This window comes from Aegilops tauschii, chromosome 7 (genome assembly GCF_002575655.3).
Source record: "Aegilops tauschii subsp. strangulata cultivar AL8/78 chromosome 7, Aet v6.0, whole genome shotgun sequence".
In the NCBI taxonomy this organism is placed as follows: domain Eukaryota; kingdom Viridiplantae; phylum Streptophyta; class Magnoliopsida; order Poales; family Poaceae; genus Aegilops; species Aegilops tauschii.
Window position 1 is genome coordinate 2,116,691 of NC_053041.3, and position 60,364 is coordinate 2,177,054.

The 60,364-nt window shown below is 45.1% G+C and overlaps 5 protein-coding genes across 13 annotated transcripts in view; 3 read left to right on the forward strand and 2 right to left on the reverse strand.

Moving 5' to 3' along the window:
• Positions 1 to 4,241, forward strand: part of LOC109750164 (BAHD acyltransferase DCR-like) — a 6,020-nt gene extending 1,779 nt beyond the window's left edge. Inside the window, exon 2 of the mRNA XM_040394078.1 lies at positions 4,163 to 4,241. Within this exon, the coding sequence (XP_040250012.1) occupies positions 4,163 to 4,241 (79 nt within the window). The remainder of the gene's footprint in view (positions 1 to 4,162) is intronic.
• An 18,167-nt stretch (positions 4,242 to 22,408) lies between these two features.
• LOC109765148 (protein SUPPRESSOR OF GENE SILENCING 3 homolog) lies at positions 22,409 to 28,298 on the forward strand. Of its 2 annotated transcripts, XM_020323925.4 has the most exons (7): positions 22,434 to 22,546; positions 23,625 to 23,722; positions 24,938 to 25,773; positions 26,146 to 26,443; positions 26,909 to 27,153; positions 27,336 to 27,493; positions 27,665 to 28,298. In XM_020323925.4, exons 2-7 carry the CDS (start codon positions 23,671 to 23,673, stop codon positions 27,885 to 27,887), a joined length of 1,812 nt encoding a protein of 603 aa, XP_020179514.1. In that variant the 5' UTR covers positions 22,434 to 22,546; positions 23,625 to 23,670; the 3' UTR covers positions 27,888 to 28,298. The 2 variants fall into 2 exon arrangements, with proteins under 2 accessions (XP_020179527.1, XP_020179514.1); XM_020323938.3 differs by lacking the exon at positions 23,625 to 23,722 and having other exon boundaries at positions 22,409 to 22,546.
• Positions 28,299 to 33,920: 5,622 nt separating this feature from the next.
• LOC109765169 (probable inactive DNA (cytosine-5)-methyltransferase DRM3) lies at positions 33,921 to 42,239 on the reverse strand. 7 transcript variants are annotated; one of them, XR_002233347.4, is made up of 12 exons: positions 42,102 to 42,239; positions 41,216 to 41,247; positions 40,973 to 41,089; positions 40,789 to 40,879; positions 40,648 to 40,712; positions 39,966 to 40,065; positions 38,527 to 38,603; positions 38,320 to 38,419; positions 38,081 to 38,157; positions 35,388 to 36,676; positions 34,376 to 34,691; positions 33,921 to 34,261 (listed from the first exon to the last, which is right to left on the reverse strand). XR_002233347.4 is itself a non-coding variant. In XM_020323962.3 (10 exons), exons 2-10 carry the CDS (start codon positions 41,216 to 41,218, stop codon positions 35,438 to 35,440), a joined length of 1,869 nt encoding a protein of 622 aa, XP_020179551.1. In that variant the 5' UTR covers positions 41,219 to 41,247; positions 42,102 to 42,232; the 3' UTR covers positions 35,137 to 35,437. The 7 variants fall into 7 exon arrangements, 1 of the variants encoding a protein (XP_020179551.1); XR_002233349.4 differs by having other exon boundaries at positions 34,376 to 34,513; positions 42,102 to 42,232; XR_002233348.4 differs by having other exon boundaries at positions 34,376 to 34,516; positions 42,102 to 42,232.
• Positions 42,240 to 45,015: 2,776 nt separating this feature from the next.
• Positions 45,016 to 50,268, forward strand: LOC109765192 (signal peptide peptidase-like 2). 2 transcript variants are annotated; one of them, XM_020323977.3, is made up of 14 exons: positions 45,016 to 45,321; positions 45,801 to 45,959; positions 46,057 to 46,168; positions 46,291 to 46,410; positions 46,951 to 47,108; positions 47,470 to 47,646; positions 47,788 to 47,822; positions 47,920 to 48,076; positions 48,211 to 48,264; positions 48,349 to 48,441; positions 49,009 to 49,148; positions 49,549 to 49,619; positions 49,728 to 49,811; positions 49,912 to 50,268. In XM_020323977.3, exons 1-14 carry the CDS (start codon positions 45,166 to 45,168, stop codon positions 50,001 to 50,003), a joined length of 1,608 nt encoding a protein of 535 aa, XP_020179566.1. In that variant the 5' UTR covers positions 45,016 to 45,165; the 3' UTR covers positions 50,004 to 50,268. The 2 variants fall into 2 exon arrangements, with proteins under 2 accessions (XP_020179566.1, XP_073360935.1); XM_073504834.1 differs by having other exon boundaries at positions 48,211 to 48,441.
• A 299-nt stretch (positions 50,269 to 50,567) lies between these two features.
• On the reverse strand, positions 50,568 to 56,272 carry LOC109765200 (protein MEI2-like 2). Its single transcript, XM_020323993.4, has 13 exons — positions 55,991 to 56,272; positions 55,410 to 55,465; positions 55,116 to 55,307; positions 54,414 to 54,883; positions 54,002 to 54,160; positions 53,799 to 53,915; positions 53,531 to 53,682; positions 53,269 to 53,363; positions 52,253 to 53,168; positions 52,083 to 52,167; positions 51,920 to 51,988; positions 51,592 to 51,771; positions 50,568 to 51,172 (listed from the first exon to the last, which is right to left on the reverse strand). The coding sequence occupies exons 2-13, from the start codon at positions 55,441 to 55,443 to the stop codon at positions 51,029 to 51,031; spliced, it is 2,613 nt and encodes an 870-aa protein (XP_020179582.1). The 5' UTR covers positions 55,444 to 55,465; positions 55,991 to 56,272; the 3' UTR covers positions 50,568 to 51,028.
• Positions 56,273 to 60,364: the final 4,092 nt, after the last annotated feature.

The window sequence follows — 60,364 nt, forward strand, 5'->3', positions numbered from 1 at the left end:
TGATGGCCGAAAAAAGATTGTTAATGTATCGGAAATTGTAAACGACATGAAGGCACAGTTTAAGAAACCGGACCGGTCATCGAACTGGTGAGCCTGTCGGTTTAGGTTTTCACCGGTCGGACCGCCGGTTCACCGTTCTATTCGCTAGTTTTTTACCATAAAATAATGTATATTAAGTAACTATATATGGTAATATATTACTTAAAATGGTCAGATAGAAGCATTTCCTTAAACTTGACAACAAATGTGCCCAGCCGAGGTGGTTGTTGGGCCAAGTGTTGCTTCGGCTTACCACGTAACCATCCCTAAGGTCAACTCCTTGCTCTCCCTAGTTATTTTAGATTGTTCTTTTCCTGTTCAATAGGCGGTTTATTTCAAAAAATCTGGCCGATTTTTATCAATCTGATTGCAGGACAATCTCCACCAGAGCTTAAAGAACAATGGCGGCCGGGGGGGGGGGGGGGGGGGGGTGTCGCGGGTTCTAGTTTTTTCCGGTCTAACCACTGGTCCGTTCCGGTTTTTCACACTATGCCTGAAGGTTGCTAGCTAAGGGCGTTAGCGCGACTACGTAGGAGCGCCTCCTCCAAGTCGAGAGGGGTGGAGCGGGCGCATTGGCGGGAAGAGCCGGGCTCCGCCGCTGCCACGGCCCGCTGTAGGTCGCGACGTGCTGCCCGCTGCCGCTCGCGACAGGCGTCCTTGGCATCCGAATTCGGCGTGCGCATCCACACGGGAGCCGTGTTCATGAGCACCCAGCACTGCCCGGGAGGTGCTGGCTCCGGATGGGGCCGCCCTGCTTCGAATTTGAAGCGGTACCAACCGAGACGGTCAACGGGACCCAGAGGAGCTAGCGGTGGACACGACAGAGCTTGAGCTCCCGCCGGTGTCCAGCGGCGACTGCAGGATGGCAATGCAGAGCGCCAACTCCTCCTCATCCGGTGAGTCGTTGCCGGAGCCAGAGTCCTTCTTCACGTGGTTCTCCCCGTCCATGGGATCGGGGTCGCTGCCGGAGCTGTGGTCGGATCTGACCATTGCGGAGGGGCAGAAGAGATTGGAGAGGAACGGGAGGAGACAGGAGGGGAGCGGAGAGGGCGAGAGGACTAAGGGTTTTGTTAGATAATAACGAGAAAATAAACGAGACAAAGAGACACAGATTTTTACGTGGAAACCCTTGCGGGAGAAAACCACGGACGCACGAAGGCGCAATCACTATGAGGAGGAGTATTACAAGCACGAGACGACAGACCGTCTGAAGTGCGACTACGTGGGGTATATAAGAGGGCAATACATGAGAGTCCTTGAAGGACAAGTAAACGAGTTGTACTCGTACGCGTCGGTACCAACGCAAAGGCCCACACCGTTTGTACTACGTCTAGTCCAATACGGTATAATTTGGATCACAATTTAACAATCTCCACCTTGATCCAAATTCCCTCCAGTAGTCGAAGAAAGTAAATAACTCCATCCAAATCAGCATAAACACCTTGTGCGTCAAAGTCCATAGGAATAGTGAGAAATACCAACTAAGCCTGAGCAAAGCTCAAACTTATTGGTCGGAACTGGCTTTGTCATCATGTCAGCAGGATTATCATGAGTACTTATCTTGCATACCTTCAAATTGCCTTCAGCAACAACATCTCGAATATAATGGAATCTGACATCAATGTGTTTTGTCCTCTCATGATACATTGGATTCTTTGTAAGATATATGGCACTTTGACTGTCAGAAAATTTGGTAGGGCAAGATGAATCTCCACAAAGCTCAGTGTACAAACCTCTCAACCAGATAGCTTCTTTGCATGCCTCAGAAATAGCCATATACTCGGCATCGGTAGTGGAACAAGCCACAATAGACTGCAAAGTTGCTCTCCAACTCACAGCACAACCACCAATGGTGAAAACATAATCTGTGAGCGATCTTCTCTTATCCAAATCACCAGCAAAATCAGAATCAACAAAACCAACAAGTCCATCTCTAGTTTTCCCAAACTGTAAATAAGCATTAGAAGTACCTCGCAGGTATCTCAAAATACACTGAACTGCTCTCCAATGCTCTTTTCCAGGATTAGCCATGTATCTACTGACAACACTCAATGCATAAGATAAATCCGGACGAGAACAAACCATGGCATACATAAGTGAACCAACTGCACTTGAATAGGGAACTCTAGACATGTACTCAATATCTGCATCTGACTTAGGACATAAGGCTGATGATAACTTGAAGTGTGCAGCTAACGGAGTACTCACCGGCTTGGCATTATGCATATTAAAACGACGAAGAACTTTATCAATATATCCCTTCTGACTTAGATATACTTTTCCAGACGGTCTATCTCTGGATATTTCCATGCCAATTATTTTCTTTGCTGCACCCAAATCCTTCATCTCAAATTCATTACTCAATTGCTTCTTTAGTTCGTTAATCTCTGACATACTCTTTGCAGCAATAAGCATATCATCAACATAAAGGAGCAAATAAATAGTTGAACCTTTGACAGTTTTCAAATAAACACAACTATCATAATTAGACCTTTTGAAACCTTGAGAGAGCATAAAGGTGTCAAATCTCTTGTACCACTGTCTAGGGGATTGCTTCAATCCATAAAGAGATTTCTGTAACTTACAGACAAGCTTTTCTTTTCCAGGAATAACAAAACCTTCAGGTTGTTCCATATAAATATCCTCTTCTAATTCTCCATGTAAAAATGCAGTTTTAACATCCAATTGTTCAAGCTCAAAATCATGCATGGCAACAATACTGAGTAAAGTGCGAATAGAGCTATGCTTCACAACAGGAGAAAAGACTTCGTTATAGTCAATACCTGGAATCTGACTGTAACCTTTAGCAACTACCCTTGCTTTATATCTTGTCTCATCATTAGGAGAAACACCTTCTTTCCTCTTGAAAACCCACTTGCAACGAATAGGTTTCTTCTCTCTAGGTAATCTTACTAAATCCCAAGTGCCATTCTTTTCAAGTGATTCCATCTCATCATGCATAGCGGTCATCCACTTATTACTATCACCAGAAATAATAGCCTCGGAATATGAAGAAGGCTCAGCATTACCTTCAATTTCTTCCGCAACAGATAAAGAAAAAGAAACAATATTGCACTCTTCAATTAACCTGTCAGGTTTATTAATACCCCGCCTAACTCTGTCACGTGCAAGATTCCAACTGGGTGGAACAATAGGCTAATTTCGAGTGGGAGTGACATATTCATCATCAACGATGGGATCATCATGTGCATCAACAATTTCCTTACCAGATGTATCACCTGAATCAATAACATGCTCCACCTGAACAGTAGGCTCCTGAACAATAGGTTGTTGTTCACTTTCAACGGGAACATTAGTAGATGAAACATCATGTAACATAGCAGATTCATTAAAGATAACATTTCTGCTAATAACAACCTTCTGGGTTTCAGGATTCCACAATTTAAAACCTTTAACACCAGACTTATAACCAAGAAAGATGCACTTAACAGCCCTAGGCTCCAATTTTCCATTATCAACATGAGCATAAGCAGTGCAACCAAAAACTCTCAATTGTGAATAATCAGCAGGTGAACCAGACCATACCTCAATTGGAGTTTTCTTATTAAGAGCAATAGATGGTGAACGGTTAATGAGATAACAAGCAGTGGAAGCGGCCTCAGCCCAAAAACGCCTATGCAAACCTGCATTGGACAACATGCAACGGGCTCTGGAAAGAATGGTCCTGTTCATACGCTCAGCAACACCGTTTTGTTGAGGAGTATAAGGAACGGTGTAGTGTCTGACAATGCCTTCAGACTTGCAATAATTCTTAAATTGCTTCGAATAGAATTCCATACCATTATCAGTGCGAAGTATCTTTTACCTTCTTTTCAGTTTGTCTCTCAATCATAATCTTCCACTCCTTAAAAGCTGAGAATGCTTCATATTTATGCTTCAAGAAATAAGGCCAAACTTTTCTCAAATAATCATCAATTATAGTCAGCATGTAACTAGCACCACCTAGTGACTTTCTGCGAGATGGTCCCCATAAATCAGAATGAACATAATCAAGAATACCTTCAGTTGTATGAGTCGAAGTGTTGAACTTCACCCTCTTGTGTTTGCCGAAGATACAATGCTCACAAAATTTCAATTTTCCAGGTTCATATCCATCAAGAAGACCTCTCTTATTTAACTCTGCCAAACCAAGTTCACTCATATGTCCAAGACGCATATGCCAAAGGTTAGCAGCATCATAATCAGAATTCTTTGAAATAACTGGAGTACCATTACCTGAAACGGTAGAACCTTGAAGGTAATAAAGACCATTGGTCGAACTCAAATCACCTTTTATCACAATAAGGGAACCTTTGGTGACTTTCAAAACACTATCTCCACCTGAATACTTGTATCCCTTTGCATCAAGGGCACTCATAGAAATAAGATTTCTCTTCATCTTCGGAATATACCGAACATCTGTCAAAGTTCTGATTATGCCATCAAACATCTTGATTCGAATAGAACCTATGCCTTCAATCTTGCAAGGTGAATTATCAAAACCCAAAACGGAACCAGCAGCAGTAGTGGAATCAAAAGTAGAAAACCAATCTCTATGTGGACACATATGAAAAGTGCATGCGGTGTCAAGTACCCACTCATCATTGGTCTCAGCACATCCAGCAATAACGACAAGAGCATCATCGGAACTATCATCACGAGCAATGTTAGCAGAATTTTCACCTTGTTTGTTACCTTTCCTCTTTTCTTTATTCTGCAACTTGAAACACTCAGAGATGTCATGCCTGTCTCTCTTGCAATACCTGCAATACTTCTTGTCTCTAGATTGCGACCAGCCCCTGTAGCCGTTCTTACTTTTGCCTCTGTTTCCATTATGTGAGTTCTTCTCCTTTGTCCTGCCACGAATAGATAATCCCTCTGCTTGGGATGAACTTGAACCATCATGAGGCACCATTAGTTTCATCTTCTCCTTGGAGTTCAAAGCTTCATAAACTTCATTAAGCGTGAGAGTGTCACGACTGTATAATATGGTGTCTCTAAAATTGGTACAAGAACTTGGCAGTGAACAAAGTAACATTAAAGCAGTATCTTCCTCTTCATACTTAACCTCCATTGCAGCTAGATCAGATATGATCTCTTTAAATTCTGAAATATGATTCAAAACATTACCTCCCTCGGGTAACCTGTGCAGGAATAATTTTTGCTTCAGATGCATCTTGCTGGTGAGATCTTTAGTCATGCAAATCCCTTCCAACTTTAACCATAGAGCGGCGGCAGTTTTCTCGCTCAAAACTTCCTGCAAAATGTTATTATGCAAATGGAGTTGAATTTGTGACAAAGCCTTACAATCACTTTTCTCCTCATCAGTCCAGTCTTGAATTCTATTCTTTCCAAAACTATCCAGTGCTTCATCATAGTCGGACTGTGCCAACAACGCCCGCATCTTGACTTGCCATAGGGTAAACCTTGTGTCACGGTCCAGCAGCGGAAGATCGTACTTCATGGAAGCCATGAGTAGATAAATCTGTGTACACAAAGTAGTACAAGCCCGTAGAAAAATTCTTGATAGAATTAATATTGCGGGACAAAGAACTAGAGAGATAGCACTTGGTAGTCGCTGGTGGCAGTAGAAATTGAAAACGGACCAAAAAGAAATCTGATCACTAGATCAACCTTAACCACCACGTGAAGTAGTGGGATGATGCAAGTAGCAGCAGCAACTTTGGTACGTTTGATCACGTGAAGCAGCAGAAAAAACTGATCAGCCTTGTACCTCGGGACTTGATCCTGTACGCGGGAGCAGCACACGGGGCGCTGCGTACGGAGCAGCACCGGCAACTCGGTGACTTGTTGATTTGACGCGACGGAGCGGCGGAAGCTTATGTTGGCCACGGACGACCGCTCGATTAGGAATCGGATCAGCGGTAGAATACCTGTCGGTCTCGGCTTCGGCAGAAATCGATCCGCCTCGGATCGACGGATCGACGTGCGGCGGCACGCACACAGCAACCCTAATCTCTTTTCGATCTCAAATCTCGTATACTGCAACTTGGCTCTGATACCACTTGTTAGATAATAACGAGAAAATAAACGAGACAAAGAGACACAGATTTTTACGTGGAAACCCTTGCGGGAGAAAACACGGACGCACGAAGGCGCAATCACTATGAGGAGGAGTATTACAAGCACGAGACGACAGACCGTCTGAAGTGCGACTACGTGGGGTATATAAGAGGGCAAATACATGAGAGTCCTTTAAGGACAAGTAAACGAGTTGTACTCGTACGCGTCGGTACCAACGCAAAGGCCCACACCGTTTGTACTACGTCTAGTCCAATACAGTATAATTTGGATCACAATTTAACAGGTTTGACCAGGATTCGTCAAACACAGGTGTAGCTTTTTAGGGGTAGTGGCGGGGGTAGCGTGATCCATAGCGGACTGATCCGACGTGACGATAGTGTCCAGGCCTCCCCACACACTAGTAGAAAAAGGGTCAAATATGAAGCACATTAGTGCCGATTAGATTTTGAGCCGGCACTAATGTGTCCATTAGTGCCGGTTCCAACGGCTAGGCGGGCGGAGATCATTAGTACCGGTTCGTGAGCAACCTTTTGTACCGGTTCGTGTCACGAACCAGTACTAATGATGCTGCGTCAGGCTGTGGTCAAGCTGGGGCCCCACGGACACCTTTAGTACCGGTTCGTGCCATGAACCGGTACTATAGTTTCTTAGTAAGCTGTTTTTTAGTCCCACCTCGCGAAGAGAGAGGCACTAGGAGCTGTTTATAAGCCCTGAGTGCAGAGACGATGAAGGAGAGGCGCAATGCTCATCTGCACGTTGCTTAGCTTTAAGCCTTGAGGAATAGTGTAGACTGCACGGAGCTATGTGCAGTGCAGTTTGCACTATTCCGAAAGGCTTGAAGCTAATTAACGAGCATTGTGCCTCTTTTTTATCTTTAATAACTTATTACAACTCCGGACTTCTTGTGTTACGGCAAAAACTGGACGCACTTTGTGTACAAACTAGACAATCTCTTTCGAAGTATCAAGGTTTCTGACGAGAACTCATCTGTTACATGGGCACTTCATTTTTTTAAACTTATTACAACTCCAGACTTTTTTGGGTTCCGTACACACCATTCAAAGCGACGTCATCAATTTCCAACACGTTCTGACATCATTTGCTGTTTTTCAGTCATTTGAACTCCAGCCTATTTTTGCATTCAGTATGCATCATTCAAAGCAACGTCATCAATTTCCAACACGTTCTGACATCATTTGCTGTTTTCAGTCATTTACCGATTTGTTTAGAGAGCTAAATGACGGTGAAATTGAAAATCACTACAAAATGAACTCTGAAAATGTTGGAACTTGGCATGGTATCATCATTTCGCCCGCATAGCATGTGCAAAAGAGTGGAGAGGGTCACGGCGAAAACTGGACGCACCTCGTGTACAAACTGGACAATCTCTTTCGGAGTATCAGGGTTTCGGACGAGAACTCATCTTTTACACGGACACTTCAATGTTTTTTAAACTTATTTGAACTCCAGCCTATTTTTGCGTTCAGTATGCATCATTCAAAGCGACGTCATCAATTTCCAACACGTTCTGACATCATTTGCTGTTTTTCAGTCATTTAGCGATTTGTTTAGGGAGCTAAATGACGGTGAAATTGAAAATCACTACAAAATGAACTCTGAAAATGTTGGAACATGGCATGGTATCATCATTTCGCCCGCATAGCATGCGCAAAAGAGTAGAGAGGGTCACGGTGAAAACTGGACGCACCTCGTGTACAAACTGGACAATCTCTTTCGGAGTATCAGGGTTTCGGACGAGAACTCATCTGTTACACGGGCACTTCAATGTTATTTAAAATTATTTGAACTCCAGCCTATTTTGCGTTCACTATGCATCATTCAAAGCGACGTCATCAATTTCCAACACGTTCTGACATCATTTGTTGTTTTTCAGTCATTTGCCGATTTGTTTAGGGAGCTAAATGACGGTGAAATTGAAAATCACTACAAAATGAACTCTGAAAATGTTGGAACTTCGCATGGTATCATCATTTCGCCCGCATAGCATGTGCAAAAGAGTAGAGAGGGTCACGGCGAAAACTGGACGCACCTCGTGTACAAACTAGACAATCTCTTTCGGAGTATCAGGGTTTCGGACGAGAACTCATCCGTTACACGGGCACTTCAATGTTTTTTAAACTTATTTGAACTCTAGCATATTTTTGCGTTCAGTATGCATCATTCAAAGCAACGTCATCAATTTCCAACACGTTCTGACATCATTTGTTGTTTTTCAGTCATTTACCGATTTGTTTAGAGAGCTAAATGACGGTGAAATTGAAAATCACTACAAAATGAACTCTGAAAATGTTGGAACTTGGCATGGTATCATCATTTCGCCCGCATAGCATGTGCAAAAGAGTAGAGAGGGTCACGGCGAAAACTGGACGCACCTCGTGTACAAACTAGACAATCTCTTTCGGAGTATCAGGGTTTCGGACGAGAACTCATCTGTTACACCGGCACTTCGATGTTTTTTAAACTTATTTGAACTCCAGCCTATTTTTGCGTTCAGCATGCATCTTTCAAAGCGACGTCATCCATTTCCAACACGTTCTGACATCATTTGCTTTTTTTCAGTCATTTACCGATTTGTTTAGAGAGCTAAATGACGGTGAAATTGAAAATCACTACAAAATGAACTCTGAAAATGTTGGAACTTGGCATGGTATCATCATTTCGCCCGCATAGCATGTGCAAAAGAGTAGAGAGGGTCACGGCGAAAACTGGACGCACCTCGTGTACAAATTGGACAATCTCTTTCGGAGTATCAGGGTTTCGGACGAGAACTCATCTGTTACACGGGCACTTCAATGTTTTTTAAACTCCAGCCTATTTTTGCGTTCATTATGCATCATTCAAAGCGACGTCATCAATTTCCAACAAATTCTGACATCATTTGTTGTTTTTCAGTCATTTACCGATTTGTTTAGAGAGCTAAATGACGGTGAAATTGAAAATCACTACAAAATGAACTCTGAAAATGTTGGAACATGGCATGGTATCATCATTTCGCCCGCATAGCATGTGCGAAAGAGTAGAGAGGGTCACGGCCAAAACTGGACGCACCTCGTGTAAACAACTGGACAATCTCTTTCGGAGTATCAGGGTTTCGGACGAGAACTCATCTGTTACACGGGCACTTCAATGTTTTTTAAACTTATTTGAACTCCAGCCTATTTTTGCATTCAGTATGCATCATTCAAAGCGACGTCATCAATTTCCAACACGTTCTGACATCATTTGCTGTTTTTCAGTCATTTACCGATTTGTTTAGAGAGCTAAATGACGGTGAAATTGAAAATCACTACAAAATGAATAGCAAAAAATAAATAATGCAGAAAATAAAAAAACTATATAATTTTTTTTATATTCACAAAGAAAGTAAATACAACAAAAAAATTACTCAGAAATAAATAGAAGAATTATATAAAAAATTGTTGGGGCGCTGCCCGCTGGGCCTGCCAACCCTAGGGTTTGCAAATACAGGCCCAGAAGGGCCAGTTGGCTCAACGGGCAGCGCGCCAAAGTTAGGCCCAAAAGCCTGCTATAGAGAGGAGTTCGAGACAGCAGCCGCGCCGGGGCTTTTAAACTGGTGCGGGCGCCCCTCGGCTAGCGAGGTGGGACTAAACTTGCCCGCACCGCTCCTGCGCCAGCGCACACCTACCGGGTCGTGGCTCCAACAGGTACTAAAGGAGGGCCTTTAGTACCGGTTGGAGCCACGAACCGGTACTAAAGAGGCAGTTTCCCGCCCCTTGGCCTGGCGAAAATTGGCCTTTAGTACCGGTTGGTGGCTCCAACCGGTATTAAAGGCCCCTCCTATATATATGGCACTTACGAAAAATTCAGTTTCATCGACCACCACTTCTTCTCCAACTACTTCGCGCGACATCGCCGCCGCCCTCGCCGCCCCCGCCGTCACCGCCGTCGCCCTCACCGCCCGTCGTCGCCGTCACCGCCGTCGCCTTCACCGCCCATCGTCGCCGTCACCGCCGTCGCCCCCGCCGCCCGTCGCCGCCGCCCCGTACCACGTCGCCGTCTCGATCGCGCCGTCACCCCCGGCCTGCCGCTCGTCGTCGCGCCGTCCCCGTCGCATCGTCGTCTCGCGCCGCCGCCCGTATGCCGCCGCCCCCCGCTCGTACACACACACACACATACACACGCACACAGACACACACACACACATATTGTTTTTACTTATTTTCTGTTTTCTGTTGTTTAGATTAATGTTAGATAAATTACGTAGATAAGAATGTTAGAATGTTAATGTTAGATGAATTATATGGAAAAGATGTTAAATATTAATGTCAATTTTAGATGAGATTTGAACTAGTTGAATTAATATAACTAGTTTATTTTTAGTATGAAAATTAATAGAACAAGTTTATTTTTAGTAAGAAAATTTAGGTATATGAGATTATTTAAACTAGTTGAATTAATATAACTAGTTTATTTTTAGTAAATGCTTAGTTGAACTAGTTGAATTAGTAGAACTAGTTTATTTTTAGTAAGAAAATTTTGGTATATGAGATTTGATGATCTAATTAAAATATTACTATATATATATAGCTACTTTATATATTTTAGTAAGAAAATTAATAGAACTAGTTTATTTTTAGTAAATTCTTAGTTGAATTAGTTGAATTAATAGAACTAGTTTATTTTTAGTAAGAAAATTTAGATATCTGAGATTTGATGATCTAATTAAAATATTACTATATGGAACTAGCTACTTTATTTTAGTAAGAAAATTAATAGAACACGTTTATTTTTATTAAATGCTTAGTTGAATTAGTTGAATTAATAGAACTAGTTGAACTAATAGAAGTAGTTGAATTAGTTGAATTAGTTGAATTAATAGAACTAGTAAGTGTTTAATGTTTCACCTATATGAACATAGGAAATGTCGTCTGACGACGAAAAAGATTTCATTAATTGCGAATTCTGTGAAGACCAGCGCGGCCTGTGCGACAGAAATTTCTTTGTTGATGATAGGCGCTTCAGCATTAAGCTGGATGAGACCTTCGAAGTGGATACAGTAAGTCACAATGACAAGTCTTTTTTGTAATTAAGCATGACTTATATATGCTTCATTTGCTTCAACTTATAATTTTAAATTTTCACTATTCTACTAGCGCATCCCCTGCCATGCAAAATTTTTTGTCTTGGATAAGATAGGTTTCAGTGCTATGGAAACTATGGAGGTAAAGAGAGTTTACCTGAAGACCGAGCATGCTGGTTATACTTTCAACGTGAAATTATACAATGCAGACACGTACACCTATTTTGAATGCAAAAATTGGCAAGCACTATGCAAGGCTTATGCATTTGAGCCTGATATGGTTATCACCTTTGATATTCGTCCGGAAGATGATATTGAAGGTAATAGAGACATCTGGGTCGATGTGCAGACTGTTGGGAATCGTAGCATAATTTAAAAAAAATTCCTACGCTCACCAAGATGCATCTATGGAGTGTACTAGCAACGAGGGGAAAGGAGTGCATCTACATACCCTTGTAGATCGCGAGCGGAAGCGTTCCAATGAACGTGGATGACGGAGTCGTACTCGCCGTGATCCAAATCACCGATGACCGAGTGCCGAACGGACGGCACCTCCGCGTTCAACACACGTACGGTGCAGCGACGTCTCCTCCTTCTTGATCCAGCAAGGGGAAAGGAGAGGTTGATGGAGATCCAGCAGCACGACGGCGTGGTGGTGGATGTAGCGGGTCTCCGGCAGGGCTTCGCCGAGCTTCTGCGAGAGAGAGAGAGAGGTGTTGCAGGGGAGGAGGGAGGCGCCCAAGGCTGTTGTTTACTGCCCTCCCTCGCCCCCCCCCCTTTATATAGGCCCCCCTGGGGGGGCGCCGGCCCCTGGAGATGGGATCTCAAAGGGGGGGGGGCGGCGGCCAAAGGGGGGAAAGGGGTTGCCTTGCCCCCCAAGGCAAGGGGGAACTCCCCCACCCTAGGGTTCCCAACCCTAGGCGCATGGGGGGAGGCCCAAGGGGGGCGCCCCAGCCCACTAAGGGCTGGTTCCCTTCCACTTTCAGCCCACGGGGCCCTCCGGGATAGGTGGCCCCACCCGGTGGACCCCCGGGACCCTTCCGGTGGTCCCGGTACAATACCGGTAACCCCCGAAACTTTCCCGGTGGCCGAAACTTGACTTCCTATATATAATTCTTCACCTCCGGACCATTCCGGAACCTCTCGTGACGTCCGGGATCTCATCCGGGACTCCGAACAACTTTCGGGTTTCCGCATACACATATCTCTACAACCCTAGCGTCACCGAACCTTAAGTGTGTAGACCCTACGGGTTCGGGAGACATGCAGACATGACCGAGACGCCTCTCCGGTCAATAACCAACAGCGGGATCTGGATACCCATGTTGGCTCCCACATGTTCCACGATGATCTCATCGGATGAACCACGGTGTCGAGGATTCAATCAATCCCGTATGCAATTCCCTTTGTCAATCGGTATGTTACTTGCCCGAGATTCGATCGTCGGTATCCCAATACCTAGTTCAATCTCGTTACCGGCAAGTCTCTTTACTCGTACCGCAATGCATGATCCCGTGACTAACGCCTTAGTCACATAGAGCTCATTATGATGATGCATTACCGAGTGGGCCCAGAGATACCTCTCCGTCACACGGAGTGACAAATCCCAGTCTCGATCCGTGCCAACCCAACAGACACTTTCGGAGATACCCGTAGTGCACCTTTATAGTCACCCAGTTACGTTGTGACGTTTGGCACACCCAAAGCACTCCTACGGTATCCGGGAGTTGCACGATCTCATGGTCTAAGGAAAAGATACTTGACATTGGAAAAGCTCTAGCAAACGAAACTACACGATCTTTTATGCTATGCTTAGGGTTGGGTCTTGTCCATCACATCATTCTCCTAATGATGTGATCCCGTTATCAATGACATCCAATGTCCATAGTCAGGAAACCATGACTATCTGTTGATCAACGAGCTAGTCAACTAGAGGCTTACTAGGGACACGTTGTGGTCTATGTATTCACACATGTATTACGATTTCCGGACAATACAATTATAGCATGAATAATAGACAATTACCATGAACAAAGAAATATAATAATAACCATTTATTATTGCCTCTGGGGCATATTTCCAACAGTCTCCCACTTGCACTAGAGTCAATAATCTAGTTACATTGTGATGAATCGAACACCCATTGCGTCCTGGTGTTGATCATGTTTTGCCCTAGGGAGAGGTTTAGTCAATGGATCTGCTACATTCAGGTCCGTATGTACTTTACAAATATCTATGTCTCCATTTTGAACACTTTCACGAATGAAGTTGAAGCGACGCTTGATATGCCTGGTCTTCCTGTGAAACCTGGGCTCCTTCGCAAGGGCAATAGCTCCAGTGTTGTCACAGAAGAGAGTCATTGGGCCCGACGCATTGGGATTCACCCCTAGGTCGGTAATGAACTCCTTCATCCAGACTGCTTCCTGTGCTGCCTCCGAGGCTGCCATGTACTCCGCTTCACATGTAGATCCCGCCACGACGCTTTGCTTGCAACTGCACCAGCTTACTGCTCCTCCATTCAAAATATACACGTATCCGGTTTGTGACTTCGAGTCATCCAGATCTGTGTCGAAGCTAGCGTCGACGTAACCCTTTACGACGAGCTCTTCGTCACCTCCATAAACGAGAAACATATCCTTAGTCCTCTTCAAGTACTTCAGGATATTCTTGACCGCTGTCCAGTGTTCCATGCCGGGATTACTTTGGTACCTTCCTACCAAACTCACGGCAAGGTTTACATCAGGTCTGGTACACAGCATGGCATACATAATAGACCCTATGGCCGAGGCATAGGGGATGACACTCATCTTTTCTCTATCTTCTGCCGTGGTCGGGCATTGAGCCGCGCTCAATTGCACACCTTGCAATACAGGCAAGAACCCCTTCTTGGACTGATCCATATTGAACTTCTTCAATATCTTGTCAAGGTATGTACTCTGTGAAAGACCAATGAGGCGTCTTGATCTATCTCTATAGATCTTGATGCCTAATATATAAGCAGCTTCTCCAAGGTCCTTCATTGAAAAACACTTATTCAAATAGGCCTTTATACTTTCCAAGAATTCTATATCATTTCCCATCAATAGTATTGTCATCCACATATAATATGAGAAATGCTACAGAGCTCCCACTCACTTTCTTGTAAACACAGGCTTCTCCATAAGTCTGTGTAAACCCAAACGCTTTGATCATCTCATCAAAGCGAATGTTCCAACTCCGAGATGCTTTCACCAGCCCATAGATTGAGCGCTGGAGCTTGCATACTTTGTTAGCATTCTTAGGATCGACAAAACCTTCCGGCTGCATCATATACAACTCTTCCTTAAGGAAGCCGTTAAGGAATGCCGTTTTGACGTCCATCTGCCATATCTCATAATCATAGTATGCGGCAATTGCTAACATGATTCGGACGGACTTCAGCTTCGCTACGGGTGAGAAAGTCTCATCGTAGTCAACCCCTTGAACTTGTCGATAACCCTTAGCGACAAGTCGAGCTTTGTAGATGGTCACATTACCATCCGCGTCTGTCTTCTTCTTAAAGATCCATTTGTTTTCTATGGCTCGCCGCTCATCGGGCAAGTCAGTCAAAGTCCATACTTTGTTTTCATACATGGATTCTATCTCGGATTTCATGGCTTCTAGCCATTTGTCGGAATCCGGGCCCGCCATCGCTTCTTCATAGTTCGAAGGTTCACCGTTGTCTAACAACATGATTTCCAGGACAGGGTTGCCGTACCACTCTGGTGCGGAACGTGTCCTTGTGGACCTACGAAGTTCAGTAACTTGATCCGAAGCTTCATGATCATCATCATTAACTTCCTCCCCAGTCGGTGTAGGCACCACAGGAACATTTTCCCGCGCTGCGCTACTTTCCGGTTCAGAAGGGGTGACTATCACCTCATCAAGTTCCACTTTCCTCCCACTCAATTCTTTCGAGAGAAACTCCTTCTCTAGAAAGGACCCGTTCTTGGCAACGAAGATCTTGCCTTCGGATCTGAGGTAGAAGGTATACCCAATAGTTTCCTTAGGGTATCCTATGAAGACGCATTTTTCCGACTTGGGTTCGAGCTTTTCAGGTTGAAGTTTCTTGACATAAGCATCGCATCCCCAAACTTTCAGAAACGACAGCTTAGGTTTCTTCCCAAACCATAATTCATACGGTGTCATCTCAACGGATTTAGACGGAGCCCTATTTAAAGTGAATGCGGCAGTCTCTAAAGCATAGCCCCAAAATGAGAGCGGTAAATCGGTAAGAGACATCATAGATCGCACCATATCCAATAGAGTGCGATTACGACGTTCGGACACACCATTTCTCTAAGGTGTTCCAGGCGGCGTGAGTTGTGAAACTATTCCACATTTCCTTAAGTGTGTACCAAATTCGTGACTTAAATATTCTCCACCACGATCTGATCGTAAGAATTTTATTTTTCTGTCACGTTGATTCTCAACTTCACTCTGAAATTCCTTGAACTTTTCAAAGGTTTCAGACTTGTGTTTCATTAGGTAGACATACCCATATCTACTTAAATCATCAGTGAGAGTGAGAACATAACAATATCCTCCGCGAGCCTCAACACTCATTGGACCGCACACATCGGTATGTATGATTTCCAATAAGTTGGTTGCTCGCTCCATTGTTCCGGAGAACGGAGTCTTGGTCATCTTACCCATGAGGCATGGTTCGCACGTGTCAAATGATTCGTAATCAAGAGACTCCAAAAGTCCATCTGCATGGAGCTTCTTCATGCGTTTGACACCAATGTGACCAAGGCGGCAGTGCCACAAGTATGTGGGACTATCGTTATCAACTTTACATCTTTTGGTATTCACACTATGAACATGTGTAACATCACGTTCGAGATTCATCAAAAATAAACCATTGACCAGCGGGGCATGACCATAAAACATATCTCTCAAATAAATAGAACAACCATTATTCTCGGATTTAAATGAGTAGCCATCTCGAATTAAACGAGATCCAGATACAATGTTCATGCTCCAAGCTGGCACTAAATAACAATTATTGAGGTTTAAAACTAATCCCGTGGGTAGATGCAGAGGTAGCGTGCCGACGGCGATCACATCGACCTTGGAACCATTCCCGACGCGCATCGTCACCTCGTCCTTCGTCAGTCTCCGTTTATTCCGTAGTTCCTGTTTTGAGTTACAAATATGAGCAACCGCACCGGTATCAAATACCCAGGAGCTACTACGAGTACTGGTAAGGTACACATCAATTACATGAATATCACATATACCTTTTGTGTTGCCGGCCTTCTTCTTGTCCGCTAAGTATTTGGGGCAGTTCCGCTTCCAGTGACCACTTCCCTTGCAATAAAAGCACTCAGTCTCGGGCTTGGGTCCATTCTTTGACTTCTTCCCAGTAACTGGTTTACCGAGCGCGGCAACTCCCTTGCTGTCCTTCTTGAAGTTCTTCTTACCCTTGCCCTTCTTGAACTTAGTGGTTTTATTCACCATCAACACTTGATGTTCTTTTCTGATCTCCCCTTCCGCTGATTTCAGCATTGAATATACCTCAGGAATGGTCTTTTCCATCCCCTGCATATTGTAGTTCATCACAAAGCTCTTGTAGCTTGGTGGAAGCGACTGGAGGATTCTGTCAATGACCGCATCATCCGGAAGATTAACTCTCAGCTGAGTCAAGCGGTTGTGCAACCCAGACATTCTGAGTATGTGCTCACTTACAGAACTATTCTCCTCCATTTTACAGCTGAAGAACTTGTCGGAGACATCATATCTTTCGACCCGGGCATGAGCTTGGAAAACTAGTTTCAGCTCCTCGAACATCTCATATGCTCCATGTTTCTCAAAACGCTTTTGAAGACCCGGTTCTAGGCTGTAAAGCATGCCACACTGAACGAGGGAGTAATCATCAGCACGCTGCTGCCAAGCGTTCATAACGTCTTGGTTCTCAGGGATTGGTGCATCACCTAGCGGTGCTTCTAAGACATAATCTTTCTTGGCTACTATGAGGATGAGCCTCAGGTTCCGGACCCAGTCCGTATAGTTGCTGCCATCATCTTTCAGCTTGGTTTTCTCTAGGAACGCGTTGAAATTGAGGACAACGTTGGCCATTTGATCTACAATACATAGTGTAAAGATTTTAGACTAAGTTCATGATAATTAAGTTCATCTAGTCAAATTACTCAATGAACTCCCACTCAGATAGACATCCCTCTAGTCATCTAAGTGAAACATGATCCGAGTTTAACTAGGCCGTGTCCGATCAGCACGTGAGACGAACTAGTCAAGATCGGTGAACATCTCCATGTTGATCGTATCTTCTATACGACTCATGCTCGACCTTTCGGTCCTCCGTGTTCCGAGGCCATGTCTGTACATGCTAGGCTCGTCAAGTCAACCTAAGTGTATTGCGTGTGTTCCGAGGCCATGTCTGTACATGCTAGGCTCGTCAACACCCGTTGTATTCGAACGTTAGAATCTATCACACCCGATCATCACGTGGTGCTTCGAAACAACGAACCTTCGCAACGGTGCACAGTTAGGGTGAACACTTTCTTGAAATTATCATAAGGGATCATCTTACTTACTACCGTCGTTCTAAGCAAATAAGATGCAAAAACATGATAAACATCACATGCAATCAAATAGTGACATGATATGGCCAATATCATCATGCTCCTTTGATCTCCATCTTCGGGGCACCATGATCATCTTCGTCACCGGCATGACACCATGATCTCCATCATCATGATCTCCATCATTGTGTCTTCATGAAGTCGTCACGCCAACGATTACTTCTACTTCTATGGCTAACCCGTTTAGCAACAAAGTAAAGTAATTTACATGGCGTTATTCAATGACACGCATGTCATACAAAATAATAAAGACAACTCCTAAGGCTCCTGCCGGTTGTCATACTCATCGACATGCAAGTCGTGATTCCTATTACAAGAATATGATCAATCTCATACATCACATATATCATTCATCACGTCTTCTGGCCATATCACATCACATTGCACTTGCTGCAAAAACAAGTTAGACGTTCTCTAATTGTTGTTGCAAGTTTTTATGTGGTCTGTAGGTTTCTAGCAAGAACGTTTTCTTACCTACGTATGACCACAACGTGATTTGCCAATTTCTATTTACCCTTCATAAGGACCCTTTTCATCAAATCCGTTCCGACTAAAGTAGGAGAGACAGACACCCGCTAGCCACCTTATGCAACTAGTGCATGTCAATCGGTGGAACCTGTCTCACGTAAGCGTACGTGTAAGGTCGGTCCGGGCCGCTTCATCCTACAATGCCGCCGAAACAAGAAAATACTAGTAGCGGCAAGAAGAATTGGCAAACTCAACGCCCACAACTGCTTTGTGTTCTACTCGTGCATAGTAACTACGCATAGACCTGGCTCATGATGCCACTGTTGGGAATCGTAGCATAATTTAAAAAAAATTCCTACGCTCACCAAGATGCATCTATGGAGTGTACTAGCAACGAGGGGAAAGGAGTGCATCTACATACCCTTGTAGATCGCGAGCGGAAGCGTTCCAATGAACGTGGATGACGGAGTCGTACTCGCCGTGATCCAAATCACCGATGACCGAGTGCCGAACGGACGGCACCTCCGCGTTCAACACACGTACGGTGCAGCGACGTCTCCTCCTTCTTGATCCAGCAAGGGGAAAGGAAAGGTTGATGGAGATCCAGCAGCACGACGGCGTGGTGGTGGATGTAGCGGGTCTCCGGCAGGGCTTCGCCGAGCTTCTGCGAGAGAGAGAGAGAGGTGTTGCAGGGGAGGAGGGAGGCGCCCAAGGCTGTTGTTTACTGCCCTCCCTCGCCCCCCCCCTTTATATAGGCCCCCCTGGGGGGGCGCCGGCCCCTGGAGATGGGATCTCAAAGGGGGGGGGGCGGCGGCCAAAGGGGGGAAAGGGGTTGCCTTGCCCCCCAAGGCAAGGGGGAACTCCCCCACCCTAGGGTTCCCAACCCTAGGCGCATGGGGGGAGGCCCAAGGGGGGCGCCCCAGCCCACTAAGGGCTGGTTCCCTTCCACTTTCAGCCCACGGGGCCCTCCGGGATAGGTGGCCCCACCCGGTGGACCCCCGGGAACCTTCCGGTGGTCCCGGTACAATACCGGTAACCCCCGAAACTTTCCCGGTGGCCGAAACTTGACTTCCTATATATAATTCTTCACCTCCGGACCATTCCGGAACCTCTCGTGACATCCGGGATCTCATCCGGGACTCCGAACAACTTTCGGGTTTCCGCATACACATATCTCTACAACCCTAGCATCACCGAACCTTAAGTGTGTAGACCCTACGGGTTCGAGAGACATGCAGACATGACCGAGACGCCTCTCCGGTCAATAACCAACAGCGGGATCTGGATACCCATGTTGGCTCCCACATGTTCCACGATGATCTCATCGGATGAACCACGGTGTCGAGGATTCAATCAATCCCGTATGCAATTCCCTTTGTCAATCGGTATGTTACTTGCCCGAGATTCGATTGTCGGTATCCCAATACCTAGTTCAATCTCGTTACCGGCAAGTCTCTTTACTCGTACTGCAATGCATGATCCCGTGACTAACGCCTTAGTCACATAGAGCTCATTATGATGATGCATTACCGAGTGGGCCCAGAGATACCTCTCCGTCACACGGAGTGACAAATCCCAGTCTCGATCCGTGCCAACCCAACAGACACTTTCGGAGATACCCGTAGTGCACCTTTATAGTCACCCAGTTACGTTGTGACGTTTGGCACACCCAAAGCACTCCTACGGTATCCGGGAGTTGCACGATCTCATGGTCTAAGGAAAAGATACTTGACATTGGAAAAGCTCTAGCAAACGAAACTACACGATCTTTTATGCTATGCTTAGGATTGGGTCTTGTCCATCACATCATTCTCCTAATGATGTGATCCCGTTATCAATGACATCCAATGTCCATAGTCAGGAAACCATGACTATCTGTTGATCAACGAGCTAGTCAACTAGAGGCTTACTAGGGACACGTTGTGGTCTATGTATTCACACATGTATTACGATTTCCGGACAATACAATTATAGCATGAATAATAGACAATTAACATGAACAAAAGAAATATAATAATAACCATTTATTATTGCCTCTAGGGCATATTTCCAACACAGACGCCTCCAGTTCTACCATTATGTGAGTTTCTCAACCATATTTATGTCTTTGATATTGTTTATTCAAAAATAGTTGCCAACTAATTTCTATTGACAGCTTATTTCCATTCAAGCAAACATGCCCGGCGCTTGGTAGAGAGGACCTACTACTGTCCCGGAGCTGAACTAAACTGCAAGGAGATAAGTCATTATGTTTCATGGCTTGAGGATCTTGATGCTGTTAAGAGAAATCATTTTCCTGAATTTGAAAATCTTAGTACTCAAAACGTGCGACCAATAGTGATCGTATTGAACTACGGTCACATGTATTTAGGAAAGATGGTAAGATTTTTACTATTAGTCCTCAGTGCATCTTTTGCATACATTATTTTTCAAGCTAAACTTTCATTGCTAAGTATATTAATTACTATACGATGTTCTTCAACAGGGACTCCCAATGACAGTTGTGCCTCAGTGGATCGAGACTAAAGGTCGCATGTCAATTGTTAGCTTACGGACAAGATATCCTACAGTGCACATGAGTGCATTCAGGATTTCTGAAAGCGATGAATGCTTAATAGTGAAAGATTGGAGCAAAATTGTTACCGATCGCAGAGAAGTACTAGGGGGCAGCAATCAGAAGCGCAGCCCACGATTAGGAGACAGGTTCATCTGCATGCTCCAATATGATGAATCAGGAGAGCTATACATGTTCTATGCTATTCTACATGAGAGAGAGCAGCAGGAGTGATTTAGCTAGTTATCATGCTCTTAGTACTTGTTGTCCTCTCATGCGTGTCCGTGTTCTTCGTCCTAAACTTAATCTCAAAGAGTGATTTGCTTTTGTGGCGTTATGAACGCTTATAATATGATGATGATGATGATGATGAGTTATTATATCATTTATGAAAGAAACCGCATATTAGTTTCAACTGGATGGATCCTAGCTAAGTGATCAAGTATATGCCATATCCATATTACTTGATCACTTAGTGACCAGTCGAAACTAATCTACGGTACTTTCACCTAATGATTTAACAACTCATTATAATGTAAACAATCACTAAATTAAATTGAAAACACAAAACTAAAGAAAAATTAAAATTAAAACCAAAACACACCCAAACATTTAGTACCGGTTGGTGTTACCAACCGGTACTAATATCCTACACGCACCCAGGCCTGGCTCGTGCCACGTGGTGGCACGTTAGCGCCGGTTCGTGCCAAACCGGTACTAAAGGGGGGGCTTTAGTCTCCACTCCATAGTGCCGGTTGCAGAACGGGCCCTAAAGGCCCTTACGAACCGGTGATAAAGGCGGTTCTGCACTAGTGACATCCGCCCCACATATGGAGAGCTCCTCGCTGGCGCCTTATGCGCCAGTAAAGGAAACCAGCGCCCGCGCGCCTGGTTACGTGGGCCGGCCCAAGATGAACTGACAAGCTTGCAGATGATTCGCGCTTCCCTGGCTTCCCCCTACTAGATCGTTTCGCTTATAGAGAAGAAAAAAAAACTCGATATTGTCGTGGTTAACTGGTAGTTGTAGACCGGTCAACCATTGGCCATTGACTTTCGAGAAAAAAAATCAGAATTTCAGAAAAAAGATTTAAAAAGTAAAAATGCTCACGGATTCAAAAAAGTTCACATATTTTAAAAAAAGTTCGCCGGTGAGGAGTCCCCAACGATCACCGGAGGAGGAGGCCGTGACGATCGCCGGTGAAGAGTCCGCGAGGAAAAATTCAAAAATAAAAATGCTCGCAGATTCTAAAAAGTACACAGATTTTCAAAAAAAAAAAAGTTCATCAAACTTTAGAAAAAGTTTACGAAATTGAAAAAAGTTCATCGATTTTGAAAAAAAGCTCATGAATTTGAAGAAAACAAGTTCATAAAATTTTGAAAAAAATATTATCAATTTGAAAAAAAATCGTGACTTTGAAAAAAAGTTCATCGATTTTGAAAAAATTCATCTACTTTCAAGGAAAATGTTCATGAATTTGAAAAGAAATTCATCGTTTTTGAAAAAGTTCATCTACTTTCAAGAAAAAAAATCACTAACTTCTTTCGCAAAAAAAATTATGAAATTTAAAAAAAGGAAGAAAAAGGAAGAGAGAAAAAAGAAGGAAGAAAAGGCAACGACTCGACTCGACCGCCCATCCACCTCGCAAGGAAAAAATTAAGTGTCAGCTCCCCCCAACATCAGAAGCGAGAGCAGAGGGAACCAAACCCTCGCCATGTCCGGCGGCGGCGGGCCTCCCGGCAACGGCGACAACCCCGGTGAGACCCCCCTCCCTTCCTTGCCGCGGTTTGGATGCTTTGGGGATCCGCGCGGTGCGCGGTGGCTGGCTGGGGCGAATCGATTGCTGCATCTGCTGATTTGGTGTTGCTCGATCCATCCATGGGGCGGGGCAACGACTGATTCCTGCATCAAATTATTTGCTTCTTTGATTGAAAGAGTCCACCTTTTTTTGGGTTTCTATTTGGTTTGATTTCTTGGATTTCTTGTCTGACTTGCTTGCTTGGAGTTCGATTAATTACACAGTCCAACTATGAACTAGTAGTCTCATCTCATACGGACGGTCAAGACCGATGATATATATATATTCATGCTGCTGCCTGCCAACTGTTTGGTTGCTTGTCTCAGGCTCAATTCTGTAACATGCTCGTCCATTGCTGCCAATTCACGAATCGTTTGCCAGTTGTGATAATTGTCTCCCAACTCAATAATCGTTTGCCACAATTTCTTAAGACTTTGATTAACAGTGCATTACCCTTCTGCAGCCTTTTCAATTCTTGACATCATACGTGTAAATACATAAGTAGGTCGCGGGTTCCATTCCTATCGCTACCGAGCTCTCTTTTTTTTTCCTTTTTGCGATTTTTCATTTGCGTGAAGGCGGAGCCACAGCGAATCGGCCTCCTGTGCGAACCGCCACTCCTTGCCGCAATAAGCGGCATATAGGAGGTCCCGTGTAAATGCTCTTACTCCTTACCTCTAACTTAAGGTTATCGATAAAAAAAAAGGCCACGCCGGCGCGCCGGACCAAAATTTCGGCCGATCGCGCCCCAGCCGTCAGATTGGCACCTTGCTAGTGGGGATGAACTGGATTAGATACTCACGGGGGTGGAGATAAGGTTTGTGTGGCCAGCCCTGCTGCGTTGGCCAAACGGTCATGTGGGCGAGTTGCATTATAACCGTACGATGGTGTTTAATCCCACGCACGCGGCGCGTCCGGTGCAGCGGTTCGGCCGGCCGGCCAGCACCAAACGTTTTTCACAAAAAATCTTTAACTTAAGGGAAAACAATTGATTTCCTTTTTTTTGACAATTAATTGATTTCCTTTTAATTGTATAGTAAGAGACTCGAAAGCAGAGACCTTGGCTGGAACCAAACCCTCGCGATGTCCGGCGGTCGACGCGGCGGCGGGCCTCCCGGCAGCGGCGACAACCCCGGTGAGACCTCCCTCCCTCCCTCCCTCCCATGCCGCGGTGTCGAGATGCCCCCGTGCTTTGGGATTCCGCGCGGTGCGCGTTTGATGGCGCATCTGCTGATTTGGTTTTCCTAGATCCATCCATGGGGCGGGCCGAGTGATTCCTGAATTACCTCCCTCCCTCCCATGCCGCGGTGTGGAGATGCCCCCGTGCTTTGGGGTTCCGCGCAGGGTTCCGCGCGGTGCGCGTTTGATGGCGCATCTGCTGATTTGGTTTTCCTAGATCCATCCATGGGGCGGGCCGAGTGATTCCTGAATAACCTCCCTCCCTCCCATGCCGCGGTGTGGAGATGCCCCCGTGCTTTGGGGTTCCGCGCGGTGCGCGTTTGATGGCGCATCTGCTGATTTGGTTTTCCTCGATCCATCCATGGGGCGGGCCGAGTGATTCCTGAATTACCTCCCTCCCTCCCATGCCGCGGTGTGGAGATGCCCCCGTGCTTTGGGGATCCGCGCGGTGCGCGTTTGATGGCGCATCTGCTGATTTGGTTTTCCTCGATCCATCCATGGGGCGGGCCGAGTGATTCCTGAATTACCTCCCTCCCTCCCTTGCCGCGGTGTGGAGATGCCCCCGTGCTTTGGGGATCCGTGTGGTGCGCCATTGGATGGCGCATCTGCTGATTTGGTTTTCCTTGATCCATCCATGGGGCGGGCCGAGTGATTCCTGAATTAGGCATTATTATTATTATTATTGGTTGTTGTTGGCGCCATTGGTTGTTGTTGTTGTTGTTGTTTGGGTTTGTTTGTTTTGAAAGAATCGGGGATTCAGTTACTAGTTCCGTGAGCTTAGAGCTTTACAGAGCCACCTTTGGGTTTCTTGGATTTCTTCTCTGACTTGCCTGGAGGGTAGAGCCTTAATTAGATTATTACAGTCTCATCTGGTATGGTTAAGACCGATGATATAAACATGCTGTGGTCGCTTGTCGCAGGTTACCTACCATGCTAAATTCTGTAACATGCTCATCCATTGCCAATTCACCAATCGTTTGCCAATTGTGATAATTGTCTCCAAGGGAATATTGCCACAACTTGTGATAGCCCTTCTTAAGACTTTGATTAACAATGCATTACCCTTCTGCAGCTTTTTCAATTCTTGACATCATGCGTGTAAATATGTTTGTTTATATCGCTCTATGTAATAATCATACATCACATAATCCTGTCCTTATCCTGCATCCAGGTCCAGGGGGTGGTTGGGAGACCATTGAGAATAAGAAGAAGAAGTCAGGGCAAACATGGGCGCCACGGACTTCATCCTCAAATGCTCCACCCGCTACAGCAAGGCAAGCTTGGAATGGCAATGGATCTTCGCGTCCTTCAGGAAATAATTCGGCTCAACCTTCTGGTCGTGGTCCTGCTGCCAGACACAATCCCAGGGTATCATCACAAGCAAGGTTTACAGAACCAGGATTGCAAGCGCCAAACCCAGCTGTCACCCCACCTCTGGTAAATGGTTGGCAGTGGGCATCAAGGCCTCGCCCATGTCGTCCTCGAAGCAACAACGATGATGATGTTGCTTCATCTGGTTTCGACCCTGAGATGGATGATCCTCAAGTCGAGGACTCGTCAGATGATGATGATCTTAATGATGATGATGATGACATGAGCGATGACTATGATTCCGATGCATCGGAGAAAAGTTTCGAAACCCGAAAAACAAACAAGTGGTTCAAAAGTTTCTTTCAGGAGATCAACACCTTAAGTGTGGATCAGATACATGAGCGACAATCGCATTGTCCGGCATGCCAAAATGGACCAGGAGCAATTGCCTGGTTCAAAGGGCTGGAATCTTTGGTCAGACATGCTAGAACAATGGGTTCTAGGAGGGTTAAGCTCCACAGGGAATTGGCTGCATTGCTGGAAGAGGAGATGTCTCGCAGGGGGTCTTCTGTGGTACAGCCCGGCGAGCACTTTGGGAAATGGAACGGATTGGCAGAAAGCACTGACCAGCAGATAGTATGGCCGCCAATGGTGATTGTGATGAACACAAGACTGGAAAAGGGTGAAGATGATAAGGTGATGATGTTTGTCTATCTTCGACTACACATTGTATTAGTAGCAAAAGTAAACAGCAAAACTGTCTTATTTTCATGCTCATTTCTTTTATCTTTCTAGAGCATTTGATTCATATCTATTAATCTGTCTGGGAAGGATTAAAATACTCAATATTCAGACGACCTGTTATAACATGCTTGAATTTAATACAAACTAAAATCATGTAAATATATGTCTACTGTGTTGGCTAGGTATAGTTAGTAAATCAGTTGAATGTTTGCAAATATGTAGTCCATTGAATTTGTAAAAAAGCATATGTTTAAGATAACTGTTCAAGGTTCTAAAATGACGTTTTATTGCATTCTGATTTCGCTATTCGTTGATGCTCAACAGTGGTTAGGCATGGGCAACCAAGAGCTACTCGAATATTTCAGTGCTTATGCTGTGGCCAAAGCACGTCATGCATACGGTCCAGTTGGGCACCGTGGCATGAGTGTGCTAATATTTGAAAGCTCTGCCGTGGGCTATACTGAGGCGGAACGTCTGGATAAGCGCTTTGTTGATCAAAGAACACACAGGTACAATTATATGCAAAAACACAGGGCTCTTTTCTTACCAGGTGGGATAAGACAATTATATGGTTTCCTAGCCACAAAGGAAGACATGGAGGATTTCAATAAACACCACCAAGGTATAATATTGAACTTCTGTTCATACATTTAATACATTCTATGGTAAATACTACCTGATTGTAATGAACTTTCTTGCCTGAATTCTTTGCCACCAATGATGATTGGTGCGAATGCAACATGATATGCATGTGAAGCTGCACCTCTCTGTTCTTCACTTCTCGCATTGACATGTTAACATGGTCGATACTTCCCACATTCATCTCTATATATGTATTTGGAGCATAGTACGACAGGCCTGTTTAGTTTTCTGATGCTGTCCTGTTAAATTCAAGATGGCCTATAGTTATGGTGGCTCAAACACAGTATTATTATTATGTATTTATCTTGGTTCAAAAAATGTATTAATTTAGTGCAAAGGTAGAAATGCTCTATTAAACCAGATTTCAGTACACCCACGATTTTCTTAGCAGATATATTGGCTACTGTACTATGTGTTTACATAAATGATTTTTTATAATTCTCAGGGAAAAGCCGCCTGAAATATGAGATGAGATCTCATAATGAGATGGTAGTGGCCCCGATGAAAAAAATGAGTGAAGATAATCAAGAACTCACTTATGTGAAGAACAAGGGGGTTAAGACAGAGCAACGCTCTAAAGTTGTACAAGGAACCCTGGACGTTGTTACCCAGAAACTTCGAGAGACCGAGGAAGAGAATATATTCGTCAGGCGTAAAGCTAAAGAGAAGCACTCTGAGTACGAGGAAGAGGTAAATGATTGCTTGCTTAAAGGTTGCACCAGTGTGTGTGAAGACACATCTGAACATCAAAGGGATATTTTATTTCCAAACACTTACATGCCAATAATCAACATTCGATAGAATTACCATTTCCTTGTTTTTGAGATCATTGGCTTTTTTTTTTTACCTTGTGCAATTTCTATACTTTCCAGATGAAGTCCCAAGAGAAATTCTTCCATGATCAGATAGAAAACATTCACAAGGCCCTAGAGGACAAGGAAAGGGAGTTTGAGAGGTTGCTGCAGGAGGAGCGTGCCAAGGCTAGACAGTGTGACGTGGATTCTGGGACTACCGAAAATCGCAGGCTAAGGTGCGTAACATGAACAATCAATGATTTCTGTGGAGCTAATGTTGCAATGTGTGGTCTGGGGATGGAAGTGCTCCAGGTCGATGTTTTACTTGTCAATCTTGCTTCTGTTTCGCTTTCAGTATAGTGAAAACATGGTCTATTTTAACCCGTACATGTTATGCTACTGTGCAGGAAGGAACAGGTACAACGGTTCATAGATTGCCAGGTTAAGGACGTGCAGGAGTTCGAGGCTGAAGCAGACCAACTGATAAAAGCACATGAGGAAAAGAAGGTGCAGCTCAAGAAAGAGTACGCGGCAAAGGAGGTGGAGCTCGAGAAGGAGTTTGATGCCGCTTTTACCGGTCTGATGGAGAAACACAAGCCCGGCACCTTCCAGGCCTCCAACAGCTCTTGAAGATCACAATACATAGGTTTTCGATCCGGTTTCCCTTATAAACTGGATCACTCTCCTGGCGTAATGGCCGCTTTGAGTGATATATTCAGGTGTATGCAAGATTAGGAAACCTCAACTTGATTGGACCTCTCATCTTGCTCTGCTTTAGAATTTCAGATAGAACGTGTCCAAATTATCGTGTCATCTTTTCAGAATTTCATATGGTTCCTTCTAGGCTGGTGTCATTGCCAGAGAGAAGAATTCGAGTTCTTTTCAAAAGACATGATGAAAACTAGAGACTTGGGCGATCATTTGCGTGAGTTTAATCATGGGGATGGTTGTCCGAAAAGTCATTGGCGAAAAGCTGAGTTGCTTTGAGGTCTATACCTTTGTAACTTTGTCACCATTTGCTTTATCTAGTCAAATTTTTCTTGTCCTCGTCTTTATCTAGTAACATTTCTAGCCAGTGTTTGCTATTTGTCATGAGAAAACTGCCAAGAGTTTTGGGCCTCCTTGCCACTACCCACAAATGCCTCATCATTGAAATTTGGTGAGTATTAGTACGAAAACCGAATCCGTGTTTTGGGCTTAACTGAATGTCCACCCAGATTTGCATGCCATGGCTTCATCTTCTGGCCTCAACCCCACTTCCTACCTAGTTGAAATCTTCAACGTATTGATCAGTTATAAACTGTACTGCATTCTTTTATCACTTGTATAAATTATAGCACTGTTAACAAGCTTAATCTATTATTGCTTTTGATTCCAGTGCTGCTTGGCCATCTCTTCTGTAAATGTTTCTCGTTGTTAATTTCTATCAGGTTTCATGTTTGTAAATCTGGACAATTTCTATAACAGTATTTTTCTTTTTTTTGCGAAGTAATTCTGCAACAGTACTAGTTTACAGAACGCTGTCTTGAAAATGATAGGACTGTCACTCAGGATTTGCACAAAAAGAAGTGTTCATACAAATTGGTGATACCATCACCATGGTGCAGACGCCAGCTGCTGCATAGCCTGTGCGCTCGATTCCCTCTCCTCCACCTCTTCATTCATCACCCTCATAGCATCCTGGAGAGTCGCCATCTTCGACTCCCAGGCTCTCATCTTCCCCACCTCATCAGCGGCGAGGAGGCCAAGGAGGCCATCGACTCGCTCACGCAGGAACGTCACGTCCATGCCCAAGGCCTCCAACGCCTGCAAGCTCTTCTTCCACTCCGCGAGGTCCTCACGAGAAGAGGAAGAGGAGGCCCTGACACCCTCGGCGATGATGGCGGTCTGCGCCATCATTGTTTCTTTCAATCTCGGTCTCACTACTGGTACTAATGTTGATGTTGTCGCCGCAAACAAACTCCGGGTTACGCCACATCTTGCTCTTAGCAGACTTGGCGCGTGCCGGCCTCCCTCGAGATCTTTTATTCGGACATTCAGTTGTGTGAGTCAAACACACTCGAGATATTTTATTTTTAAAGCACTCTACTCGCAGAGAAATCAACTAGTGATGAATTACCTTGCACATTTCTTTGGGTGGCCATCAGCATCAGGTGCCTGTCAAATAAAAACTCGTTCTTAGTTTTACATACATATTAACATTTGTTTTCTTCTTTCTTTCATTTTTGAAAAATGGGTCTGTGTACAAACATGGGATTCTTTTAAGTTTCTACTCACAAAAATGCATTGAATTCATGTAGGACCTTACCGTCGGATCATAATCATCATTGTTGTTTCCCTCGCTCTCGCTGCTGCTAATGCTGTAGTTGTCGCTGTAAACAAACCCTGGTTTTCGCCACGTCTTTGTCTTTGCAGACTTGGCGCGTGCCGGCCTCCCTCTCTTCCCCAGTAACATAAGTACACAATCTACTTATTAAATAAGAAATTTGGCCACCCACAATACTAACCGTGGCATACCATGTTTTTTCGTTTTTTCCATACAAAATGGGCATGATATAAGGACAAGTGTTTCTTTCAAGCGTTGAATACAAAAATGCTTTGATGAACCAATATTCAATATTATGTTGTTCTTACCGTTGGCGCAAAATTATCATCCTTGTCACCGTCGTCGGGTATGGAATCTGCCGGCCACGTATTAATGTTGATGTTGTCACAGTAAACAAACTCCGGTTTACGCCACATATTACTCTTAGCAGACTTGGTGCGTGCAGGCCTATTTCTCCTCTTCTGTTACACAAGTACACAATTTACTTTATAAATATTAATCTGCTTACAAACAATTTTGCTGTCGGATATGCTTAAATATGCGGCTGAAGGTATAAGATAATCTGAGCAGAAGCATTGTGAATTCATAAATAAAACTGGAAGCTCTGTTTATTGGTTCTAATCTTAGTTCCAGGATATCACAAGCACAAACACGAGAATGCATTTCGGGGGTGTATCGACGGACTTACTTTCTGCATTTTAGGTTTATGTGCACATACTTTAACCCGCCCGCCGGGACGCTTTTGCTGCTCATCCTCCGGCCTCACGACCTGCCACAATGAGGTTAATTAGATCGATCAAGAAGTCATGCTCTTAATTATACTTTAGAGAATCATGACTCTAGTGAATCTGAAGTACAGCAAGTGAACACTTACTCTAAGAGGGACAAAGTGGACCTCGCTCTCCGGATCATCGCATTCATCAACCGCCATAGGCTGTTGGCCAGCAATAGTAGTGAGCGCGAGCCCCTCTTCCTACGATCATAAAAAAAAGTTGTTATCATTTCGACGCAAAATTTAAAAAAAAGGGGCCTCCCGGCCTCAAGATGAGGTTAACTAGATCAATCAAGAAGTTGCAAAATCACGACTCTACTGAATCTGAAGTGCAACAAGTGAACACTTACTCTTAGAGGTACATAGTCGACCTCGATCTCTGGATCATCGCATTCGTCGACCGCCATAGGCTGTTGGTCGGCAAGAATAGCGAGCGCGAGCCCCTCATCCTGCGATCATCAGTTTTTTATTTAATCATTTCGTTGCAAGAAGTTTAAATCAGAATAAAGATCCAAAACATTGATGAGAGGAGAAGTTTAAATTTAAATCAGAATAAATAACGTGAAGGAGATGATATGTACATGTTGATCATGAAGCGTGGGAGAAGGTGGGACGGAGGAACTCCCTGCTGCTGCATCCATGACGACTATCATCGCCATGCATGTGTCGTTGGTGCTGCACAACGGTCAACGGGAGGATGAGAGGAAGACGGGTAGGTACTACTTAACGGAAGAGAAACGCAAATGCTGGAAATAGACCGTTGTGCGTCCGGCTAGAGTACGTGATTCACGGAGCTTTCGTTGGTTTGTTTACAAAAACGTTCAAAAACTATCCAAATGAGCTACCTGCCTGCCTGGAAATCAGCGGATTCGTTTCCATATATTTGTATGTTTTTCAAAATTAACCAGAGGAAGATCCTTCCTTTCCATTCCTTGCATGGATGTTTGCCTGCCCGTTTGCGTCTCCATCATATCAAACATGCCGTTGGACTACAAAGACAAGGTCCCCTCACAAAAGAAAAATAAAATCTATTGGGTTTCTGGGATAGACTCGCTGGGGCGGCGCGGCGTCGGGCCTCGGCCTGCTCGGGCCGGTGGCTTGGCCGATCTGGTTGTACTCGCGGAGGAGGCCTTACCACTTGGGATCTGGAACCTACATGTTGATGCTCACGATTTCGATAGTCATACCGATGAGATTTCTCGAAAAGTCTTTAGTGCTCATTTCGGGCAACTTTCTGTTATCTTTCTTTGGTTGAGTGGCATGTACTTTCATGGCGCCCGTTTTTCCAATTATGAAGCATGGCTAAGTGATCCTACTCACATTGGACCCAGTGTGGCGGTGGCGGAGGCGTGCTCGGGCTAGGCTTGTGGCCAGCGGCTAGCGAGGGTGGCGTGCGGGTTCCAGCGATTGGTGGGGGTAGAACTAGGGTTGGACAGTGGAAGCTCCGTGATGGGTAAGAGAGTTCGAGCGGAAGCTCTGTGCCTCGGCACCAGCGATGCTTGTGGTGTCGCTCTTCTCTTGGGGGCGCCGCCTTAGCCTTTTGCCTTCCCTCTGACCAGTGGCGGAGACAGGGGGGCCAGCAGGGGCCCTGGCCCCCCCTAATGTCACTGGTTTAGGACTAATACTAGTGTAAACATTGATTTTTTTGCTGTTAAAACAATGCATTTTAATGATCTGGCCCTCCCAAACAAGGTTTAGCAACGTTTGGCCCTCCCAATTTGATTTTCCTGGCTCCGCCACTGCCTCTGACACTAAGAGTGAAAACATTTGTCCGCTTCGGCTGACCTAGCCGCGGCCACGCTTCACACGTGTCAAAACACATACAAGCATCTTGGGAGTACAACCTTAACTAGCCTGCCGGCATCATGCAGGTACATATTATTGTCTCGAAAGGCTTTCACGCTGCTTTATATCCATGACCAAGATATATGGCCAAGATACATGGTATCGAGGAAATCCACAAAAATTGATCAAACAAAGAAACACGACATAGTTGATAACACCAAAAAGCAGTCGCCAAGAAGAAGCACATGAGACATGTCATCACGCCCTAGGGACCTCCACACCCATCCCCGAGGCCCACAATGGTCGTCGTAGCTAGTATTTGGTCACAGTAGCTAGTATTGGGTCACAGTCGTCGCAACACTAGTTGTTATCATCAAAGGAGCACTTGGTGATCATTGTCGCAACACCGCTCGAAATCGTTGTAACACACGGAGGTCTGTCTAATCCATCCCAATGGATGAACTTGAGGAGGATCGAAGCCTGGAAGACTAACTCGAAGAAGAAGCGCCACTCCTATGAGGACTAAAACCCTAAAGTATGTAAAGTCGAGGTACCAGGAAGGGAGGAAAATCCACAGGCTCGCTGGCAGAGATTGACGGGAGGAAGGTTGTGCCCTATTCGCCTTCTGAGAGGGGAAAGGTGCAATATCCATGACTAGCTATGTTCATCATCCTCAGAGCTGTGATGTCCTTCCTTACAATTTGACTACCTTTTGCTACAATTTTGGGAAGTGGGTAACTTCTGTAAAATTAGCCGAACATAATCCTCCTTGTAGCCGCCACACATGATGGCACTGAGGTTTCGCTCGTTCACTTATTGTTATAGAAATCTGGCGCCATCATGTTTGGCTTTTGTTTATAGGAAGTCAAATAGAGTTAAAATTTTCATTGTGAACCATCGGGTTTTATATAGATATGCTTAAAAGTTTTCTAAAAATGGTTCAATTATTCTTTTCGAACAACTTGTTCGAAAATAAATAGGTCCAAATTCTGGTAAAAAGTTGATACTGGAGCTTTCTTAAAGCCGGGGTGCAACTGGAAAGCTTGAATCTGTTGAGAAGAAGTACAAAAAGATGAGTCATGCTTTAACTATCCATGTGATGATGATTTGATCAACACTACAAGCACTAGTTGGCACTTCCATTGCTTGTACGCTAGCACTAGGTACATGTACACGTACACACATTACACGGATCTAGAGTGCTCCACAGGCGGTGGTTTGTACGTAAATGCCAATCAAAAACTGCCAATTGCAGGTGAATGTCGGCGCCAAGTAGACGTCCTGAGACTATAAATTGATACCACCCGAGGCGGATCCATGCCGCAACAGACTATGCAGACAGACATAAACTGACCTGAAGATGAGACGTCGACGGTGCCTTGAACCGACAGCACCATCACCATGGTCTAGCTATGTCCTTCTCCATGAAGAAGAGATGCATTGCTGGTCTCATGGGTTGGTGTTTTCACTCCAAGCCACCATCGACGCCTTACCTGGATCCCCCCTTTCCAGACGGCCATGAACAAAGATGCACAGGTTCCATGGCTAATGGTGCGCCACCATCTTCGAACTCGGTGGATCACCAAGCCATGCCGGCGAGGCCCGAGAAGAACAGCCACATACTGCCCCCTACACACCGATGGTGGGAGGACTATTCGGTTTCTGAGCTATGGCAAATCCAATCAAGCGACGACAAGCACAAAGACGAAGGACGATAACCAAAGTGTCGTTGCTTGATCAGATTTGCCATAGCTCAGAAGCTCAACAATATGGCCAGAAAGAAAAAACTCGATACATACATACACAGGAAAGAGTGCCACCTACCTGGTTTTAATTTCTACCATCAGTTAATTATGAAACTGATTTATGAATGGTAACAGTCACAGAAGTGTGTAGCTAACCTAAACAACATGGCACCATTTTTAGCAGCCTCAAGTTTTATCCAACGGTGCTACAAACCACCGTAAACAATATCAGCCAAATCTCGACAACATGATCGAAAATCATTCGCTGGACTTTCAATAGGGTTTTTGTCTTTGCCGGCAACTAGACTCGTCTTCAGTCAAAATCTCGAGGAGCGCAAGAAACTCATCACTTGATACATTACAGCTTCCACCTCACCTGATATGAAGACAGAAAAATATTATTTTTTGTTTCTCAAAATCGAGATGGCTGAAAAATATATGGAACGCTGCTGCTGCTGCAATATCTGACCAGGAGCGAGGAGTGTGGTACCTTCATCTAGGTCAGAATTAGGAAGACTCCTCTCTGCACTCTACAACCGAATTCCCCCATGATTACAGGATGCAACAACACATGCTTCCTAATTTGGAACTGAACTGAATCTGTGCTCTGTACTCGAACAAAAAATGGCTGCTGCCTCACATTACAAATTAGTTAGTTGATTGGTTTCTGAACAACGATGCAGTGAGGAACTGAACTGAACTGAACAACGATGCAGTGACGAACTGAACTGAATCTCATGGAAAGCAAATACAGCCTCTGTACTCTGATCTTGGATGGCTGGATGCCTCACCCACATGCTATGCTGCTACAGAAACAGAACAGGGAATGCGAGCAACATATCGACTGAGTACAGGATCAACAAGTATCACTCAACACAATTAGTAATTACTTTGTATGTATGAGAGCAACACTAAGCCATCAGCCTACCAACTGCAAATTAAACAATTGATGAAACAAGCCAAATTCGGTCCTAGCTAGTGGTTGCTGGCTCACATTACAGATTATTTAGTTGGTTGGTTTCTGTCACAGAAAACAAAGATACAGTAACACATGTATCTTTGGAACTGAACTTAATCATAGCAAACAAATACAGCCTCTTTAGTCGAAACAAAAATGACAAATATTGACATCCAAACCAACACATGCACACACAAATCTTAAACAGTAGACAACACATGCAATTGGTGAAACAAATAAGTTTGGTCGCTCACCCACATGCTATGCTGCTACAGAAGCAAAACAGGGAATGCTAATCAACAAGGACCACTCAATTAATTACTCTGTATGTAAGCCATTGGCCATGCCAATTGCAAAATTAAAAATCCTTCAGAAAACAGAAAAGTACTTGTGAGAAACAGAGAGAAGCAAATTTAACTTTCTTTTTATGGCGCACAAGCTCGTTATCCAGAGACAATACTGGCCATGAAGATGAGGTCTCGTTGCGGACAATACATGCAACAGGAAGACAAAGAAGAAGACTTCTTGTGAAGGTACTGCTAACCTTGATGATCCACATCCAGAGGAGAACGAATGAGGACAAATCTGTGTGTGTCAGGCAATTCCTTGCATTTTTCTTCTCACCATCTGGACAATGCGGACATACTCAAAGAACTGATTTGTGTCCATACCCATGGTCGTGCCCACTGTCATCGCTGTGCCTCTGTACAGACCATAATTTCCGCCAACAATCAGGTCAAAACCACCAAACTCTTTCATCAGGGCCTCAAACTCCTTAGTATCTAGCTTCTGTATCCTATCCAGTTGTCTCAGCTTTCCGTTCTGCTGGGTTTTTCTCCACCACATCTTTAGAACTCTACGGTTCACCACAGACTCCTCTACGGACACCACGCACCTCAGCGGAATTCCGAGACGGTGTAGAGCGACTTCTGCACCCCCGATTCCACTGTAGATAGAGATCACTCTCAGCCCATCAGGATACCGGTCCTTTAGGACCGACAAAAGGTATGCTATGGTATCAGTTTGCAAGGCAAACCTCATGGAAGCAACCTTGTCTTGTGGGTCTATGCCCGGCAGATCTGTGTGGTTAGCTGGATAGCCTAGTATCATTTCCATCTGGTGTGGCTGCAGAGGGCCTAACTTGCCTTGGCCGATCCAGACAAGATTCGCCGTCTTGCATTGCTGGACAATCTGTGCTTGCTTCACTTCTGAAGGGATTCCTCGTGAATCTTTCATTGCCTTCTCCAGCTTGTCACGAATCTGTTCATTTCCTGCCACATCTAAGCCAACACCATCAATCCATTTTCTCGTGTCCCAGGAGGGACAGAACTGCCTTGTCAAAGGTAATGCATCTCTGATCGTCATTGGTGACCTTGGAACCGTGACGTGCCTTCCCTCCGTTGGAAGGTTATGAATGTAACCCTCCCTTCGCGTCAGAGCCGAGAACGACTGACTGTTTAGATACTTCGGTTGAACATTGAATAAGAAACTCGATAACGTATTCCAACTGTCTTTGCTGATGTCAACTAGACTTGCATAGATGAAGAAAGGAGGCTTGGCAAAGTCGACACGGATGTTTCTACCAAGGCTTGACGTCCTTTCAAGACATTCATCGTTCAGAGAACCATTAGCAATTGACCCAGAACAACGACTTAACCATGGAGTGCGGCTAGATTGATTAACATTCTGACTGCTTGACGCCCTTCTGTCATCTCCAAATGCATGCTTGGCCTTTTTACGCCTGATGTTGGCATCATAATCATCATAGAACCTCAATCTCGAAATTGAATACTCAGTTTCTGTCTCGTCCGGAAATTCAGACTCTATCTTCACCTACATAAAAGAGAACATATAATGCCATGTTGGAAACAAGAGGGGTTATTAATTAGTTTTTATTGTTTTACATCCATGAGAGCATTTAAAGATGTCACTTTCCATATGAGCATTGGAGTCAACGATTACATACTTTAATAATCATGAAACAAAAGAAACTAGAAAACCAACTGGAAACATCATAAATAGAAATCGTTTATGTAAACAGTTGATCTAACTTCTTTATGGATATGAGATCAAACAGATATTAACATTGCCCTCATCTGTCCACATATGGTTTTTGAACTCTGCAGGAGATCCTATAAGTATAACAAGGTACTCTACACTAGCATAGTGTTCTATTAATTTTTTGCATCGTCGAAAGCTCGCTCCTACGGGGAGACATGGTATGCGTAAATAGCACCCCACTTATAATTTTGCCACTTCCTCATGTAAAAGGGCTAACAGATGTGGGAAGACACAACAAGCATTACATACTGGTGTCACTCACCATAGGCTTCTAATTCTAATGCGAGAGTTAAGTCACAACCACAACTCCACATAGGCCACTTGACGGTTCAAGAAACCATCAGTACCCTCGGTCGGGTGGTGAACGCGGCTGTAAGTACCAGAAGGGAGTTCGCATAAGGGATTACCCAGGTTCGAGCCCACTTGGTGAGGTAACACCCTACATCCTGCTTTGGATTTGTATTAATGATGGAGCACCTCTGCGAGGAGGTTACAGTAGAGATGTGTATGGCTACCAAGAGTATGGTCTACGTTGTAGATGGGAATGGCTACCTGCAGCCTCGCCTTATATAGGTGATGAGGGCTACGGGTTTACAAGTGATCTAACCGATCTCATGCCGCCGCCATCTTGGTTTGCATGCCAAGATGGGCTCCTGATCTTTATCCGAGGCTCCAGGCCCCCTCCTGTCACCGGACCCCTGCCAGAATACCTGGGCCCAGGGCAAGCCTGCTGCCGGGCCTCCCTCTGAGGGACCACCCCCGGTGTATTACACCATCAGTAGCCCCCGAGCGTGTCTAGAGTTAAATCTTTTTCGTCCCCGGGAATGAGAACCTAGGCGGGCTCCTAATGTCGAAAATTTTGGTTTGTCTTCATGAGTCTCGCTTCAAGGTATTTAGGCTCGCCAAATGCGTGGGTTCCTGGATAGTGTCTACGTTCAGAGTGACCTGTCCGGGTGGCTCTGGGGCCTTGTGCCCTATCGCGTGCTCTACGTATGACGACCGAGGCGATCATGCACCGGGGGAGCCCGTGGGGGGAGTGGCGACGGGTTTCGTCCGGTGACGGCGAAGATCGCAGGCTTGCTGCCAGGCTTCCCGCTGAGGGACCACCCCCGGTGTATTACACTGTCACCACTCCAAACAGCCCGAGTCTAATAAAAATGAATGTCATTTAGTTACTTTTTTCTGCTGAGTGGTATTTGAGAAGCGTCTTGCGAATATCGAGTCAGCCAACTCCTCGACTGTTGCTTCCTCACCTGGAAAGAGTAGGAAACATGACATTTAAGGTTTCTGAACTCAACAGAGCAGACAAACACTAGTAGACTGCAAATAAACATGTACTCGTAATCTTAAAATTGACAGATTGATATATTTAAAATTATGGCTACAGCTCTAATCCTGACACCATGTTCACCTACCGAAAATAGCAATCACAGATGAGACCTCTTCTTTATTGAAACCCATCTTGAGCAAAGAAAGTGGTTTATCCATTACCTCAGGCAGCAATTCAGCAGTTTCCTGAAAAATCGTCATTTTAAAATTAAAGCGTGCATATTGGAATGCTCTAGAACAACAAATTCAACGCGCAAGTCTATAGCAGCGAGAAATGAATGGCATTTAGTTACTTCTTTCTGCTCAATGTTATTTGCAATGCGTCTTGCCAGAATTGCGTCAGCGAGCTCCTCAACTTTGGCTTCTTGACCTGAAAGGAACAGAAAAAAAATGACATAAGATCTGTACGAAATTACCAAAACAGACCAACAAGTGAATCAAGTCTGCTACAACACGCAGATGATACCGTCATCTTAATGGAGAGTGCTGATATTTTCTTATGTTGTTTTGAGGGCAAGTCAGGCATGATGATTAATTATCACAAGAGTGTGGTTCTGGTTTTGGGGATAAACTGTAAAGCTGGGTACCTTATCTCTGGTATATCTGAGTATGCTCACTGATGAACACAGATTAGTTAATGCTCAGCTTATGCATTTGGTTCAGAAAATCACCAAGAGGATGGTCCAATGCATGTCTGGCAAATATGCCTTAGTACCAGATGAGTTTGTATTTGCTGGCTGAAGGTGTACACAATGAGATGGACAGGGTAAGGGACAGATTTTTCTGGGAGGGGACATCTAATAAAGCCAAATACCACATGCTCAAAAGGGAGTCAGTCTGTAGACCTACAGATATTGGGGTTTGGAAATTGTTACATAAGTGGATTTGGAAATTGTTCAATGAGGACAAAGTCACTCTATGGCTTCATCTCATTAAAAAGAAATGTATGCTGGAATGTTCCTCTATTTTCATGACTAATAACGCTAGGGGATCAGAATTCTAGAATGGTCTGCAGAAGATCAACATCTCCTTTCTTAGGGGAGCTAAGTTTGTTGTTGGCAATGGGAAGATTTTCAAGACAGAGCGAATGGACTCTCAGTGCTGGCAAAAAATACAGTGCCAAGTCTATGTACGGATGGCTTTCTCACCAGAGAGTACTGACACCTTTTTTGAACAAGATGTGTGGAGACTGAAGGTTCCTCCGAAGATCAGAGTTTTTGCTTGGCAAGTGTTGCATGAGAGGATTCACACTAAAAAGCAGATCCGTCATCGTCATGGGCTGACAGATGGCTGCTGCCCTCTCTCTTTGGCCCCTGAATCCATTGACCATCTTCTCTTCCAATGTCCTACTGTTCTGTTTGTTTGGTCTTTTGGTAAGGAGTTTCTGACCACCCAGGACTTTGTTTCATGGCTGAAATGGGAGTATGGATTGCATCTGGCTTGGGGTATGGGCGATTTGGCAGGCATTGTGGCGCGTTAGGAATGATCCGATCTTTGAGCGAAAATTTCTTAAACATCATGCTGAATATGCTGTGCTCCATGGTACAAAAAGCATGTTCAACTTTATATCTCTTACTGGTGTGCTACTCTACTGCAGGTTGGTTATGGCAAATTTGCTGTTGTGCGGTGAGAATATCATCTGGAAGATTTCATCTTGTATTATGGAACGGACGGAGTATCTAGTAAATAAGTAACAGAAGCTAACAATATTGGAGATTTTAGAAGCACCTACCGAAAGCTTCAATAGCAATTGAGACTTCTTGTTGAGTAAACCCCATCTGGAGCAAAGAATGCGGTTTATCCATTTGCGCAGGCAGAAATTCAGCATTTCCCTGAAAAAGTGTCATTTTAAAACAGAAGTATCAGGCCTGAAGTTGCTCACAATTGCATATGACTTAGTCTAACATATACTAGGTGTTAAAAGTTTAAAAAAATGTAAACATGAGCAACAATCATGATAAATTTAGCAATCCTGCCTGAAGTTCATACTACAGTTATCGCCCATCAACAACATGCCTGGAGAACTATTCTGTTGAGAGCTTGATCATTGATCGGTATTTCAACCGGATCAGCTCTCTGGTAGGTCTGAATAGTACTTTCCATTTCTGTTTATTTTTAGCACAAATTGCAGTGTAAGAACGAAGGATGGAACCAGCAGAAACTTTGAACCCACAAGCACATCCAGCAGATATGTTTGACTAGTACTTGTCATTTCTGTTTATTTTTAGCAGTTTTATGATTTTTCTAAGACTGTTCTTGTGATTCATGTTCAGAATTACAGAGACTGGAACACCCAAGACAAGTGTGAGTGAATGCGCTGGCTCTAAGTCTAGCTCATGGCACCACGAGATCGAGATTCAGAGGTGGAAACAACAGCTACTAAAGAAAAACAGAAGGGGTCTGGAAAAAGAAACCTCAGTTGTAGCTTCTTGGGCAGTCACAATCCAGTTCACAAGCTGATCAATTGATGCTCCCTCACCTGAAAAGAAATTAAACATATGTTGAGCAGAAAGCACATGGTTACTACTTTTACATGTCGATGCAGAATCACATACCTAACTCACTGACTGCCAAATCGACATGTTGCTTCGAGAAGCTCATCTTGCTCAGTAAATAAGACCTCTTTTTTGAGGAAGAATCTAGCTCCTGCCGAAGTTAGGAACATTCAGAAGATTTGGACAAACAAACTCAAAATGAATAACATACGACAACAACAGCGGGTACGAGGATATATATCACCTCGGTATCAGGGTTAGCTTCTATCGAGAGCACAGACGGGGCACTGTTTTCTTCATCATCAGAATCAAATAGACTGCCCAAAGAAGATGCCGATCCAGACCCGGTGTTCTGCGAGGCCTATAACATCAAAGTGAATTTGGTATCTTTTAAGAGCATCGTTGGCGAGAAAAGGGAAGTGACTGAGAACACGTCAGTGAAAAGGGAACTCCTCGAGTGAGAATAGACAATGTCGGCAGCTACTACCATCTCGATCAAGTGTGCCTTGAAACTTGGTCCTGAGAAAGAAACGGTAACGACGACATTAATACAGATGCAATGCAATGAGAGTGAGAGATAATAACGGAACATATATAAGTTGGGGGCCATAACAGAACAGAGTCCTCCATAAAACCAAGAGGAACATCCCCCCAGTTGAGAAACTCGCGGGATTCACGAAAGAGAAGCGTCTCGGCAAATGAACAAACATGCATCAACACAAGTGAGAACCAACAGAGATTCCCAGCAACATCTGCCTGCTACATAACCCATAGCACCAACAGGCCTCTGCCTGCTCATTCCTGCATTGCTGCATCTCCATCTCTTTCCCCAACACAAGTGAGAACCAACATCTGCCAGAGCATTGTCATCTTGGCTCGCCATCAGAGGTCCCAGCTCGCTTCAGCAACATCCAATCCCCCAAAACAAATTGTAAATGGCACTGATTTCAGGCCATCCTTCTATGCCGGAGGGGACGGAGGCGGACCACTGGACCAGAGGCGACGCCGCCGCCGCCGCTACATATCGTCGGTCAAACCTGACCAGCGAGGGCACGACGGCCCCGGCTCCGCCACCGGAAGCTTAGCCGGATTGGGAAACAGGGCCGAGGCGGGCACACCACGACGCGGCGCCGCCTCCACCGCCGTCGCGGCGCCCAGAGAATCCCATCGCGAAACCTACCTACCTACAATGCCTGCGGCGAGCCGGAGATCCCCCTCTCCTCCGGCCGCTAGGGCGGCAGACGGAGGAGACGACGGCTCGCGGCGGCCTCGCCGGCGGTCGAAGCGGGGAAGAACCTTGCGCCTGCCTACGAGAGAGGGAGGGGAGGAAGAGAGCGAGGGCGAGGGCGAGGGCGAGGAGAAGATAGCATTACCTGCCGCCGCGGAGAGGGTTTAGAGCTTTAGACGGCGGCGGCGGCGCCGGCCCCGGCGAGGAAAAGCCTTCCCCTTTTTCTGTTTGTTTGTCCAGAGGCTCTGGGTACAAGACCAGAATGCACAGCCGCCGGCTGTCTTATTACCTTGGATGTGCAAATCGGTCTTTGAACTCTAAAACTATGCTGTGGAGGCCCATTTCGTCCTCTTTTATTTTTTTTCCTTTTACCCCTTTTCATCCTTGAATTTTTATTTGAGTGCTCTAGAGGGGGAGACGAACCGACGCAATCGCGGCGAAGGGAGTGAGTGGTGGATAACCGCGATCGGAACAAAAGAGGGACGCGCTCCGGCCGCTGCCTACTACGACGATCGTCTACAATGTCGCTTGTGCGAGCCCATACTATAGTCGGTGATGCTTGTTCCATCTGCCTCATCTCACTCCTTCTTGCCTTCAAGCCCACCCACTATTCACCTTGTTCATGGTGGTGTTACTCCTCTTGGTGTGCCATAACCCAAGCAAGTTTTCTGCAAACTCCACTTACTATCTCCTCATTTTCAGAAATTGTGTCATATCTTGTGCGACTCGTAATACCAAAGCAAAATGCTAGTGATATATAAATTGGTAAATGGCGCAAAATAAGAACCATGGAGGAGATGAGAAACTAACCCAGTGAATGATGGCACTTAAAGACTGGCCAAGTACATTCTCACAAGTCTTGGATATGTATCTCTTGCTCATTCTACACTTGTAGAGAGAACATTCGTGTCGTGCCAGGTCGTCGGTGACCTCACACCATTGACAACTATCACCTTTATTTGTCTATGGATGTCCTCGCAAGAGTGTCTCTACAACTCTAGGCATCGATCGACCCAGAACGTCCAAATCATCTATACCAATATAAAAAGACCCAAAGGGGCAGATCCAAATAATCTCAGCCATCAAACCATGTCAATCCAACGACCTAGATTGCTCCAATGGTGAGCTCTCAACATGTTGAGCATGCAATTGATAGCATACCAAATACCAACACCTATATTAATCTTATAATTAACACGTAACTGATATCCTACATAATATCAACGTGCAGTTAATTTTCTCCCTAATATCAACGTGCATTGCACGTGCTCATTAACTAGTATTAGAAAGGAGTTTGCACGTTCACTTCCTTGCCTCCAAGTTTCCTCCCTCCGCCCCTCCTATATTTGCTTTTCCTCTCCATGCCCTCCTGCATTTGCTTTTCCTCTCCATGTCCTTCTTGCTTTGGAACAATCTAAACCAAATCGGTAATCTCCTTTCCTTGTCCTAGTGGAGACCATGTCATGCATTAAGTCAATATCAAACTTTACCAAAAACATGTACTGCATTAGCTCGGTCAAATCAAGACATGTCTGACCAAACCTCAACTAAACCAAGACTTCACTTGCATTCTCATACTCATAATCAAATCAAATCAAATCAGATCAGATCTTACCAAAACCTATACCAAATCAAAACTTTCGTTGCCTTCCTCTACCCATACTCAAATCGAATTAAATCATACCAAAATCTAGAATATGGTGGGTGTAAAGACATGATTAGTGTTGAATATGTATACCCATGTTGCAACGCACGGACAATTAGCTAGTGGTAGTTACATTACGAGTCGGTTGCGCACGGGATAAAGCATATGGAAGGCTAGTTGGTGGAATATCACTTTCCTTGGAGTTCTATTGAATTGAATGATGTTTTCGTGCTTTGGAAATGGAGTAGGTCAGCTATGCATTAAACCTTTTGTTCATGGTATTCTACAACTAGGAGCAAGATAAAATAAACTATGTCGAATGGTATAAATGTTAATAAATACTTTTTGCAATTGACTTCATCCCGATCTCAACCAAACCCCTGAGTTGATGATGGTTCGTTGTTGGAGCACTTGAAAGCATGGAAAGAAAATCATTTGAAAGCTAAGGAGCCTTGGTATCCTTCCACTTTTTCAAGGAACACTTTTCCTTGATCATACCAAAGGTTAGACTTAGTTTTAGAGAAGGAATGCTTGCAGATGTAGCCAGTTATTTTACCTCATGCCACCACCATTGTACGTAACCATTCCCACGTATTAATAGGAAACAATACACAGTAGAGGGGGTTTTCCTTCAATTTTATGCACATAAAACAAGCTTTCTTTTTAAAGGATCTTGCACTAGTAGTTGAGGGATATAAATATGGATCAGGATCTACCTTGCCCTGGTTTTATGGTTGTCAACCGGATCTATTGCTTCACGCAATTCACCGCCATTGGTTCAACTAACATCAATCCACGCGGGGTAGCCCTTGCACTTGCTTTTCTCCCGCTATACGATCTTTAGTACCAACCTTCATCAGTCAAGGACACACTCTTCCTTCACAGAGACCGAATCAGGCAGCCAAAAGGTGGAAGGATGTCTGTTCTCCATTCCAACTGAAACAACTGGAAGGAAGCGAGAGAGCAATAAATAACACTCGACACAAAGTAACCATGTCCACACTGTTTATTATTGTGTGGTAAAAGGAGGGCTTTATCAAATCATTTTTTTTGCCTTAGACCCTACACTAATTAAATATATAGGAAGAGCACCACCTACACCAAGACATTATAAGTTCATATCCCGTGACATTCGTGACACCCGTCAAGGGGCGAGCTCTCGCCCCCCACCCGACAGGGGCCATGGCGACAGTGTGGAGCGAAAGAAGGGAGCCGACAACAAAGACGTGCCACCACCTGAGCATTACTTTCTCTGTAAAGATGTAAACGCTCTTATATTATTTCTTTATGAAGAGAGTACATCGCTAGGCACCGGCGGTGGATGGGCAGCTCTTTTGGTCGGAGCCGATGCCCTGGTGCCGTGGGAAAAATGTGCGAGAAAAAACGTAAGGGCAAGCAAACATGTTTTCAGGCCGAGAAAGCGTAAACATAGGAAATGCTCCATGGACGACTGGTCGGAGTTTGATCCCATCTCTTGTCGAATCCAAGCCAAAATTCCTTTCTTTTTTTCTTCCTTCCTTCCGTCCGAATCAAAGTGGCCTCCCCAGCTGTGCCGGGAAGGCCCATGGCGATCCACCGCCGCCGCGAGCCCCTCCTGCCCGCGCTCGCCGCCGCCGCCCTGCTGCTGCTCCTCCTCGCCGGACCCGCGGCGGCGGACGACGCCTCCAGCGACGACCGCGGCCACGACGCCTCCCCCGGCTGCAACAACAAGTTCCAGCTGGTAAAGACCCAATCCCCATCCATTCTACAGTACTCCCCATCAGATCTCGTCGCCCCTCCGCTCGCGATTCGTGGATTGGGTTCGACTCAGATTTTTCCGATGTCAAATGTGGAATCTTTCTTTCTTTCGACATAGAGTAGACGCAACCCGTCCCTCCCTGCTACAGTAGTAGATAAGATGAACTCTGCTTGCTTGATTGATTGATGCCCAGCCTGACTTTCTGAACCCACCCTACTGTGAAGTGAACCTGGCAGCAGACAACTCTTCTTCCATAACAGCAACCAGCAAATCAATCCCAATTTCCAGCTGTAATACTATCCTCATATCAGGAGCAGCGACTCCAAAGATAATGTCTCGGTTGTTACACTTTGTATGCATTTTCGGGTCCAAATCTTAAATGAAAGCAAGTTACTGCCGCACCTATACCTAGTTTAGCCCCCCATTCTTTCTCATGCTTCCAGTTTTTTCTTTTTCTCCAGGTCAAGGTGAAGAACTGGGTGAATGGAACCCAAGGCACAACTGTTGTCGGACTGAGCGCGAGGTTCGGATCCCCCTTGCCAAGAACTATCAACGAGGCTCACAGAACATTTGCTGCCCTCACCAGTCCTCCAGACTTGTGCTCCAATTCGACCTCAAAGGTTCGGTTTCGACTCCGACATAACTTGGTTACTACCAAGTTGTTTTCAGAAGAACTTTTCTAGTATAATCTAACCTAATTAATCCTTGCTGCTGCAGTTAACGAATTCTATCGCCTTAGTGGCACGCGGAGGGTGTCCTTTCACCGCCAAGGCCGAGTTTGCGCAGGCTGCTGGCGCAGCTGGTTTGGTTATTATAAATGACGATGAAGGTATTATCATCAGGACTGCCTGAAATATATTATTATCTCTGCCCTGTTCAATATTTTTCTGGTAGGCATATGCATGGTTCTCTTGCAGGCAGTAATCCGTTTGGTCAACTCTGTGTTTGCAGAACTTTACAAGATGGTTTGCGGTGACAATGATACCTCACTTAATGTGACAATCCCCGTCGTAATGGTACCACATTCAGCAGGCAAGAATCTCAAGGACTTATTGGATCATGGAGCAAGGGGTAACTACATATTCTTCTTAATTCTCCTTACTATTGTTAGCTGTTGAACTTCGTAATATTCTCTATTTCTTGTATTTTGCTCCAGTGGTAGATTTTGGGTAGTTAAACATCTCTACTCTCTTATTTCTGCTTATTGTTCTAATATTTTGCCAGATCGTTTCGCGGACGATATTCCATTAGTTTGACTCCATTCTGTCTAATAAATCGTTGTTACAAACAGTTCTACAGCCATTCTCTTGTTTGTTCCTCTAGTAATGATAGAGGTCCCGGAGCTGTGGGTGCATCTATGTGCTTGTGAATCCATGCTAAATTGGAATGGATATAATCAAAATTCTTACCGAAGGGCCGTCTTTGGCTCTTTGATCACATAGCTTCTACATTTTTTAACACAAGTCGGTTACTTAATAATCACGTCTGTACTCATGTGCCATGCATAAATAGTGTTATCTTGAATGACTGATCTAAGTCACATATCTTACGAGTTAATTTTTGATACACCAGACTATGCATTGCTAATAAGTCAATGTTCTTTTGTTGTAGTGGAGATGCAGTTATATTCGCCAAATCGACCAGTTGTGGACCTTTCAGCATGCTTCTTGTGGTTAATGGCTGTAGGAACTATAGTATGCGCCTCACTCTGGAGTGAATTCGTTGCATGCGAACAGATTGATGAGCATTATAATCAGCTGACACGGCAGGTCCTGACTTTTCTCCCTGTCCAGACTTAATGGCAGTTCATGCAATTTGGCTTTTCATGTGTACCAATCAGTAAATCTCGACTCAGAACAGGGATGACTGATGAATGATGAGACATTAATAAGACTGCAATACAGAATACATGATTTTTGTTTGATTATATGTTGTCTACAGTTTTTTTTCCTCCCTGAGTTGCAAAAAAATAATAATGTTGCGAGACACGATTGCTACTTATGAATGATTATTAAAATAAAAAATAATTTGCATTTTACTGTGTTTGTTTCTAGCTAATGAGTAGTAATTTTCAGGTTATCTCCTGGTTAAGTGTTTTGCTAATGAGTTTCTTCATTTCATACTAAACAGCCAGGACCTAATTCTGGAACAAACAACACACAAGATAAAGAAATCCTTGAAATCACAGCAAAGGGAGCTGGTGTTTTTGTCATAGTAGCTTCAGTTTTCCTTCTCCTCCTGTTCTACTTCATGTCGTCTTGGGTCGCCTGGCTACTGATTGTATTGTTCTGCATTGGTGGTATTGAGGTATTTCCCCGTGTATTCTCTACCTTGTGCTCGTTTGATCACAAGGCCTGTCTATTTGTACAAATACTTCTCTCGGTGCTTGGTTAGTTTTTTGTATTTTGGTATTCGGCTGTGAGTTTGTTTCTGTTTTGTGTGTTGCAGGGAATGCATGTTTGCTTGGTGACAATTATCTCTAGGTAATGCATGAAATAGTTTACATTGAGCAATTTTTTCAACACTCTTTACTTTATTTATCTCCTCATATTCTCTGTCTCGTGTGCGCCTTGTTTACAGGATTAATAAGGATTGGGGAAATAATACTGTACAATTGCCCTTCTACGGGGAGGTCTTGGCCTTGTCTGTTGGAATAGTACCATTCTGTACGGTCTTTGCCATTCTATGGGCTGTATATCGGCATTCTTCGTTTGCTTGGATAGGCCAAGACATCCTTGTAAGTTGAATTGATGATGATTCTTACGTTCGCTTGCTATGTTTTTAATCTTGATTTTAATCCTTGTAAGAGGGTTTTTTATGACCTTCAGTATTTAGTCTATACTTTAACCATGCAGTCTGTATTTGTCACAGGGTATCTGCCTGATGATAACTGTGCTTCAGATGGCGCGCTTACCTAATATCAGGGTATTGGCATGTCTATTTGCAGTAGTCCTAACAGTTTTACGACTCCTGCGTGTATCAGAAGTATCTAAGGCTGTATCTTTGCAGGTTGCATCAGCTCTTCTTAGTGCTGCATTTGTGTATGACATCTTCTGGGTCTTCATTTCGCCTCTTATATTCCATGAGAGTGTTATGATTGCAGTAAGTGCATTCTTGACCTTTACATTTACATCTAGAGTTATTACCTGTTACGCTCTAGTTTTACAGGTTAATTTAGACAGTAGATTTTCTAGTTAAATCAATGGATTGGGCTTGTTTCTCCTCATCAAAAAGATAAACAAAAATGGAATAGTCTTGCAACCACATGATGAAGCCATTTAAGAAAGGTATACTTTGAGGGGGCAAGGATTTGGTAGGTTGTAAAATTGAGAGAAGGACAGGACAGAATCCACAAGGGTTACTTGCTTAAATACCTTCAGAATATAAGAGAATAATCAGTAGCCTATCTTGAAACTGAGTGGATTGTTAGAATATTCAGTGTTATGATCTAATTTGGTGCTTTCATGACCCATATAAATTTGATATATTTTGGCAGCAACTTTCAGACTTGAAACTGTAGTGAAATGTTTAGAACATGCTCTTTTTTGTGGTTTATAATTTGACGTTAAACAAATACATTATCCTGCAAGCGCTCATGTTTAGTAGGCTATCTATTCTATTATGTGCTGTGACTTGTGATTGAGATTTTCATTTTATTAAAACCTTCAGGTTGCTAGTGGTGACAGCTCAGGGGAAGCAATTCCGATGCTCCTAAGAATACCTCGTTTCTTTGATCCATGGGGTGGCTATGACATGATAGGCTTTGGTGATATTATTTTCCCTGGATTGCTCGTTGCATTCAGCTACAGGTACTCTATGCGATGTTACTCCGTTAGTTCACTAATGGGTATACATTGAAGAAACATACTTAAATACTATCTGGTAGTCTGGTACCATTCTTGCTAATCGTGATGAAGGCCTTAAGAGGCACACTTTTTGTTGTGAACCTTCATTCGGGATAACTAACTACCATGCTGGAAGATAGGTTGAGGTGGTGGACATTTGGGAGATAATAGATCGATTCTTCTTGCTAGGTTGAGATTGAGAATATTTGGGAGATAATAGATCAATTCTTCTTGCTTATCTTGGACATCTTCATATAGTGAATGCTTGGGCCCTTGACGTTTCGTAGCACACTAAGAACTCTGTTTGTATGAGAGGTTTACGCCATTTGTTAATCATACATCATCACTTTGCTATACGATGCAGATTTGACAGGGCAGGCAAAAAGGGTATCTTGAATGGATATTTTCTGTGGCTGACCGTGGGATATGCTGTCGGTAAGTTCTTGACTCATCTTGTTCTGCACACAGTTCATTGTTTGTAGCAAGCAGTACCTCCTGTGCAGAGCTCACATTTTCATTTTCATTTTCATTTTCCCCTTGCAGGCCTTTTCCTTACCTATCTTGCGCTTTTCCTGATGGATGGACATGGTCAGCCCGCGCTGCTGTACCTAGTTCCTTGCACGTTAGGTAAGCATACAAATTGTTCCTTTTGGTGCCTAATCTTATCTACTTACTCCCTTCCCTCGATCAGCGCGACTGATGCCCGTATCATACATTGTCATACCAGGGGTTATTGTGGTGCTTGGTTGGATAAGAGGCGAACTGCCTCACTTGTGGAACTACGGAAGAAGACCAGAAAATTCAGTCGGCGAAGTCTGAAATGTAACCTGACAGGATTATTTGTACTTGGAAACCGTTGACATCCTTCGATCTAATCAGTTAATGGATCTAATCCGTGAGAACTGTGCGGCTTCGAGGAAATGTAAACTTAGCTGTAGCCAGATTTGTGTTTGATATAGGTGTACTTCGTCGGCCTTGAAACGTGTGAGTTGAGGTTCGATGCGGGAGTTAACTTTGTATCCACAACAGAGATTACATATATATTACATAAGGCTGAGCTAATGGTATTCTATTCTTAACAAAACCATGATCACCTATGGGAGTGGAACAATCACTCAAACCCTAAAGTTTCAGGACATTGCAATTTCAAATATGTGTCTGCTTGCAAACAAAAAACTGAAAGTGATGCTTTGCCAAGAACATCTAACTAGTTCATTGTCCACAACTCAGTGAACTTCCAAGACGAAGGCAAGGCCATCATTTAATCATTCCATTGCTAGTAGGATCAGGTAGATATATGAGCATTGTAAAAATTCTGGATGAAGATGAATCATCATAAAAGAAAGAAATAAGTTCTGCATAATAATAAAATGGACACAGGAATGACTCACAATGCACAATGCAGGGATTCATATTTCCACACTGGCATCACCCGATTAGACCTGTCTTGAGTTGAGTTTCAACCATACAGAAAATAAAAGCATGCAGAACTAGCACAAGTATCCATCCGACTGTACAATTGGTGTTCTTTACAGAAAACCAAACCAAAAGCATCATCATCCAGTCATCATCAACTCCCCACATCTATCTGTACAGAGTTCGGGGGGTCAAAAGAGGGGGGGACCTAGCAAACTCCCGACTGCGATTCAAAGCCGCTGCTTCAGGGGGGCGACATCCGCTGCGACAAAAACCGGTAGATGCGCCATGCAACGCCACGCCATAATTCCTGCACTACTAAACCAATCTTCCTCACTTTTATACAGTTTGGGGTGGACACCGCCTTTTGTCACAAGACAGTTAGACTCCGTGGCGGCGACTCCAAGCCTCTTTGTTGGTTATATAATCTACAAACTCCCCGCCATGGATTTCTCCCCGGATATCTTGATCTCGCTGGGATTGTCGTCCTCTTCAAAGCCGAGGGGCTCCTTGCTGGAGCCTGCCCCACCATCCAGAGGCATGTGGATGCATATCCCATTGGGAAATGGTTCCTGAGTTTCATTCATGGTATTAGACCACTTGCATTCAGGGTCAATATTTCTCAAAAAAAATGCATAAATAAAACACTGGTAGTAAATCGTGTCCCTGGGTATTACACTTCACTTTTGAAGAATTATAACTAATACTTCAAGAGCATTATCATACTCTGTCATGCTTCACGTGTCAAAATAAGATGCTGAGTTTCAATTATCTTGCAACAGTTATATACTCCCTCTGATCCATATTAATTGTCATTCAAACGGATGTATCTAGCACTGAAATACGTCTAGATACATCCATTTCAGTGATAACTAATATGGATCAGAGGGAGTAACATGATTTAGTGCCAGAGAAGGACATGTTTTGTGCAATACAAGTTCATAAAACAGATGCCCTTTCACTTTCAGCATAGAATGCAGCAATTTATTACCTGATTTCCAGTCTCTGGCCCGTTGGAATGAAAAAGAATGGGGCGGCATCTCTTGTCCTCGTTCATCAAACTTGAATTCTGGAAATGTGAGATTAGTGCATTCCTTCCCTGGATCCTACCATACGCCAATGATGCTACTTTCTCGCTGTTAAATTTCTCCCACTTCTTCCCATTGAAAGCCTGTAATTAAAGGTAGGCATCCAAAAGGTCATATTTCAAGCTGTTGAGATTAATTCAACCAGCGAGCATAGGCTGCTGTGAAATTCAGCTAGACATGGATTGATAAGAGAACAATGGAACATGTAAAGGACCAACAAAGAAAACACACCTGGTAGAAAGATACAATGTGCACAGGGGATATCATGTTGATGAACGCATAACCGACATTGCATTTGTTCTGCAGGGGGAAATGAAGAAACAATTATTACAGTACTGGATATGTGAATAAGTCGCTGAAAAACAACAAGATGAAGCAATATAAAATACACTACCTTGAAATCAATTGGCAGGTAGAAGAAGTCATATGTTCCTTTGTGGAGCTCATCGATTGCAGCCAAAAGCATCTTGGATGTGTACCTACCCAATTCAGGAAAAACTGGGTTAGGACAATTAGCAAGCAATATAAAGAGCAAACAAGAAAACATGGCATTAAACTGCATACTTGTTTGGAATGTTTTTAATCATCAATGTTGTCCGAGTATCCTCTCCTTTACGGATCTTGTCCAAATCAAGCTGATACTGCTTCTTGCTATCTGCCTGGAACGCGCTGCTGTCAACTCGGCGGTTGCGACCACGCTCAATGGAGGAGCTGTCAAGTCCATAATAACCAGGCCCTTGATATGTGGTGTTCCCAAAGAATGGTGGTTGCCCAAGTCTTGGCGATGGTATTGGTCTGAAGTTAGTAGAGTTATTATCTGTCAGGCTTCCACTTAGAGCAGAAACAGGATTCAGGGAAGCACGAGAAGCCATGTTCAGCATGAGGCTTCCCCCGTTTCGGTTAGCACCGCCAATGTTCCCCATATTCGCAAACCTAACTTGATTCATAAACGACGTCTCGGGCGATTCAGGCAAAAATCCAAAGTGGCTCTCAAATGGAGCGCCAGAAGGGGCAGACCCAACATGATGACGGTTTTGATCCAAAGATCCGAACAATGAAGCCTGGCGACTACCATACAGGAAGCCCTGACCCTGAGGGCGGCTACTGGATGACATTGCATGACCAACTGGTGGTGGACGCCACATTGATGAGGATTGGGAATGCTCTGGATAAGGCTTTGGGCTGCCCCACAGAAACTCGGGCCCTGTTAAAGTCCCAGGACTCGAGCTCATATGCTCACTTCTGCGATCTTGGTATGACTGTGAATGCTGAAACGCTGCGCCAAGGGACTGGTTGCTGTTTGAGAATACTTGATCGTATTTAGACCAGTTGTTGTCCTTCCCAATTGGTGCAATCTTCAGAGCATTTGACATCATTGAAGGGGACATTCCGATAGGGCTCATTCCGTTTCCAGTAGGTGAATTGCTGAATGCATGCAGCAAATTGTTGTCGGTTGGACTACCATATTGAGCCCACGCCCCTGACAAGAGATGATGCATTTCTTAGTTGTGAACAGGTGTTTGGAAGAAAATTAGATAAAGTGAGGATAAAATGACTTAAAACTGATCCAGTAAAAGTACCTGGGGGAGAGTTAGCCATAGGCGATCCAACGTGAGGAGAATGCCTATAACCTCTGGTTTCATCTTCTAGTTCATGACCAAGGTGTTGCACCAAGCTAAATCAGAAGAAGAAAATAGAAGAAGAGTCAGATCAGACTGGTAAAAGTCATCAAAGACAGATAACTGAAAAATTGTGTTGTCCAAAATTCAAGGAGCATCTATAGAGGAGCAAACAGGCATATCTACTGCTTAAACAATATAGTAACTCTTGGAATATTCATACCTTCTGCGTGTTCCACCAGGACGACTTGGCTCCAACTTGATGCGTTTTCCAGCGATCTCGCTCTTATTCAGTGACCGAAGAGCAGCTTCTGCCGCCCTAACATCGTAGAACTCAATAAACTTGTGGTGCTTTTTGTTAGGCGTCTCTCTTATCTGCAAACAGAAATCAAACAGCTTGAATGAATACCACAAGAAAGATGTATGAAGCTGCATTTTCCAAGTAGAAACCTTAAGTTAGTGGGAACAAAATTTGGGAGTAGCATCCTAACCTCCTTTACTTCCCCATAAGTTCCGAAAATCTGGCGAACTTCTTCATTAGAAACTGATGGATCCAAGTTAAAGATAACAAGAGTCCCCTGGTTTAAATCTTTGTCAGACGGATTCTCCTGCAAAATCAACAAGGTATTCAATTTCAAGGAGTGCTTTTGTGGGCAAGGGCTTCAGATGGGTGCAGAAGAGAAACATAACAAACCTTTGGGATAGAAAAATGTATGTCAAGCTTCCTCCTCCTCAGAGGCTTATTCTGCAATGAACGCATCGCACCACGTGCAGCCCGGATATCAAAATAAGATATCATCACAAAGCCCCTGTGCTTCGTTGCAGTGTAAAGGGTCCGGATATCCCCAAATTGCTGAAAGGAATGACAATAACGTCACTGTCAAGACCAACTGAGATTCGACATCAAACGGATACAGATAAGAACAAGCAGTGGTTATGATTAGTCAACACAGAAGATGAAGGTGTCAAGATCATAAATATCCTATATACAGAAGATGTTCAGATACTGAATGATACACCTACTGCTGCTATGTAAAACTAGCAAATTGGACTGGAAATGCAATTCATTAGAAGTGGATAAATCTGTTAACCACTGCAGTTCATACCTCAAAGAGAGAGCGCAGTTCAGAGTCCTCAACGTTACTGTTAATGTTCCTCACAAACAATGTCCTGGAAGGATGCTCCCCCAACGGATGCTCCCCAGCCACAGCTCCAGGACTGTTTGACAGGCCAAAATTGTTGTTTACTCCATTGGCCCTGATCCCATCACTTATACTTGCATTCCCCAAACCAGCTGTGATGCTGTCCAGAGGGTCTGAGTCCAGCTCCATTCCCCCTCCGCTGCCAAACACATCAAACTCCTCCAGTTCCTCTGCAGGATTCGCCTGCGAAGATGGCTCCATCTCATTCGTGATCCCAGCGAAAAGCTCATCTTCATCGGGCAGCAGGTCGTCGATCTGCCGGAGATCAAAGTCAAACGGGTAGTCGTTCCCCTGAGGATCATCATCAAAATCTTTAAGCTTCGCTGACGCATCGTCCATCGAAGGGGTGCCATGTGCAGAGTCAGGGAAGTTCACTGGAAGAAAAAGAAAATTTTTGATTTTGCCAAACTTGTTCTGGCACAGTAATGCTGAGACAAGTTAAGAGCAAAAACTGGTGTTCCCTATTTCCATACATCCAGTTGAACAATGCCAACTGGTAACTCTGACATAGACAACACAGTAAGACTTGCTAAACAAAAATAGGCAATCATTGGCAATCCTTCCTTGAGAAGAGGGGGACAATTATTGGCGGGCGGGCGGGCGTACATTTTTCGTGCGGCAGTACGGGCAGCGAGGTGGAGAAGATGCTGGTGTCGCCTGCTCTGAGGCCATTGGGCGGGTTGGGGTTGTTGTTGTTGGTGAGGGGCGGCGCCGGAGGGACTCCCCACGGGCTGCTGCTGCTGCTGTAGCCTGGCGCCGCCTGCTGCCGCTTCTTGACGGCGAGCGGCACAGCGAAACCTGTGACAAAAGCAAAAAAGCATGGGCATTCAGAGATAGTGAAGCAGGAAACAGAGCAGAGGCAGGGCAGACATTGACATAGATAGAGGAGGGAGCAGAGACCTGGTGGGCTGAGAGGTGCCGGCGATCGGTCCATCACTGCATTCGGGGAGGGGCACCTGCGAGGCAAATGGAGCTAATTTGAGCATCTACTAGTAGCTTTGTCAATGGGTAAGGAAAACGCGGATGACTTAGGAAGGATTGGTGGGGATGTGCACAACCAACCGGGTCAAAGAGTATTTCGGAACTGGATAAGCACAAGAGGAAACAAAGAAGGGAGGAAGCAACGAACTTTGACCCCCTAAAACGAAAATACCGGCGGCAACAGGGGCCACCCACGATCAATCAATCAACAACCAATCTAATCTAATCTAATCTAATCTAATCAATCAACGATCCAGCCCAAGTACGAGTAGTAGATTGGGAAGGAGAGAGACGACCTTATTGCCAAGTAAGAGAGCTCGAATTCGTCCATTCATGGCGAGATTAAATCAGGGAAGTAAGAAAGCCAATCAAATCAGGGAAGATTAACAAGCCCTAAGTAACCGGAGAAGGATCAGGCGGCGCAAATTCGATTAGTAATAAACCCATCAAGAACCCGCCCACCCAGGAAGAATTGGGGGCCAAGAAAGAACCCGACTGACCTAGCGCCTGGCGCCTCCGGCGGCGGGGAAGGAACCCTAGCTGCTGGACTGAATCGGCGGCGGCCGGGGAAATCCCTTGTCCCCTCGTCGCCTTGGTCTCCGCCCGCCCGCCCGTGCTGCGCTGCGTTGGTTCGCGCGATGAGGGGAGGTGTGGGAGGGGAAAGAAAGAGAGAGAGAGAAAGGCGAAATCTTTTCTCTCTCTCTTGTTTTTTATACTCCGTCCACTAGTGAATCATCAAGAGAGAAATAAAAATGGGTTTTTTACTGGCCCAAGCAAGCAGACGCAATTGGTAGTGGACGCCGAGAAAAAAATATTAGTAATGATTATCCACACAAAATTAAAAATTGAAAATTAAAAAAAGAATTTTTAATATGGGAAGTAGTAGTAGTGGGATCGAAAGGGACGGGTATGATGATTGAGGCCATCCGTCTTCCACTGCATCCTCTCTTGTCAACTGACAATGGCAGGTGGGCCCAAGCACACCTGGGAGCCCACGCGTCAGTGGTGGACCTCTGATTAGCTAGTGGCCAAGAGGCTCACGGGAGGCCCACAAAAGTCGGGAGGTGGGCCCACGAGGACGATGCTCGGGCTGTGGGCCCGCCCTGTCGGGCTCGTGGCTGCTGCATTCGTAGTAGGCTGGATTGGAACGTCGCCTCGCGTCCGCCCGCTTCATTATTCGTCTTCTTGCCATCTCCACCATTCGTCCGCACAGTGAAAGCAATCCAACAGTGTTCTGTATCGGTCCACATAATAGACTGGACGTGCTCTCATAAACCGAAGACAAACATGATATGCTTTGTACGAATCCGGACCGCTGCCATGCCCGCTTCTGACCACCTTGCCCCACCCAAAACCACCGATCCGGTCCTCCCGCGTTTTCCTTCCGCCGCCCCCCCCCCCCCCCCCCCCCCCCGCGTTTTTCTTCCGATGCACGCGCCGCTTACCTCACCGCATCCCTTACCGGCGCAGAGCATGCAGCGGCCGGCATTAATGCCATGATAAGACCGCCCCTTCGCATGGCCTGGCCGCGGCTATGTAAGGCGCGCTCCGGCGCCATCCACACCGCAATCAATCCTCCTCCTCCTACTCCCATCTCCCTCCATAACTTCGGCGATGGGCAAGTCCTGGGCGTCGGTGCCGACAGGCTGCAGTTCTGGGACATGCCCGGGCAGATCCTGTCGACGTCACCCTCGAAGTCCGGGGCCGTCGTCCTCGTCGGCGGGAGGCTCCTTGACAAAGGCGGAGATCGCCATCTCCTACGGCTATGAGGAGGAGGAGCCGCCGCCGTAGCAGTGCGCACCAGGCGGTGGCGGGCCAAGTGTAAGCTGCCACCGACGCGGAGTACGAGGAGCCAATGGAGCGGATGCTCTGTCGCTCTGTTCTCCACCTCAACGGCCCGACTCCGCCACCGGGATACTCCTTCCCCGTGAAGGCGGAGCCGGCATCCCCTCCGCGCAACCGCAACGTCCAAATCGGACGCCGCGTGAAGGAAGAGCGTCTCTCACCGCCGCCAATGTGCGTCAAGGAGGAGCGGCTCTCTCCGCCACGGTGCCTCATTCCCCTCCCACTCTGCCGCCCTGCCGCCAACCAGTCAAAACCCTAGTCCATCGTCCACCGCCGGAATGTCGTGGACATGGACGCTCGGGAACCATGACCACAAGGTCGGCTCCTCCTCGGGACGCTACCGCGCGATACCCTTCACCGTGATGCCGCCCCGTGCGCGACCTCATGTACGTTCCAATGGCGACGTGCGAGAAGTACTAGGAGGTGGCCATCCCAGCGCCCTTGTCGGACATGCACCCGCTGAATGGCTGACATTCGGACCCATAAAGGGTTCCCGTGCCAGCCATTCCAACCTAATCGAGCGTTGGTTGCACTGGCGGGTCGGCGGGCACAAGCGGACTTTCGATGTCCGCATGGCCACCCAAACGAGCGAAAAGAAAGGAACCTATTGTGTGTCCGTTTGGGTCGGCCCGTTAGAGTTGCCCTTACCCGTCTCTCGCTCTCATCCTTGAAGCTAGTGTCATTTTCTGTTTCTCTCTCCACGTACATATCACCAAGACTATTTTTTGCATCACTTTTTCATTTGCAGCATTTCCTTTCGTTGAAAAGAAAAGAAGAAAAAGCTGTCCTCCTGCTTTATAGCAATGGAAAATTCGTACATTTGGAGTTATTCTTTCTTGGCCGATTCCCTTCCTCCTCCTTTGATCGATGTATGTTTGTGCCCGCCCAATATTATTCTGATTCCACCAATTCAGAATCTGCCTTGCTAGCTTGCAATTCTTATTCTTAAAAAGGAAAAAAATGAGACGAACCCAAGGGCTAACTCTCGTTGGCTTTTCTTTATAGGAGAAACTCTGTGAGCACCGCGCGTCCGTGCCAGGACTCAAACTCGGGTGGGCTGGCAGCAACCTCAGCTGCCCAGCCAACGGGTCGACGCCCCGTCCTCATTCTTAAAAAGGAGAAAGAAGAAAAGAAGGAGAGATAGCTACAGTCCAATCCATGGGAAGGGGAAGGATGGTTGGGACGAAATGGAGAAAGACTTGGATAGTGATGTGACTTGCGAGCATCCATCCATCCCTTTATACATATACACACGGATGGATGGATAATCCCTTTTGTGTTTTGGTATCTTCCTTCTCCCTTGTGTGCTACTAACAAAGAGAGGGTAGATAGAATATTCCAAAGAGATGATGACTAATCCCTCTCTCATGATCACTTGTTATCCTTGGTTGGGGATAAGCACGACCACCACTGACATTTGCGAGGGAGGGGGGGTTGCTAATGGCGTGTGAACTCTCATCACCTTGCATATCCCCACAAGTTACCTACCACCTGCATGCTCATGCTGCCTAGGAGGGCTAACGATGTACTCTTTCTTCCTGCTGCTCTTGTTTAACAAGATCGATCCAGTCAACAGTCGACATGCATGCCTAGATTTACTCCTTGTAATTAATTAGCTAGTCTAGTGTGTTCTTTATTTATCTACTAGTAGTACTTGCATTGTCCTTTGATCGACTCAACATACTAGAGTACTAAGCATTTGCTTGATTTGATTCGATTGATTGATTGATTGGTTACTCGGCAACAACAACTCTATTCAACACCTAGCTAGCTAGTTAAATATGCTAACAGTGTCTTGAGCAAAATAAGAAAATTTATTTATGGATTCCGTCGGCACGGCACGCCACTAGAAGACGACCTACATATGTATATATCCCTCGTTCGCTGCATATGCATCATGCTAGTACTAAATTAAAGTCGCGCATTGAAGGAATGAGACAAACAAGCAACCAGTAATCTATGGAGTATAATCATCGTCGTGGTCATCATACACATAGCATTGTCTGCTTTCCAATCAGCAATCGGATAACATCACCCCAACAACCAACACATGGAATGCATGGCCCACCCCCTCCTTCCCTCATCAACAAAAACATAAGTATACTATATACTACAAAATACTACTAGCGCTCCCTCTGTCCTCAAATAAGCGTCTTTCCCGTATGTTTTTTTAACCAACACAACAAAGAAACTCGAGACCGATCGTTTTTCCTCTTGACCTGGCGGCTGGAACCCTAGCCGCCGCTGTCGCGAGGCCAATCTTCTAGCGCCTTCCTCCGGCGGCTCCCCTCCACCGGCGACCTCGGTCGTCGGTGGTGAGGGGAGTCGCCGGATCCACGCGTGTAGATCGTTTTACTCTCTCGTAGTCTAGGTTTTTAGGCTGTTCATCGTCTTGGTTTCGGCGACGATGATGACGGCGCTGAATAAAGATTCTTCGGATCCATCCCTGACGAGGCCTTCAGTCCTATGGTTGGGGATGAATTTGGAAACCAGTTTGTTCAAGCAAGGATGGCGTGGCGGCGGCGGCATCCTCGTGGTGGACCTGTGTCCTCGAGCTCCGCCATTGCAACGGCGTTTGCTCCAGCGTCGGCGCGGAGCTTGGGAGGTAGTCCAGGAGCGGATGCAGATTATGGTCTGCATCGACGACATCTGGAAGACAGAACGTGTGATGGGTTCGTGGTTCGTGGATGACAGGTATGGTTTCCTCCTTCGGCGTCCTAGTCGTGGTGGGGTGCCAGATCTGGAGCTCGATTGCGTGTCCGGGGTGTTGCCCCGGTCTGATTCGTTCAACGGCAACGGCTTCACTTTTGGTGAGCCACCTTGAAGGTCCTCAAAGCTGCATATCAGCGATGGAGCCGCGTCGAGCTCGGGTGAGGAGGTGATCCATTATTCTTTTCTTCGGTGGCTGCTGTGGTGGTGCTGGAGGCAGGCGACGGGCGTTGGTGTCAAGCTCAGAGATGTTCTGCTATCTTTTCAGTTTTGTCATGTCGGTCCTTACGTGACTTGCTTTGTTCTTTATGATATGAATG

Coding starts and splice junctions, on each gene's coding strand:
- LOC109765192 (XM_073504834.1), top strand. CDS start 45,166: ATGGCGATCCACCGCCGCCGCGAGCCCCTCCTGCCCGCGCTCGCCGCC. Junction 45,960..46,056: donor GCTCCAATTCGACCTCAAAG/GTTCGGTTTCGA, acceptor TTGCTGCTGCAG/TTAACGAATTCTATCGCCTT. Junction 47,823..47,919: donor TTGGTGACAATTATCTCTAG/GTAATGCATGAA, acceptor CCTTGTTTACAG/GATTAATAAGGATTGGGGAA.
- LOC109765169 (XM_020323962.3), bottom strand. Junction 40,066..40,647: donor CCCAAGAAGCTACAACTGAG/GTTTCTTTTTCC, acceptor ACACTTTTTCAG/GGAAATGCTGAATTTCTGCC. Junction 38,158..38,319: donor ATCTGTGATTGCTATTTTCG/GTAGGTGAACAT, acceptor TACTCTTTCCAG/GTGAGGAAGCAACAGTCGAG.
- LOC109765148 (XM_020323925.4), top strand. CDS start 23,671: ATGTCCGGCGGTCGACGCGGCGGCGGGCCTCCCGGCAGCGGCGACAAC. Junction 25,774..26,145: donor AAAAGGGTGAAGATGATAAG/GTGATGATGTTT, acceptor GATGCTCAACAG/TGGTTAGGCATGGGCAACCA. Junction 26,444..26,908: donor TTTCAATAAACACCACCAAG/GTATAATATTGA, acceptor TATAATTCTCAG/GGAAAAGCCGCCTGAAATAT.
- LOC109765200 (XM_020323993.4), bottom strand. CDS start 55,443: ATGGACCGATCGCCGGCACCTCTCAGCCCACCAG. Junction 53,916..54,001: donor TACATTTTTCTATCCCAAAG/GTTTGTTATGTT, acceptor TTGATTTTGCAG/GAGAATCCGTCTGACAAAGA. Junction 52,168..52,252: donor ATTAAAAACATTCCAAACAA/GTATGCAGTTTA, acceptor TGAATTGGGTAG/GTACACATCCAAGATGCTTT.